At 39.1% G+C, this 72,089-nt stretch overlaps 1 protein-coding gene and 1 long non-coding RNA gene across 2 annotated transcripts; one reads left to right on the plus strand and one right to left on the minus strand.

Annotated features, from left to right (window-relative positions):
• Positions 1-822: 822 nt before the first annotated feature.
• Positions 823-3,333, minus strand: LOC107823962 (transcription factor BEE 3-like). The gene is made up of 6 exons (XM_075232479.1): positions 2,841-3,333; positions 2,497-2,619; positions 2,291-2,356; positions 2,037-2,105; positions 1,837-1,917; positions 823-1,135 (listed from the first exon to the last, which is right to left on the minus strand). The coding sequence occupies exons 1-6, from the start codon at positions 3,237-3,239 to the stop codon at positions 1,040-1,042; spliced, it is 834 nt and encodes a 277-aa protein (XP_075088580.1). The 5' UTR covers positions 3,240-3,333; the 3' UTR covers positions 823-1,039.
• Positions 3,334-29,242: 25,909 nt separating this feature from the next.
• Positions 29,243-30,645, plus strand: LOC142170580 (uncharacterized). The gene is made up of 2 exons (XR_012699844.1): positions 29,243-29,674; positions 30,466-30,645. It is a non-coding gene; the product is annotated as an uncharacterized LOC142170580 (long non-coding RNA).
• Positions 30,646-72,089: the final 41,444 nt, after the last annotated feature.

The following is a 72,089-nucleotide window of genomic DNA, read 5'->3' on the forward strand; positions in this document are numbered from 1 at the left end:
TTCGTGCCAGAAAATCCTACTTTAAGGGTTAAACGCTTCCTATTAAAGAAGATTGTATACCTAGGGATCGAATCCAAGAAATCTGATTAAAGACAGATGTTCCGAAAGATACAATTTGAGGGACCTCTAGATATACATGATTAAGTTTGTTTTGATTCATATATATAACTTTCTTTCATTCTCATATGTCACGATTTCTAATGAGACCAGGACTGTGATGGTTCATTCTTTTTTTTTATTATTTGGATGGGATCTGACATTCCTCAATCTTGCTTTAGACATTGTACTGAAGCTGTTGAAGGATCCTAGCCTTTGGACATTCATATAACCCAATTTTATTTGTAGGGTACACATTATATTGATACTTAATTTTTGAAATCTAGAAATATACAGACAATTCTACTTCATTAACTGATACACTGTATTTAGCTAATACCCCTCCACTTTCAAATATTAGTCTTCCTCGCAATATGAATTTGTTTCAAAATATTAGATGCTTCAAAAATCTGGAAGTATTTAATTGGTTCATTAGAACCATATAAAGCAACTTTTTTCTAACTTTATCCTAACTGGTCCAATTAGTGGAGTAACGTTTAAAAAGAAATAAATGATAGTTTAGAGAAATATTCAAAGGCAAAAACATAAAGGGATTTTTACATAAATAGCCGGTCGGATTTAGTGTTTACTTTTCCTAGTTGGTATACATAGATTATATACTGATTATAGACGATTAAACAGATATTATACATGGATTATAGATATATTATACATAAGGTAAAGTATACTCAAAGCTCATCCTCTAATTTTAACAGCGTAAATGGATTTTCTTCATAACACCACCATTTTTTGGAATAATTACTTAGAATACAAAAAGTGAAAAAGAACAAAAGATTGTTGAAATGAAAACAAATTAAGGGTTTACCAATAAGGAAGTTCAAAATACACTTAATTAATTATCTGCTACATATTATTGGGATGGTGTCAAGTGCGTATATTAATTTTCTTAGGCAGATTTTAAAGCATGATGTACATTAGTAGGTCAAAGAGGCCAAGATGTTTGAAACTGAGGAGGAAATACTCCATACCCTTCACCAACAATCTTCCCCATTCCTTGAGCTGCATACCCGTTTGTTCCCTACGTACAAATTTCATTTCTAATTAATGTCAACACAGGCATCAATTTGATGGAAAATGTCAAAAGATTCTACAATAAATAAGTGTGTGTATTGTATTGTATATGCATTAGGTAAAGTAGCTTAAATTTCAAGGTAATTCCAGCCTCTTACAATTTATTTGACCTTCTAATATAACTTAGCGGTGGCAAAATGAATTTTTTAAAAAATTATCCATTGATATTATCCGGTAAAAAATAGGTTGGATAATGAATTTTTAAAAATGAGTCCAATATGGATAATCCATATTACTCACTTAAAAAATGGATAACCTATGGGTTTAACTTTTATATTTACAAAGACTTAAATTGGAGGTTCCTTAAGTTTAGAAGATTAGGAATTCTCCCACAAGTGATTATATTCAAGAAGCCATGGATAATATAGATCAATATTCATATTATCCGCCGGTTAATTTATTTTCTATCCATATCAAAAATAGGTCAGGTCAAATAATTTATCTGTTTTTGCATTATTCGTTTTCGACATACTCATATCCGATCGACCTGTCCATTTGCCACCCCTAGGTATGCTTATATATCAACTACTAATGAGACTATGATACCTGTCTTGATAAACTTTTTCTCATTTCACAGAGAGGGGTGCCTTGATTTTCAGTAGTTCTACCTATAAAAAAGAACAGTGGAGGGAACGAAAAAAGGTGTACCTGCATTGAGTCCATATCATCCATCTCTGATGAGTTGAAGTCATAAAACAAACTTGCTGCTGATAGTTTCATTGAAAGAAACTTAAAACAGAAATTCAACGAAAAACAAAAGTATATTAGAGATAAGTTGGTCATTAACTATTATTCTAGACTTCGTGTAGCAATATGTAATAATATCATAGTAAGTCTATAAATCTTACATCAATTTGATTTTGCAATGAACGGACATAGTTGATTATTACATCCAACATCACTGCCATTCCCATAGTCTGCAAGAAGGATTTTAATTTGATTATTTACTACTATACAAGAATGATGATTTAAGGAAACCATAATACTAATTAATTTTTCTGCAATGGAAATATATTTGCAATAATTGCTCAAGAAGGATTTTGATTATTTGAAAATGAAATTAGAAAAGGTGTGTGTATGTGTGTATTGAGGAATTACTAACCTTGTAACATCCAGGAACTAGTTCTTGCAAGCATCTAAGCTTTTCATTTATTTTCTCCCTTCGAAGCTATGTCACAAACAAGAAATTAATCAAGATCATACTTTTACAAGTCTTTTTTATTTTCGTAGAAATTTTCTAGTGATGAGTACATGAGATAATTAAGCTGACAAATTATAACACAATATATTGAATTTATGAATACTTACTCTTTCTGCCAAACTATGACTATCAGTAGCTTGTCCTCTCTTTGCTCTAACATGAACAACTTCTCTTGGCTTCTCAGCTGCTTCTTTCTGATTATTTCTTTTTCTCTTTCTCCCTTCACAGCTCTATATATCACCAAGAAATATATGACACAATTCTTATAACACACAAAGAATAAAAGAGAAGAAGAATTAACATGCCCACCCAACTATTCAAACTAAATATAACTAGCTAGCAAATGTATAATATATGTATAACCGTGTATAATCTATATATAAATTGTAAATCCAGCCGGCTATCTGTGTAAAGGTCTAAAGAAAAGAAGCACATAAGTATTTATATTGACCTTGGCAGTTCCAGATACTAGAGGTGGAGGAGTTGGAATATTATTATTCAGCATGGACTCTGATTCCGGAATTGAATTCATATTACTACTGCAGCCATAATTACTTGGACCTCCCAAGGTAAAAAACTGAGCAGCAGCAGCTGGATCATACATATTCTGAGCAGAAATGGAACTTGAGAGATTCATATCAGTATGAAAAGCCATGTTTGGGAGCTGATGATGATTAGAAAAATCTTCATTTGATAAAGCCAAAAACCCATGTTGATTAATATTTGAGCTGAAATTCTCAGCTTCAAGGTTTATACTATTTAGGAGTTCCATATTATTTGAGTTCATAAAAGAGGAAGAAGAGGAAGAATTCAAAGCCTGAAAACGATCTGCAGCAGAATGATCACCCATGAAATTTGGTAGATCTTAATGTACTTTATATGATAGGATAGGTAATGGAATAGAACAAATGTAAGGGTACTAGTTTCTGTGCAAGGTTTTAAATACTACTCCCCACCTCTATTTTATGTGGTGATATTTGATCGAAATAAATAGGGAAATTTTGTTACCCTCTGCATCCCAATTGACGTGAGACTTTTTTTTAGTCTGTCCCAAAAAAAGAATGATATCCTTAAATTTTTCATTTTACCTTTAATATGAATGATGATTTATAGTTACATAACTTTATATGACTTGTTTTAAATCACAAGTTTCAAAAATTTTCTTTTATATTCTTAAACAATGTACCTAATTAAATATTATTACATAAAGTGAGATAGTTAAGCTTACTTTAATTATCAAAATGACCCTTACTATCAACAATTAAATATATAAGAGGTGTTGAGGGTTCCACATGTTCTCCATATTCTCTCTTTCCATAAAAAGGTGAACTTTTGTATACCGATTGATCCTACGGGCCATGTCATTTAGGATAAATTGAGGATAATATGGTAATAATTTTTAAACATATAAAAATATACTAATTGTTTTGGACAATTTGAAAAGAAAAATGTGTTAAATAATAGGGGGTTGGAGGGAGTAATATATAGGTAAATATTTATCCACACGTCATTTACATCAAATCATACTAATTTACCCATGATTAAGTAATTTAATAAGGGAAGTGGGTGTAATATACACTGAAAAAATAGTATTACGGAGCGAAACTTGAGAAGAGGTTTCTGAAATTATCTCTATAAATTTTTATCATAATATTTGTTCTTGAAACTATGGCAAGCAATTTAATGAATATTCGATGATTGGAGGAAATGGACTTGATTTTTGGGGAAATATAAAAGGAGATTCGTGGATGTAATCTCTTGATGGGTCCACTTCCATTTGATATATCAAGTAAATGGGACCATTACTCACTTTTGATTGAGTATGATCCAAATTGAGAATATCATTGAAGTCTTTTAATGGTTTGGCATTAAGTTGTTGGAAATGACAATAGTGTACATTCCCATTGACCACTTTAATCTTTCCACCTCGTACTAGTTATCACAGATTGATAAAGATAATAATGATAATAATATCCTGTCTATTGAGAAAATAATAGCACTTGATCCTGCACTATTATTTATATAAGCGGATTCAGGATTTAATATTTATAATATATATATATATAGTGAATTTCTCAACAGACATACAAACAAGAAATTATGAGGTTCTGCTGAACCTAAACTTTCCAATTCCCATGCATGCTAGCTCTACCCCTTAATATTAATATTAGTCGATAATATTTTTTTTTAAAATTTTTGCGGTACTTGGAAGTCAAAGGTAGTTTTGGCTTTGATCAACAAACCTAGTTGGATGAAAACTAAAATAGCTTGAGGACTAATATTTTTATCGAATTCTCAATTAATATTTATCACATAAAATACATCTATAATTACCTTCAATTACAGTTGTCTCATATATGTATATCAAGTTAGTTACTATTTCTTTTGAATTCTCAATTAAATATTTTTCACAAAAAATATCTATAATAACTATCTTCAATTGTAGTTGTTCTTATATATATATATAATTATATAATTATTTTGTAAGTGGCAATTATGATGCAAAATATTCGAATATGTAGCATATATCTTTTAAGATTGAAGGTACTAAAGTACGATATTGACAAGTGTGATGGAACTCCACACAAGTACTTGGTGACAATCATATACATTCCTATCAGCATTTTCATCATCATACCCAAGATCCACTTATTTTCGTCTGTCATTTTCAAGTCCTAATTAAAGCTAGGATTTTAAAAAAAGTCACTCTTTTTTTGGCTACTTTATCAACGAATTTCCAGAAGTATAAAGGATGCATGAAATTTACTGATGCAGAGAAAAAACTAAAAAGAAGGATTAGACAATCAAGAGTTTCCGTTCTGGTCATTTTTGTACAATTGGAACTTGACTGAAATTGTACCACTTCATCTCCCAACGTATGATGATCCATAACTTTTTTATAGGACCACAAACAGGGCACAGAGTCTTGGACATGGAAACATGGCAAAGTTTATACCCCTTACACAGCAGTTTATAACGTTAGAACTATATGAAACTCATGTAATAAAGCTGGCTGCTGAAACTAACATTTCTTTAAAATTGTAGTGCGCTAGTAAGTTAGCGTTCATCTGACCGGTGACGGACTCAGAAATTTTACTAAATTGTATCAAAATATTAAAAAGTAAACACACGAAGAAAATAAGGGGAGTAAACATATTGTACATATGCATAAAAATAAAATTTTGACCTAGCTAACAAGTATAATTTGCCAACAAAAAGGTATCAATTGACACCCCTTAGCATAAAGTGGCTCCGCCACTAACCTCGACCATTTTATAAAATACGTACTACCTTCCACCAGTACAGATATCAAATAATACTGTTCACCAAGACTTAAGTAGATGAGAAGAAATTACGGATATCATTTGTGTCTACTGAACTTTGATCTCCAATTATCTTCACCAATTTCATTAACTGCTGTCAAAACAGTTTTTTCTCGTAATGTTGCATTTTCTTGCATTCAACTGTTTCCTATGACACAAGCTATGATAAAATTCTCTTAGCATCAATCACACTTAGAGTTAGTAAGTAGTAATTTTTTTTCACTATATCCTCCTTTAAATACTCTGGAGAGGCACATAAACCTTCACCAGTCTTAAGTAAAATTCTCAAAATTGATACCATTAACATCGGCTATTAGACATCAATTTTTCAGTAAATGTAAAATGCTTTTACCAACATGAATAAATTAGCGCAATGCACTGATTATTGATTGTTATAAACAAAATTGTATTTAAGGTGAATGTCTATATTTTAGAGAGATTTTAGGAATTTTACTTGGTCTCTAAGTCACTGTTTCCCTATAAATAGAGAAGTCCTATTCCATTATAATTCATCTCAAAGCAATAAGAATTCTCTCCCTCTTTCTTTGCAATATTCTTCTTTTATTGTTTCATTACACGTTATCAGCACGCGACTCTACCGTCTCAAGAAGCTCTTTGAGAAGACTAAGCAAATATGGATATCTCAAAAAGCAAACTTGGATCAAAGTTTAATTGTAAAAATATTTGTTTGATTGATTCATGTACGACACATACAATATTCAAAGAGAAGAAATATTTCTCTCATTTAAGTATGTGTAAGACAGATGTTACTATAATCTCTGGTAGTAGTAATCTAATTGAAGGCTCTGGAAGAGCTACTATAACTTTGTCTGGGGGAACAATATTTATCATAGATAATGCATTATTCTCCTCCAAGTCCAAGAGGAACTTGTTGAGTTTTAAAGATATCCGCCAAAATGTATCATATTGAGACAATAGATGAGAATGATCTTGAATATCTCATCGTTACCAAAAATATCTTTGGTCAGAAGAGGGTTATTGAGAAGTTCCCATTATTATCTTATGGTCTGTATTGGACAAGAATTAGTGCAATTGAGGCACATTCTATCGTAAACCAAAAGGTTACTGATTCCAATACTATTGTACTTTGGCACGATCGATTGGGACATCCTGGATCAATTATGATGAGACGAATTATAGAGAACTCAAATGGGCATCCATTAAAGAATTTAAAGATTCTTGTAAATAATGATTTTTCTTGCATTTCCTGTTATCAAGGCAAGTTGATTATTAGACCATCACCAACAAAGGTTGGGATTGAGTCCCATGCATTTTTGGAACGTATACAAGGGGATATTTGTGGACCTATTCACCCACCTAGTGGGTCGTTTAGATATTTTATGGTCTTAATAGATGCATCTTCTAGATGGTATCATGTGTGCCTATTGTCATCTCGCAACCTGGCATTTGCAAAATTAATGACACAGATAATCTGATTACGGGCATAATTTTTCGATAATCCAATTAAATCTATTAGACTCGATAATACTGCTGAGTTTTCATCACAAACATTTAATGATTATTGCTTATCAATTGGGATAAAAATGGAACATCTTGTAGCTCATGTTCACAGTCAAAATAGCCTTGCAGAGTCTTTGATTAAACGTCTGCAATTGATAGCAAGACCGTTACTCATGAAAACGAGGTTACCCACTTCTGTTTGGGGTCATGCCATTTTGCATGCAGCAATGCTAATTCGTATCAGACCGACAAATTATTATAAATATTCCCGTTGCAATTAGTGTTGAGTCATGAACCTAATATATCTCATTTAAGAATTTTTGGATGCGCAGTATATGTTCTTGTAGACAAAAACCGTCATATCGCACCAAAATGGGTCCTCAAAGAAGATTAGGAATATATGTTGAGTTTGAATCGCCCTCCATTATTCTCTACCTAGAAACATTAACGGAGAATTTGTTCACTGCTCGATTTGTAGATTGTCAATTCGCTGATGTATTTTTTCCAAAATTAGGGGGAGAAATTAGTGGAATCAAACGAGAAATTTCATAGAAAAATCCATCATTGTCTCATCTTGATCCATGTGCATCTATTTATAGAAAAAGAGGTGCAAAAGATTAACCATTTACAGAAAATAACAAATTAAATGTCAGATGTATTTACGGATCTGAAAAGGATAACAAAATCACATATCCCTGCTGTCACGACCCAATTCCCGAACCCGGTCGTGATGGTGCCTCTCGTGAAGACAAGGCCAGCCAAACTAAACAGAACACCTCTCGTAAACAGTTAAATATCATAAACAGTAATAACATATACTATAATATTCATAAATTACGAAATTTAACAAAACAACAGTAGAAACCATCCCGACACAGCCCAAACCAGGGTGTCACAAGTCACAAGCATCTATAAGAATGAAATTTCCACTTTACAGTCCAGAAATACACTGAACAAGAATAATGAATAACATAGAAAGACAGTGGTGCTGCGAACGCTGGCAGTCACCTCGCTAAAACCTCCACAACTCTGACTCCACACAGCCAATACCCGCTACCGGGTGAAAATAAAATACCTGCAACTGCACGCGAGGTGCAGGGAGTAAAGTGAGTACTCCAACTCAGTGAGTAATAAAGGTAAATAATAACTGAGCAGCAAGAAACCACGTAAAGCAACCGACATGCTATATAGAAGCAGTGTAAAAACTCCTTGAGAAAAACCAGTGAAACTGTGAATTCTTCAGAAAATACCTTGGCTCAGTTTTAAACCTCTTTTGAAAATGATCTTTTTCAATAGTTGTGAAATAATTTCAAAACAATTAGTGCCGCTATGCACAGAAATCCGCCCCTCGGGCACAAATATCACAGTTAAACAAGTAAAAGACAAGTAAGTATGCAAAATGAACACATAAACCTCGCCCCTCGGGCAATCATATAGAATAGTAGCAGCCCCTCGGGCACAATTAGTTCCTGGTCAGCCATTGTTACCTGACCGCACGGTGTTATTCCTGGTCAGCCATTGTTACCTGACCAAATTGCATCATACAGTATCATTGTTACCACTATTTCAAATCACATGGGTACCCGCGCTCACTGTGGGTGTGCAGACTCCGGAGGGGCTCCTACAGCCCAAACGCAATAACAAGCCATCTCGTGGCATCAATCAAGTCCTGGTCAGTCATTGTTACTTGACCAATTTATACCATACAGTGTCATTGTTACCACTGTTTCAAGTCACATCATACAGTGTCATTGTTACCACTGTTTCAAGTCATATCATACAGTGTCATTGTTACCACTGTTTCAAGTCACTTCTGCGGCGCGCAGCCCGATCCTTGCTTAGTCCAGAAATTATAATAAGCCCCTTGGGCACTTGTAAAATAGTATTTTCCAGCCCGAAATATCATTTAGAAATATCATTTAAGTTTTCAAATCTTAGAAATATGGCTGAGTTGCAAAACAGTATTTAAAACCTTGAACTGAGATCCAATAATATGCAACATATGCAAAAATAGTGATATCAATCCCTGAAGGATTCAAATAATTGGCGCGAAGCCCAGATATATCAAATAAATCCAAGTAGGAGGATTATCAAGTAAGGTCTAGCCGAAAACACAGAAGAAACATCTCTCGGGACGGACCAAGTCACAATCCCCAATAACAAACGACCCCGCACTCGTCATAGGGTGCGTGTCTCACCTCACTATAGCACTACGATGTGCAAATCCGGGGTTTCAAACCCTCAGGATATTATTTACAATCATTACTCACCTCGAACCGGTGAAATCTCTAGCTCGCGACGCCTTTTCCCCTCCAATCGACCTCCACGCGCGTCGAATCTAACCAAAATCAGAGCGAATACATCATAATATGCTAAGGGGACAATACCCAATCGAAAACAATCGAAAAATATCAAGAATCTCGAAATTAGCAAAACCCGAGCCCGGGCCCACGTCTTGGAATCGGGTAAAATTTACATTTTTAGAATCATCATGCCCTCACGAGTCTAACCATACCAAAATTATCCAATTCTGATACCATTTGGTCATTCAAATCATCATTTTACACTTTTGAAAGGTTTCACAATTTTCTTCCCAAATTCCATCTCAAATCACGAATTAAATGATGAATTCAGTGATAGATTCATGTATTCTAGCCAAATCTGAGTTAAAATCACTTACCCCGATGAGTTCCTTGAAAACCCTTCGAAAAATCACCAAAATCCGAGCTCTCTAGGTCAAAACATTAAATAAAACTCAAAACCTCGTATTTATATAGTACCCTTCGGATTCCGACACCGCTGACCGCATAAAAATGACCGCGGTCCGCGCAAAAATGACTGCGGCCGCGCAGCTTTTGACTGCAGTGACATGCTTTAGTATTTTGGCCATAACTTTCTCTAAAGGTGTCCAAATTACGATATCTTTACCTTTCTGGAAACTAGACACGAAGGGCTACAGCTTTCGTTTTTGAATCACCTCAAAATTCCTTGTGGATCAAAAGATATGAACCTCCTAAGTAGGACCAGCAACCTGCAGTCTTCAGTGACCGCGGTCCGCGCCCACTTTGACGCGGTCAGCGCTGGCCAGCGCGCGAAAAGGAGCGCGGTCCGCGCCACAACTGCTGCCCCCTCCATTTTCTAAGTTCCGAGGTGTCCGTACTCGCTCAAAACTCACCCGAAACATGCCCGAGGCCCCCGGGACCTCAACCAAAAGCACCAACGCGTCCTAAACATTATTCAATCTCGTTCCAATCATCAAAACACCTTGACTAACACCAAAAATCCTCAAATCACATCGAATTCAAGCCTATGCATCTCAAGAACTTTCAAATTCCATTTTTTATCAAAAACCCAACCAAACCACGTCCGAATGACCTCAAATTTTGCAGACAAGTCCAAAATGACATAACGAAGTTACAGAAACTCTCGGAATTCCATTCCGACCCTCGGATCAAAATCTCACCTATCAACCGGAATTCGCCAAAATACGAACTTCCGCCAATTCAAGCCTAATTCTACACCGCACCTCCAAAACCACTTCTGATCACTCTCCTAAGTCACAAATCACCTCCCGAAGCTAACCGAACCATCAGAACCCACATCCGAACCCTTTAACACATAAGTCAACATCCGGTTAACTTTTCCAAAATAAGTCTTCCTTAAAGAGACTAAGTGTCTCATTTCCTATCAAAACCAATCCGATTTAACTCTAACACACCGAAGACTGATAACGAAACATGAAGAAGCATAAAATGGGAAAGACGAAGCGGTTCTCATGAGACGACGGGTTGGGTCGTCACATCCTCCCCAACTTAAACAAACGCTCATCCTCGAGCGTACCCAGAGTTATCCTAGAAGCTAACCAATAGCTGAATGACCTTACCAAGAATATACCCGGGGGTGATCCTACGTCACCCTATCTCGCATAGGTCCGATAACACAACATAGCTGAAATTTCACAATCCATCTAGTCTATAAACCATAGAACCACATTGCACTTTCCGAAATCATACACAAGATCCGATCCTCACATCCATACTTAGAATAGGCCCGAACCAGCTATAATAACCCTCAATCATATGATATACTATATAACCCTAACACTCGAAACAATAACTTCTATTCACAACAGTTGCCCACAGTGCCCGAATACCGGTAGGAAACCTCTTATCAACTAAGGTCTTATTCTAACACTTCCATATACTGCCAACGATAAACGAAACACGCAACAAACCATAACCATTTCTCAGATCAACCACTCATGAAGCCACTTCCCTTTTGACTAATACCATAACAGGTTTCTAAGCCGAACCTCGATATTATCCTTCTAACAAGCTGAAATCAAATCTGTTCGTATTCATTAATGACCCCAACGATCACCTCGAATCCAACACACCACTCTGGTGATATGACGCCTCAATACAGGCCTAAGCCACAACTTGTATAATACACGCACCAATAAGAAACGGTCTGAACATACTTAAATCATAAAAAAAAATGACTCAAACGAAAGAGATGTACCTCAAGCTCATCAATACCATCACAACACAAGGCTGAGACCCCGTCTCACATCATATAAATAGAACACTGAATCCACCCCGAAAGGTCATATCTCCATGTGGCCTCGCTACAACGCGCGATCCTATTCAATCACTGTTATACATAAAATACCTACAGTCACCATGCTTTAAATCGACAGCCACGCACAATTTGATGTTTGAAACCAAAGTAGATCATTACACCCACGGTGAAACAAGTAGCATATACCATGCAAACCCGATAGGACGTAACCGGTACGCCATCTACTGAGCAACACCCAATTATTCTTCCGCTCGACTTCCACTATGAACCCCAACAGAATCGCACCATTGGTGCCCATAACCAATAAATCATAACGTCTCGCAACACAGAAGGCAACTCACGGACCTCCCGATCACTAATAGGCTCAATAACGGTCGAGTCAACCTAACCCTCAACGATACAATTCGGAGCCAACCGAGCCGACTCAAGCTAGAACACGCATCCACATTAGCTTGCCAACGAACTCTTTACCGAGGAAGCCTGAAGCCGCTTCTTCCACTACCATAACTCCTGCCGGAGTCATACGATACGGTTCCCGGCACCAAATCAATACCGAAATCCACAACTCCGTCCGGCGACATGCCCGGCCACAAGAAACATATTCGAAAAGTCCTTCAACATCAGAACTGAATCAATGATGGCAACCTCTGCGCTGACATCCATCACGAGTCCCAAATAAGGAAAGCAACCCTTCCCAGCCGTCCGCTGGTTCTTTGAAACATAAAACACTCTACTAGAGCATACTCCGACACACCTCGCCACTCACCTTGTGGCATTTCCGGCATAGCCCATAACGCAATAATCCATAATAACCCAACACTGAGAAATCCAGTCTAAACCCCGATATCATATCCAAAATCTGATATACCAGAAAAGGAAAGGTCCACTCGGGGCCCCAAATCCCGATAGCCGTTACACACGATCCACAATCACAACATAGCATGAATATGAGAACTTTCGTCTTCAAATCCACGCGACACATGAATCACTACATCATATCCCAATTTCACCGTCCGAAAGCATACCACACCTTAATACCCAATAATTCTACGATAGACTCTAAAAGTTCCCTGTACTACCAAGCCAACCCGAATATCACCAGTCGATCTAATAAGAAAGTGCCGCAATACCACCGAAGTTCCATCCATTTAATCACATTGCCCTTTTCCTGAAACATATACTCTCGTCAAATCACTTTCAAATAGCAGTACCATTTTCCTTGATTATCTGAGGCTACCCACTGCCTAAGTGTTTCATGAGCTTCCTTTCTGAACCGAACTGTAACCTAACACACGCAAGTCTCGGTCCTCCACAACATACCGCATATAACATACCATCCGAGGATACATGAAAACCTTACCTCCCTTCCGGGCCACAGACATCTATGCTCTCTTGACTCAAGAACTTCCATCGATCCCATCTAGAAGAAAAATCATTACACATCCCATGTCTCTCATATTCATAGAAAATGTACCTCTTCAACCACGGTAGAAATCAACAAGAACTCTTTCAATTCCGTTTGCATAAATTAAACTGCCAGGACGGAATCCTTCTAACTCGACCAAGCTAAGCAAGCCAACAAAACCCAAGAGTATTGCTACAAAGTACTTGTATGAACTCATTACCTCGAACACATACCAAGAATTAATCATACCTTTACCATACCGATCCGGTCTACTATCAAGCTATTCCATCTATCTAAATTTCCTTTTGATTCATATTCAATTTGATATTTATCCTTGCTGTAGCACCACAATTCCTCAACCCAGGCTCACTACGTGATACCCAAGCACAAGACCACACCGTCTAAGACCCATAAGCCACTGAATCCTCTCTCAATTATTTCCAGATACCCCACATTCCAACATACTTCACTCCGAAGAACTTCCTGCGAATCTAAATCCGTTACCTTTGCTTTCCTGATACTGATACATAGGATCTTATAATCGATATAGAGATATCATAAGTCTTGACCTCATCCAATGAAAACACAGTTTCTAACCCCATATACAACTTTAAGATACCCAATTGTTACATGTGGAACCTCGAACACATTAGGACTATTTTCGAGAGTCATTCACTCTATTCAACTTGCATTTAGCCTGCTCAACTAACAAAACCACCTGTGCCTCATTAGCACTCTGACACCGCAAGATACAACCTTATCCCAATACAATCAAGCATCTTCCTTCTCTATACGTTGAGCATTCTTTACAACAGCTCAAGACATCCTATTATTTTCACACATCTACGAAGCACCATATAACCTTTATTAAAATTTTCCTTCACTCGTGCCATTTTCGGCTCAATTTCCACTCGCCAGCAGACCTCAATTCAAAACCAGCATAGTAATACCACCGTACAATCAGCTGACCAATAACAAGCTTCCCAACTTGGCTCGAAGCCATAGATCAGAACACACAATACTCATAACGTGTATACTCAACCGCTGCCTTAATACCATAGTGAGATTAAACTCAAATCATTTGTAAGCTTGTGAAAACACAGATCATCTAGTACTTTAAATCTTCTACAAATCTCGCATTCATCCTCGCAACAGTTAAGCTCACTCTCTTGTGCGACCCCAAAATTTCAAACTTCAACACTTACAATTCACTGGCACATGTGGTCTTCTATCATTTACATAAGGATCACACCGCCTGAGCACACTTCGCGGGAGATAACCCACCTGCTTCGCCTCAATATAACCTTTTCGTATACCTTCCACAGCCATAAGCATTACGCAGTCACTTGATCTTCTTGAATATGTACTCATACCGCAACGTGAAATTTACTTCACTCTCAACTAGGAGACTTGAAAAGATTCTTCACACACCTATAATCTCGGAACTACACTTCCACTCACAATGGAAATTCTACATTTAGTAATCCATCTATCATCCAACAAATCTTCCTCGACACTTCCAAGTCATATAGAAACATCACGCAGTACTAGCATATTCATCACATAGCTATCCAGCTGTCACTCCCACTATTAGGGACAATACTGAACATATAAGTTCAAAACACTTACTCGTACAATCAGCACCTCGGTGCTCAAGCCATAGGAAAAAATCCGGCCTCAAGTCCTCCAGACTGGACCCAACATAAACTCACAGGGATTACATCTCGCCCCTCGATAGGGGATTCACAAGCCATCAAGGCACATCTGATACTGAGCACTCATGCGTGCATACGGACACGTGGAAGGAATTTCAAGAGTTACTTTTCAAGCTGAATCAAGGACGCACGATAAGAATTCAAGAATGTGAAGTTTTTCCTAAGGTTCTACATCCTCTCGAGGATAAATACAGACGTCTCCGTACCGATCCGCGAGACTCTACTAAACCTGCTCATGACTCGTGAGACCTATCTAACCTAGGCTCTGATACCAACTTGTCACGACCCAATTCCCGAACCCGGTCATGATGGCGCCTCTCGTGAAGACAAGGCCAGCCAAACTAAACAGAACACCTCTCGTAAACAGTTAAATATCATAAACAGTAATAACATATACTATAATCTTCATAAATTACAAAATTTAACAAAACAACATTAGAAACCATCCCGACACATCCCAAACCATGGTGTCACAAGTCACGAGCATCTATAAGAATGAAATTTCCACTTTACAGTCTAGAAATACACTGAACAAGAATAATGAATAACATAGAAAGACAGTGGTGTTGTGAACGCTGGCAGTCACCTCGCTAAAACCTCCACAATTCTGACTCCACACAGCCAATACCCACTACCGGGTGAAAAACAAATACCTGCAACTGCACACGAGGTGCAGGGAGTACTCCAACTCAGTGAGTAATAAAGGTAAATAATAACTGAGCAGCAAGAAACCACGTAAAGCAACCGACATGCTATATAGAAGCAGTGTAAAAACTCCTTGAGAAAAACCAGTGAAACTGTGAATTCTTCAGAAAGTACCTTGGCTCAGTTTTAAACCTCTTTTGAAAATGATCTTTTTCAACAGTTGTGAAATAATTTCAAAACAATTAGTGCCGCTATGCACAGAAATCCGCCCCTCGGGCACAAATATCACAGTTAAACAAGTAAAAGACAAGTAAGTATGCAAAATGAACACATAAACCTCGCCCCTCGGGCAATCATATAGAATAGTAGCAGCCCCTCGGGCACAATTAGTTCCTGGTCAGCCATTGTTACCTGACCGCACGGTGTTATTCCTGGTCAGCCATTGTTACCTGACCAAATTGCATCATACAGTGTCATTGTTACCACTATTTCAAATCACTACTACGGCGCGCAGCCCGATCCATGCTCAGTCCAGAAATCATAATAAGCCCCTTGGGCACTTGTAAAACAGTATTTCCCAGCCCGAAATATCATTTAGAAATATCATTTTAGTTTTCAAATCTTAGAAAGATGGCTGAGTTTCAAAACTGTACTTAAAACCTTGAACTGAGATCAAATAATATGCAACATATGCAAAAACAGTGATATCAATCCCTGAAGGATTCAAATAATTGGCGCGAAGCCTAGATATATCAAATAAATCCAAGTAGGAGGATTATCAAGTAAGGTCTAGCCGAAAACACAGAAGAAACATCTCTCGGGACGGACCAAGTCACAATCCCCAATAACAAACGACCCCGCACTCGTCATAGGGTGCGTGTCTCACCTCACTATAGCACTACGATGTGCAAATCCGGGGTTTCAAACCCTCGGGATATTATTTACAATCATTACTCACCTCGAACCGGTGAAATCTCTAGCTCGCGACGCCTTTTCCCCTCCAATCGACCTCCACGCGCGTCGAATCTAACCAAAATCAGAGCGAATACATCACAATATGCTAAGTGGACAATACCCAATCGAAAACAATCGAAAAATATCAAGAATCTCGAAATTAGCAAAACCCGAGCCCGGACCCACGTCTTGGAATCGGGTAAAATTTACATTTTTAGAATCTTCATGCCCTCACGAGTCTAACCATACCAAAATTATCCAATTCCGATACCATTTGGTCCTTCAAATCATCATTTTACACTTTTGAAAGGTTTCACAATTTTCTTCCCAAATTTCATCTCAAATCACGAATTAAATGATGAATTCAGTGATAGATTCATGTATTCTAGCCAAATCTGAGTTAAAATCACTTACCCCGATGAGTTCCTTGAAAAACCTTCGAAAAATCACCAAAATCCGAGCTCTCTAGGTCAAAACATTAAATAAAACTCAAAACCTCGTATTTATATAGTACCCTTCGGATTCCGACACCGCTGACCGCATAAAAATGACCGCGGTCCGTGCAAAATCAGCGGGGTCTGCGCAAAAATGACTGCGGCCGCGTAGCTTTTGACTGCAGTGACAGGCTTCAGTATTTTGGCCATAACTTTCGCTACATGTGTCCAAATTACGATATCTTTACCTTTCGTGAAACTAGACACGAAGGGATACAACTTTCGTTTGTGAATCACCTCAAAATTCCTTGTGGATCAAAAGATATGAGCTTCCGAAATAGGACTAGCAACCTGCGGTCTTCAGTGACCGCGGTCCGCGCCCACTTTGACGCGGTCAGCGCTGGCCAGCGCGCCCAGCGCGAAAAGGAGCGCGGTCCGCGCCACGACTGCTGCCCTCTCCATTTTCTAAGTTCTGGTGTGTCCGTACTCGCTCAAAACTCACCCGAAACATGCCCGAGGCCCCCGGGACCTCAACCAAAAGCACCAACGTGTCCTAAACATTATTCAATCTCGTTCCAATCTTCAAAACACCTCGACTAACACCAAAAATCCTCAAATCACATCGAATTCAAGCCTATGAATCTCAAGAACTTTCAAATTCCATTTTTTATCAAAAACCCAACCAAACCACGTCCGAATGACCTCAAATTTTGCAGACAAGTCCAAAATGACATAACAAAGTTACAGAAACTCTCGGAATTCCATTCCGACTCTCGGATCAAAATCTCACCTATCAACCGGAATTCGCCAAAATACGAACTTCCGCCAATTCAAGCCTAATTCTATACCGTACCTCCAAAACCACTTCTGATCACTCTCCTAAGTCACAAATCACCTCCCGAAGCTAACCGAACCATCAGAACTCACATCTGAACCCTCTAACACATAAGTCAACATCCGGTTGACTTTTCCAAAATAAGCCTTCCTTAAAGAGACTAAGTGTCTTATTTCCTATCAAAACCAATCCGATTTAACTCTAACACACCGAAGACTGATAACGAAACATGAAGAAGCATAAAATGGGAAAGACGAAGCGGTTCTCATGAGACGACGGGTTGGGTCGTCACACCTGCAGATAATGTTCCAATCCGTATTGATGTCCTTGTTGGACAATCTTCTAGTATCATAGCTAATGAGTCAAAAGCACGCCTAAAACGTGGCAGGCCATTGGGTTCTAAGGATTGAAATCCTAGAAAAAGAAAAGTAAATTATCAAGATGACACTACAAATGAGTCTTATAAAGAAACCCATGATTTAACCAATCCTGAGATTCATGAGGAAATCAATGAGCATGTGACTCAAGAAAATAAGGAACTATCAATAAATCCAATCGATATTGAAACATATTTGAATCGTTTAGATATAGTGATGGATTATGTATTTTCATACAATGTTGCATCTAGCATTGTGCAAGATTATGAGGATCTTGAACCTCAATCTATTGGAGAATGTCGACAAAGACGTGATTGGCCAAAATGGCAAGAGGCAATCCAATCTGAGTTAGATTCACTTGCGAAACGTGAAGTTTTTGGGCCTGTAGTCCAAACACCTAATGGTGTTAAGACTGTTGGCTATAAATAGGTCTTTGTACGTAAGAGAAATGAGAAAATAAGGTACAAAGACATAATGCACGCCTTGTTGCACAAGCATTTTCACAAACACCTGGTGTAGATTATGAAGAGACATGTTCACCTGTTATGGATGCAATAACATTTCGTTATTATTAGTTTTGATATCCATGAAAAGCTTGACATGCATTTAATGCATATGGTTACTGCCTACCTTAATTGCTCACTTGATAATGGGATATACATGAAAATTCTCGAGGGATTTAAAATGGCTGACGCACATAATTCAAAGTCCCAAAAAAAAATTCAATCAATTTGCAAAGATCTTTGTATGGTCTAAAACAATCAGAACGAATGTGGTATAACTGTCTTAGTGAGTATTTATTAAAGGAATGTTATATAAATGATGCCATTTGTCAATGTATTTTTATAAAGAAAACAACATCGGAATTTATTGTATTTGCCGTATATATCGATGACATAAAGCTTACTGGAACTCTTATAGAACTCCAAAAGGCAATTGATTATTCAAAAAAAGGAATTCGAGATGAAAGATCTCGAAAAGAAAAAATTATGTCACGGTTTGCAAATTGATCAATTGGCAAACGAAATTTTTGTTCATCAATATACCTACACAGAAAAGGTAAAATGGTTTTACATGGATGGATCACATCCATTAAGTACTTCAATGGTTGTTCGATCACTTGATGTGAATAAGGATCCGTTCCGACCTCAAGAAAAGAATGAAGAACTACTTGGTCCTAGAGTACAATATCTTAGTACAATTGGTGAACTAATGTATTAGCATGACATAACTTTTTCAGTTAATGTCTTAGCAAGATATAGTTCTGCTCCTATAAGGAGACATTGGAATGGAATCAAACATATATTGCGCTATCTAAAAGGGACTACCGATATGAGCTAATTTTATGATAATAATTACAGTCCCGATCTTGTTGATTATGCCAATGATGGGTATTTATTTGACCTACACAAGGCTCGATCACAAACGGGCTATGTGTTTATATTTGGAGGCACTGCCATATATTGGTGATTGACTAAGCAATCAATCGCGGCTACTTCATCTAATCATGCTGAGATAATTGCTACTCATGAAGCAAATCGAGAATGTGTGTGGTTGAGGTCTATAATACACCTTATTCGAGACAAATAAGGTTTGAAGTGTGACAAACTACCTACAATTTTGTATGAAGATAATGCAACAATGCATAGTCCAATTGAAGGGATGATTCATAAAAGGAGATAGGACAAATCACATTTCACCAAAGTTATTTTTCACATATGATCTTCAAAAGATGGTGATATCAATATGCAACAGATTTGTTCAAGTGATAATATAGGTGATCTGTTCACAAAATCTCAACCTACGTCAACCTTCAAGAAACTAGTGTATAAGATTGGGATGCGAATGCTCAAGGATGTGAATTGATGCTCTTATCAGGTGGAGTTAATAAGCGTTGTACTTTTTTCCCTTACAAGATTTTTTCTCACTGGGTTTTCCTTGCAAGGTTTTTAACGAGGCAACCAAAAGGCGTATTTCTAAACATGTGTACTCTTTTTCCTTTTTTAAATTATTTTTCCACTAGACTTTATTTTAGTTAAAGTTTTAACTAGGCACATTATCTGTTGAATAGATATTCTAGAGGGAGTGTTATAAATAGAATTATATTTAAGGTGAATATCTATACTTTAGAGTGATTTTAGAGATTTTACTTGGTGGCTAAGTCACACTTTCCCTATAAATAGAGAAGTCCTATTCCACTATAATTCATCAAAGCAATAAGAATTCTCTCTTTCTTTGCAATATTCTTCTTTTATTGTTTCATTCCATTGATAATTTAGTTGCCTGAACTTAAATATTACCTGTGAACATTGGCCAGGAATAATCTAACATACCGAGTCATTAATAACATAGAAAAAATAAACTTAATTACACCAGCATGTGTAGTAATATATATGTGGAATTATTATGTTTCCTTAACCAAAATTGTTTATTAACAATATAATTTTTAGAATCATGACCATAGAAATTAACTTTATATATATTTCAACAATAACGACAATAACATACGTAGTATATTTATTGTTGTGAACACTTAATTTTTGCACTATTTAACACCTCCTAAAGTTATTAGTGTTTTGTTATTTTAATTATTTTTCTCAATTTTTGTGATTTTAATTGCATATTTCCTATCATAAAATACTAAAAAAATAATTCTTTCTTCATTTGTGCATTTTAAGAATTAACTAGTTGTTCAGTTGGTGAATTAATCTAGTTAATTGATCATTAGAATAAGTTATTTAATTAATTTATTTGTGTAAAATTAGTTTAATAAGTAGGATTAAGGAAGAAATTTGGCCAAATTTGAAAGAAAAAGTGTCCAAGAGTGCAAGATAAAGGGCTGTCATTGAAAGGGTCTGAAACTACGTAGTTTTGCCTCAAAACTACGTCGTTTCACTAAATGAAACAAGATAAAATCATACCCATCACTAAAGATCAAAGTTCTTTAACCCACAATCCATAACATTTTACACTTATCTCTTGGAGGGGTAAAAAGGGGTGTGACAGCTCTGTCGACTCTGCTGGGGACAACCAGAATTCGAGGTTGTACATGTTGACTTTTATTTGGCTTTATTAATTTTGTATATACTCTGATTTATTTGGGTATAATGTGCCACTTGTTTGTTTTTTACCGCTTTGATATTTTTGAATGGTACATATAAACTGTCTTCTCACGTACCCCCTCCGAGTCTTCTTGAATTAAAATTGGGCATTTGCTTGACATAGCCCGCTTTCTTTGAGATAGCCGAGGTGTTTGTCACCCGGTGTAGGATTTTAGTCACACCTATTTTAGGCGGGGAGCACCACCAGTTAATTTTGTATATACTCTGATTTATTTGGGTATAAATCAGCCACTTGTTTGTTTTTTACCGCTTTGATATTTTTGAATGGTACATATAAACTGTCTTCTCACGTACCCCCTCCGAGTCTTCTTGAATTAAAATTGGGCATTTGCTTGACATAGCCCGCTTTCTTTGAGATAGCTGAGGTGTTTGTCACCCGGTGTAGGATTTTAGTCACACCTATTTTAGGCGGGGAGCACCACCAGTTAAGCCGGAAAGCAATGCTACCGGTACACTGACCCTGCTCGGTTCGAGTTGTCCGCTCGAGTAAGCCAGTCTTGATACCTTTTCCACCAAGATTTAAACCTAGGAGAACAAACCTCATGCCGGATTTTTCCTAGTAGGTTCGCTCTATGTGCATCACATGCATTTCACTTAGCGAAACTCGGCACAGGGGCCAGGTCCGTATAAGACAGGTATCCTATTTGAGACCATCATGTTCACGTATGTGCTACTTGATACATCATTTGGAAGGCTTACTTGCATTGTCGACCGACTTTAGAAAATTAGTGTAGCAGAATTATTTAGAAAAAAGGTACCCAGTTTGACCGAACTACGCGGGTCTGATTCTCATCGGATGTGAGATACGTACGCAAACCTCATCGGTTCCGACTCCCAATTTTCAAAAAACAAAAATCTAATATATTTTCCTTTACTTCCTTCTTTAGAAAATAATTTCTTAGAGACCCCAATATTAAAAAAATCAAAAAAAAAAATTCAAAAATATTTTCTTCTTTTTTCTTTTATAAGTCTTTCTTCCACAAAAAAAAAATCAAAATCAGTTTTTTTTCTTCAGAAATCACAAAAAAATAAATAAATGAAAAGGAAAAAATCAAAAATTCCAAAAAAATTGTTGAATTCCAAAATATTTTTTTTCTGCTTCAGAAGTTTTTCTTTCAAAAATTGAAAAAAAAATATTCGAAATTCAAAAATATTTTATTTCTTCTTTAGAAGTGTTTATTTCAAAAAATTCAAAAAAAAAATTCAAAAAAAAAAAAGAAACTTTAAAAATGAAAAAAAAAGTCTTTTTTTTAATTCTTTCTTTCAACAATTCCAAAAACAAAATGAAAAAAAATCGAATTTCAAAAAAAAAAATCGCTCTCCTTTAGAAGTCTCACTTTCAACAATTCAATAAAAAAATTGAAATCTAAAAAAAAAATCTTTCTTCTTTTGAATCCTTTCTTTCTACCAAAAGAAAATCCAAAATTATTTTCCTTGTTAGGAGCTTTCGTGGAGTTATTTGTATATGAGTAAAAAACGAGAGTTAGTTTGTGTACTTTATTCCTGATTTTTCTGAACTACGTAATGATCTGTCATGCGGCATCATGATACGTAGACAATTCCCATTGGATTCGATCATAACCATAGAATTAACTGAGGAAAAAATAAACTAAAAAAAAAAAGAAAAAAAGAGAGAAAAAAAAGAAAGTGACAAAAAATAAAAGAGTGACAAAAAAAAGAAAGGAGAATGCCAAAAAAAATAAAAAGCGACAGAGACGAAAAAAATCAAGAGTGATTAAATAGAGGTAGAAATAAAAGAGGCACATACTTAAAGGGTTAGTTAAGGCCGGGATGAAACATGCAACCGTTCAAACACATGATAGAAATGTTTAACTATTAGGTGCATTGCATCCCCAACGTGCGATTTCCTATGTGTTAAATGTCTCAAAACTAACCAAGTTGTGGTGTGAGCAAATTAGTCAGGTTCTGTTCAGGTGGTTGGTTTTGTTGGTATGCAGTGATGAACGCGCAACCTTGCACGCGGCCACAACATTATACACAAAATCGAGCTCCACCTCCCAGAAATGCACATCCTTACCCAGCTCCATATAATCCCCAACCAAATGATCTCCGATACAATCCTCGCCCAAGAGAGCCTTTCAGAAAGAATCAGTTCACCCCTATTGGTGAATCGTATTCAAGCTTATTCCAAAAGCTAATCAGGCTAGATCTATTGTAGTCAGTGGCCCCGAAATAGCCGAACCCCTAGTCCCCCTCGCACCGAGCTGACGCTAGGTATGAATACCACTCTGGAGCAGTGGGACACAGTACAAAGGACTGTTGGACCCTCAAAAAGGCAGTTGAAGATTTGATTGAAGCTGAAAGAATCATTTTTCGGGATGAAGAAGCTCCTGATGTGATGAATAATCTATTGCCTGCCCACAACATCAGGCCAATGGTCGGAATGATTTGTGAAACTGAGGAATTTGATCCGACACTGAAGGCCATTGTAGCCATTGCCGAGATAGAAGAAAAGCTAAAAAATGGCCGCCAAGCATGAAAGTTCTCTATCAGACGGGAGTCTTAGTAGCCAGTCTTGCTATCCTTTCTGCGTCCGAATTATCTCAGGGTGTAATCCGGGTGTTTTACTTTATTGTCTTATTTTCCGATGTAAACCCTTCTATAAAAAAACAAAAAAAAATTAAAATTAAATGAAATTAATATTTCATTGTCTATGATTGTCTCTTTTCTTAATCTTGTCATTTTCTTATTCTCTTTTTAGTTTTGGTAAATGCAGATTTCAATAACATGACATGCTTGCGGACTTCATGCCCAGATCCTGAAAGCTGTCAGGCCTCGAAATAATGAATTAAGGATTAGATCGAAATGAAGATAAAGTTTAAGGAAATAAAACAAAGAGTTGGAACAACTGAAGGAAAATTGGTTCCGGATTGGAAAGGTCCGTACATTACAACAAGAGTACTGCCAAAAGAGTGCATTGCACTTGGGACACATCGAAGAAAATGTCCCTGAAATAACTGTCAATGCAAATGCAGTCAAAAGGTATTATGTTGGATCCTCCATATAGTACTAATATTCTCCAATTGGGATGACAAAGGCTTTCATTCTCGCTAACCAAACACTATCAACCCTTTGCAAACTCTTTGAGCCGGCTCCCATTCTTTGATCACCCTCTTTGGAACCTGAAAGTGTTATTGGAAAATGAAATGAAAAAAAAAAGAAGAAAAAGAAAAAAAATGTACAAAAAAAAAAGAGGAAGAAAAGACAAAGAAAAAGAAAAACAAAAGAGGAAAAGGAAAGGAAAAAGAAAGAGCAAACAAAACAAAACATAAAAACGAAAGAAAAAAAAGTTCCCTAAACTACGTTCGACTTGATTCCGAAAGGATACGTATGCAACCTCTCTCTGGGGTTCAGTCACACCAAAAAAAAATTCAAATTCCCCCAAAAGTGAAACTGGGGCAGATGTTGTAATGGTCCGGCGATGATCCCGCCTGAATGGTTCCAAAGTTGTAATTCGATCCAAATCATTTTTACCCATATCCTTTCGAGTCCTTCCGATCAATCGGTGAGAATGTTCAAGGATCAAAGAATACGACTACTTGGATCCGATGCAATAAAAATGAGAGAAATAAAATGAGAGAGTCTTATTGGTGAAAACTCACACGGGCACCATGAGGCGATGGTAAGAAGAGAAATGAAAAATAAGAGAGTCTTGTTAGTGAAAACTCATAAAGAGCACTATAAAGCGAGAAGAAAAATAAGAGAGGTCAGCTCGTGAAAACCCGCAAAGGGTGCCCCTGATCGAAAAGAGGATCCTTACAGCCATCGGCACTGACAGAGTCCTGACAAGGTTTCTCGATTTTGAGGAAAATATTGTGATGAATTTCTGAGAGTCAGACGGTTTACGCAGATCAGGAATCCAGTCCAAAAGGCATGTCATGTTCATTGAAGTCCGCATGTACTCCAGATAAGTCCTTCTTTCCTTTCCCCGAAAGGGACACTTCTTGTTTTAAACTCATTCTCCATTCCATTGTTTGTTTTCTTTGAATCCCTTTCGCTCTAACACTATTCCGAAACTAAGACAAAGAAAGGATGGCAAGAATGATTTATAGGGTTCTCATTTGGCGCGAGCTAATATGCAGAAAGACACCCAGCCTCGTACGGGCATCAAGTCGACCCTGACTAGCCATGGCGGCCGATGCTTCGAAATCAAAACTCTTGGAAAGAGAAAATCAAATGGAGCGCCTATAAAGGCAAATGAAGTTGAAAAGGTTGAGTCCCACGTGGCTAACCGTATCGGCAAAGAGTTGAAAAAAGCCAAGGCATCCCAAATGCTATGAATTTGAAGTTGGGAGAAAGAAGCCAGAAAAGAAAGGCCAACGAAGGCGAAATAAAATTGGAAAAGGTTAAGTCCCACGCGACTAGCCGTTGCAACAAAGTTTGAGGAGCCGAAAGTTCCCCAATGCTCCGAAGAAAAGAAAAGAAAAAAAATGATGAAAAAAAAAGAATATAAAAAAAAGAAGAAGAAAAAAAGAGAAATCAGAAGGAAAAGGCCTACGAAGGCAAGATAAAGTCGAAAAGGTTGAGTTCCACCAACCAATCATCATGACAAAGTCTAGATAAGCTAGAGTTTCTCCAGAGTCAGAAAGGCAATCGGTATTCAGGAAGCAACCAGTTTCAGTTGAAAGGGCCGAGATCAAGTGATCAAAACAATCAAGGCCACAAAACCAACCACCACTTTGAAAACTCACAAATATTTCTTTGTTTGAAGCAGGAACACAACATGCAGAATGGTGATTCTAAAAGAACGAATGTCACCAAACTTTCACCCAGGTAGAACATTTTCTCCTAGGGGATCCAGCTCATTGTTCCGGGTAGAAGCACTCTTCGCTCAGGTTGTTTTTACGCAGCTTAACTCAGGTAGAACTTTTTTGCCTAGGGGGATCCAGCTCATAGTTCCGGGTAGAAGTACTCTTCGCTCAGGTTGTTTTTACGTAGCTTAACCCAGGTAGAACTTTTTCGCCTAGAGGGATCCAGCTTATATTTCCGGATAGAAGTACTCTTCGCTCAGGTTGTTTTACATTAGCTTAACCCAGGTAGAACCTTTTCGCCTAGGGGGATCCAGCTCATATTTCCGGGTAGAAGTACTCTTCGCTCAGGTTGTTTTACATTAGCTTAACCCAGGTAGAACCTTTTCGCCTAGAGGGATCTAACTCATAGTTCCGGGTAGAAGTACTCTTCGCTCAGGTTGTTTTACATTAGCTTAACCCAGGTAGAACCTTTTCGCCTAGGGGGATCCAGCTTATAGTTCTGGGTAGAAGTACTCTTCGCTCAAGTTGTTTTTACGTAGCTTAACCCAGATAGAACCTTTTCGCCTAGGGGGATCCAACTCATATTTTCGGGTAGAAGTACTCTTCACTTAGGTTGTTTTACGTAGCTTAACCCAGGTAGAACCTTTTCGCCTAGGGGATCCAGCTCATATTTCCGGGTAGACGTATTCTTCGCTCAGGTTGTTTTACATTAGCTTAACCCAGGTAGAACCTTTTTGCCTAGGGGGATCCAGCTCATAGTTTTGGGTAGAAGTACTTTTCACTCAGGTTGTTTTTACGTAGCTTAACCCAGGTAGACCCTTTTCGCCTAGGGGGATCCAGCTCATATTTCTGGGTAGAAGTACTCTTCACTCAGGTTGTTTTACGTAGCTTAACCCAGGTAGAACCGTTTCGCCTAGGGAAATCCAGCTCATAGTTTCCGGGTAGAAGTACTCTTCGATCAGGGTGTTTTACGTAGCTTAACCTAGGTAAAACCGTTTCGCCTAGGGGTATCCAGCTCATAGTTTCCGGGTAGAAGTACTCTTCGCTTAGGGTGTTTTACGTAGCTTAACCCAGGTAGAACCGTTTCGCCTAGGGGATCCAGCTCATATTCCGGGTAGAAGTACTCTTCGCTCAGGGTGTTTTACGTAGCTTAACCCAGGTATAACCGTTTCGCCTAGGGTGATCCAGCTCATAGTTTCCGGGTAGAAGTACTCTTCGCTCAGGGTGTTTTACGTAGCTTAACCCAGGTAGAACCGTTTCTCCTAGGGGGATCCAACTCATAATATTCGGGTAGAAGTACTCTTCGCTCAGGGTGTTTCACATAGCTTAACCCTGTTAGAACCGTTTCGCCTAGGGGGATCCAGCTCATAGTTTTCGAGTAGAAGTACTCTTCGCTCAGGGTGTTTCACGTAGCTTAACCCAGGTAGAACCGTTTCGCCTAGGGGGATCCAGCTCATAGTTTTGGGGTAGAAGTACTTTTCGCTTAGGGTGTTTTACGTAGCTTAACTCAGGTAGAACCGTTTCGCCTATGGGGATATAGTTCCTAGTTTCCGGGTAGAAGTACTCTTCGCTCAGGGTGTTTTACGTAGCTTAACCAGGTAGTACCGTTTCGCCTAGGGGGATCCAGTTCGTAGTTCCGAGTAGAAGTAATCTTCGCTCAGGGTGTTTTACGTAGCTTAACCCTGGTAGAACCGTTTCGCCTAGGGGGATCCAGCTCATAGTTTCCTGGTAGAAGTAATCTTCGCTCTGGTTGTTTAATAAAATTTAACTCAGATCGAACCTTTTTTCACCTAGAAGGATTCAACACTTTATCAATAATACATGGTGCTAACACCTGATTCTATTTCCTTCCTGTAAGATAGGGTACCGGCCCCTGGTTACATTTCCTTTCAGTAGTACGGGATACCGATCCTTAGTTACACAATCATTCGTTACCAAATTTTATCTCTTTTAGCTAGTTTATACTACTATTTCTGTCTGCCTTTTCAATAAATTAGATAATTTACAGATTTCTCTAATAACTCATAAAATTTTTCTAGTGCCAGACTGGGGAAGAAAATTTTTTGTTTGCTTTTGTTTGTCTTTGATGGTTTTGCAGGCTCGGCCGTATAGCACAAGTGAAGATTAAAGCTTGCAGTTTCAGTTTCTCATCAGAAGGAAGAAGTCTTTCGATCACAGGATAGTTGGAGTTAACTTTGACAATGTGTCAGTAACCCAGCTTCTCAAGATTCATCTTCTCAATTTCAGATCAGGAAAGCAAGTAACTGAAATTGAGTCATAATTGTTTCTTCAAAGAGTATCAAAATCCAATCTAAGGTCAACGCAAGCGAGCAGGTCAAGAATCAAGATTTGACTCCAGAAGACGCATAGATAGGAATTTTGTACTCTTAGTTTGCAGAAATATATAGTACTCTTCTCTTTTTCTTTTTTGATGTAAGAAGCGAGTAACAACAATAGCAACAGCGACAGCAACAGCAGAAACAGTCTTAACTCTAGTGTCCAGTAGTCCCAGCTACCAAATTTTTCCAGAACTACACTGACCTGATTCCTTTATAGCCAAGGATATGTAGGCAGCCTCGGAAGCAAGGTTCGGTCACCTTTTTTTCAAAAAAAAAATTGCTTCCATTGGAGTGACATGTGAGCAAAAATTAGCTATGGAATTCACTTTTCTTTGCACGAAAACTCTTCATGTTCTCGAGCAAAGAGGGGAAGCTGTGAACACCTAATTTTTGCATTATTTAACACCTCCTAAAGTTATTAGTGTTTTGTTATTTTAATTATTTTTCTCAATTTTTGTGATTTTAATTGCATATTTCCTATCATAAAATAATAATTAAAAAATAGTTCTTTCTTCATTTGTGCATTTTAAGAATTAACTAGCTATTCAGTTGGTGAATTAATCTAGTTAATTGATCATTAGAATAAGTTATTTAATTAATTTATTTGTGTAAAATTAGTTTAATAAGTAGTATTAAGGAAGAAATTTGGACAAATTTGAAAGAAAAAATGTCCAAGAGTGTAAGATAAAAGGCTGCCATTGAAAGGGTCTGAAATTACGTAGTTTTGCCTCAAAACTACGTCGTTTCACTAAATGAAACAAGATCAAATCATACTCATCCATTCCATCTTGATCCAATGGATCTCATTCACTCTTGGCTTAGGTATTTAATGCCTCAAAAATCTGAAAATTGTCCTCATTTTCACCCATAATTCTTTTCTCCTTCTTCTCTCTTCTCTCTCTCTTCACTCTCTCTATGCCGCCCCAGCTCCGCCCACCGCCGCTGGCCGGAAATCGCCACCGCCGGCGGACCACCTCCAAACACCTCCAAATTCACACCATGTAATCTCCACAACTTCCTCCTTCCATATCTCCAAACCAAATCCTTCAAAAATCTCTTAAACTCCTTGAATCTTAGATCTAGGAAACTTTCCCGTCACCTTTTTGCCCAAATTCTTGAAGCTCCAACCACTACCACCCCACAATACTTACATCAATGGATAGAACTCCTCAAGACCTAGCTATTGATGCCAATTTCACCATGAAAATCCGGCAATCAAAATCCGGTCAAATTCCGACGACCTCCCCGAACACCCTGTTTTGGCATACCACCATTTTTTCGGCCACTTGAATTATAAAATGGTAAAAATCCTATTATTTTTCGTGGATGATTTTTTATTTTATTTTTATCTTTTCAGATCTTATTTTTGTCTATTATTAATTATTTTAACATTAGTTTTTGAAGTTTGAAATGTCAAATTTTCTGTTTTTGCACATGTTGAAGTAGTAAAATAGGTTTGTGTTGATAAAAGTGAGGTAGTGAAAAATACTTAAGAGTATATGGTACTTGTTTGATTGTTTATTTACTACTTCAAGACTCTTTGAGTACAACACTCAAAAGTCAAATTGTTTGGTAAGAAAATGTAGACCTTTGGACAGTGTTTGAATAAAAGTCTGTCTTTGAATAGTGGAGAGCAGATTTTGTTTGAAATACTTGACAAGATTTGAACCAGAAAGTCTAGCATTTTGAATTTAAGAGCAGATCTTGTAGAAAAATCTGTCAAAAAGATTGATTTTTAATTTTTTTGAAATAACTGATTGTTTTGATATAAAAGGAGGACACTCCATCTTACTGAGGGAGCTCTAGACACACAAAAAAGAGAAAAAATTAGTAGCTATAATATCCCTTAGCAGCTTTTGTGAGTTGATTCTTAAGTAAAAAACTTGTTTAAGGAAAATAGAGTAGTCTTGAAAGATTTTTCTGGAGTTACATAATTGTACTGTTTTGCTGGGGTATTTCTAGTTTATTTTCTTGGGTTTGAATCTGCCGGTTGTCGCTGTCTTTTGCTGTTGTTGCTGCCCGTTTAATTGTTTTGCTGTTGATTTTGGAAAGAGCTGACTTTGCTGTATTTGTTCTTCTTTCTGCTGTCTAGGTAATTTTCGGACCATGTAAACTCATAAAATCGAGTTGGAATGAAAGATAATGAAGCTGGAAAATATTAGTAGCTTTATCCTTCTATTGTAATTCATTTTTATATGCTCTTGAATGTTTGATAATGTTATAACGATATGTTAGTTAATTAAATTGTGTTAAGCATCTTTAATTATTTTTATTTTTGCAAAGCAAAGCATTAGATATAATTCCACAGGCATTTGGTTGTCTGAAAGGAGCATATATATTAAAATTTGAACCCTTGTAGCCATGTTTGTCCCTTTGTTGTCACCAAGCTAAGTTTTTATTATTTTATTATTATTATTATATTTTAGAGTCCCAATAATCTTTTTTTTATCTCTTAAAAAATACTTATTTAGTAAGGTAGTTAAGTTGTTTTTTATCTCGTAAAAATACTTATTTAGTAAGGTAGTTAAGTTGTAGATTAGAAAGACAATCTGTAAACTTATTTTTATAAATAGTTGGCTGCGGATTGCAAATAGCAAGATATGGCCAAATCTGTAACATAGCTTTAAAAGGCCATATCTGCAGATTTAAAGTCAAAAAGCATATGGGCTATTGGATTTTGTCTTGGACATGAGCCCATTTGACTCCATCAACCCAATAGTGGGCTGCCTCATTCAATGTCAAGACAAGCCCACATCTTACTAGTTTTAAGCAATGTCAATTGATAATTTTCTCTCATTACTCTCATCTTTTAAATTAGTACTCATAACAATAATTTTCTCTCATTAGTTAAGTTGTAGATTATTATTCAAATCTTTTCTTTAATTTTTTTTAAAATAAATAAAAACGGACATAAGAAAAGCATAAAAATCAAATAAATCACAGTTTATCCAAGTTTAATTCAAGCCAAATGTAGTCAATAAAGCGACCGTGCTAGAACCACGGGTCTCAGGGAATGCCTTACACCTTCTCCCCGGTCAACATAATTCCTTACCCGGACTTTGTTTTCGCAGACCAATAATAATAGAGTCAAACCTTCCTTTGAATAGGGATTCAAATAAAAGGTGACTTGGAACACCAGTAGAAATCAATTCCAAGTGGCGACTCTGTAAATAAAATAATCCCTACTTCAAATTTGTCACTTTAATTGGAAAAGCTCTTTAACCCACAATTCATAACATTTTACACTTATTTCTTGGAGGGGTAAAAAGGGGTGTGACAATTGTCGAAATATATATGAAATTTCAATGTTTATTTGAGCAGAGTGTCTTTCCGAAACAGCATCTCTACTTACACATAGTAGCACTAGAAGCAATTTGGACATATTAATAACTTGTTGATTCCTTAATATTCTGAAACAATTTACAAGTTAATCAAAGAGATCAAAGCCAAGTGTGTGGATACAGATAATACAGTACCATTTTCTTCTAATGGTAAGTTTTAATATTCATATTCAAAGCTACTTACGTACGCTCTTGTTTGGCTTACATGGGAAAGGAGTTCCAAAAGCTAGGATGGGGTAAAGATTCATATCATTTATGAAGCAATCTTTACCCTAACGGACCTATCATTCTTCTGCCATCTCTACCATAATTTTCGTTTTCGGCTTCTTTTTTCTTTTTGTAAAATTTATACTAACTTATTTTCGTCTAACATGATTTTCATTTGTACATTTAATTTCCTTGCCTAACTAAAAAATCATAATGGTTTTTTTCTTTTCTTTTCAATGTCAAATCACCCTAAGTTTTTCACAACTTTCATGTATTTCACTTCGATTAGGCGGCGCAAAGGAGGCTCGAGGGCTTGTTAAGGAAGGCGGCAAGGGCCGACGAAGGGTTAAAAATGAAAGGCGTTTTCTGGTCCCCTGAGCCGGGTGCTTGTGGGGGCTGGGGGGTGTGCCACAACGAAACAAGAGAATGAAAGGCCGCTTTGCGTTGAATACTCTTTAATTTCCCCATAATAATGGCTCTTTTGTCTTACGGAGTGTTGAAACTTGCTTCTTCTGAAGAGTTTTAATTCTTGGTCATTAGTACGACATGTTCTTTTTCTTTTTCTCAATGAGTCAAACAAGGGTTTTTTTCTAACCACTTGGTATTCGGAAAGTTTCACACCCAATTAATTCAAATTCGCATGGAAAAACTGATGCCCCTAAGCAAGGGACTATACCATCGTTCAATCTCTATTACTTGCAGTTATATGTCCTTTCTTTTAAAGGAAATCCCTAATTACATCTAAGAGGAACATCTAAAGAAAAAAAAGAAGAGTATTAAGGTAATTGAGAAAGAGAAGTAGAGAAGAAGCCTAAGTCCAAGAGACCAGGGCTAGAAAATAATAAATACTTATATTTTAAGGATGAGAAACCCTAGGACATCTGAATAAATAAATTCCTTGTGCAGAACAGATCTTGAATGTTTAACATATTGTCCTTTCTCCAATTTAGGAATTCAGTCTTAATTACTTTTCCTTTTAATTTGTCCTTGTTTTGGTGTATGTACAAAGACTACGATGAATTGAAGATTTGAAGTACTTAGGAAGGTAACCACATCGCTATAATTAACAACTATGCTATTTATAGCTACAGGCTCTCTTTTCTCTTTCCTTTTTTCCCTGTTCGTTTAAGGAAATAGATACATTTTCTTTGAAACAAATTAAAATTGCACAAGGAAAAGAACGGCTATCATAATTGACCTGCATGTCTACCAAAAATATGACTTACATCTATCATTATCATTTAATTGATTTAGTACGACGAAAATGACCCATTACTATAATTAGTATAACAATATTATTTATCAAAAGAAATATCTCTATTGCCTAACTTAAAGAATACTAAGAATTATTTTGGTGCCATTAAGTCAATTATTTCTCTTATTTTCAAAATTTTACGTAGAAATTAAACATTAGCGCCTTGGTTTTTGTAGTCTAGCTAGCTAGCTCTAATTGAGTTTCTGCATTCATCTACGTTAGCGCTTGTGATTAGTTACAACAAACTAAGATTTACAGCCTAATCATGGCAAATCTTATCCGTTAGACTAATGAATTTCCCAATTTGGAAAAGTGTGTTGCATCGAAAGGATTGCATAATTTCTCAAAGTAAATTGTTTTATATTTGCTTCTCCATATTTGGATAATAGAGGTTTCAAAAGAAGGCCAGAAACACTTTGTACGTACCAATCCGTCCAAGTTGGCGGGCCATCTTTTTTTTTTTTCTAAGTGATGTCAACTGAGGTGGGACATTTGTATTTATACCCACTTTTTGGTCAAGTTTTAATTGTTGGGAATAAACCCCGAAAAAATAGTATTCACGGTATTAGTGATAAACGCAGAACACTAAGTTATGGTTAAATCAGCAAGAATAGAAATGCAGCAATAATGACACCAAGATTTTACGTGGAAACCCTTCTGAATAAGGGAAAAAACCACGGCCAAGAAGAGCAACTGATATCACTATAGCGATGAATTATACATTGTGTAGTAACGAGTAAAAAATACTCCTAAGATCACTACACCCTCAAAAGAAATAAACACTCTTTTGCTTTTTCCACCTCACTACAATATCTCTCACACTCTATTTTTCTTCACAAACTATTTTCTTATAGTTTATGGAATATCTTGCTCTCTTTTTTCTCTCTTTGTTGGTGTATAGAAATGAGAGTTAAAGCTCTCCCTTTATAGCCAAAACCTCACTCTCTAAAGCCTACAATATTTGACAATTTACACACCCTTTTCACAATTTCAACAAGGTTGGCTACCAAACCAAACCAAGTCAATAAAATTGGCTACCAAATTATACAAATTCAACAAGGTTGGCTACCAAACCAAACCAAGTCAACAAAATTGGCTACCAACTCATTTGAATGAGATGGACACCATATAAATCTCCCCCTCCAGCCTCATTCATCTAGAGGAGGTAGCACTGTCTTCTAGTTTGAGTGCATGCCGACAAGTTCTTTGCATAGCTCGAACTTGTCTCTTGGTACCACCTTGGTCAACATATCTGCAGGATTTTCACTCGTGTGAATCTTTTGACTTGAAGTGATTCGTTCTCCACTTGCTCACGAATCCAATGATATCCGACGCCAATGTGTTTTGTTCTCGCATGGTACATGGAGTTTTTGCTCAGGTCTATTGCACTCTGACTGTCGCAATAGACAACATACTCCATCTGTCGCAATCCAAGTTCTTGAAGAAATCTCTTGAGCCATATCATCTTTTGCCAGCTTCAGTAACCGCAGTATACTCCGCTTCAGTTGTAGATAGTGCGACACACTTCTGCAACTTCGACTGCCATGATATAGCTCCCCCCTGAAAGGGTAAACAAATATCCAGTAGTGGATTTTTTGTTATCAAGGTCACCTGCCATATCAGAATCTGTATAGCCCTTCAAAATTGGATTTGATCCTCCAAAACATAAGCATTCACGTGAGCTTCCTCTTAGATACCTGAGTATCCACTTTACAGCTTCCCAATATTTTTTTCCTGGATTTTCGAGAAATCTGCTAATAACACCGACTGCATGAGGAATATCTGGTCGAGTGCATACCATTGCATACATCAAACTTCCAACGGCAGAGGAATAAGGAATCTTGGTCATTCTCTCTTTTTCCTCCGTTGTTGTTGGAAACATCTTCTTGCTCAACTTCAGGTGACCAGGAAGAGGTGTGCGAACCAACTTAGCACTTTTCATATTGAAGCGCTCTAGTACACGTTCTATGTACTTCTCCTGTGACAAGTAAAGCTTCCTTTCGTTTCTCGAACGAGTAATTCTCATGCCCAAAATCTGCTTAGCATGACCCAAGTCTTTCATTGCAAAAGACTTATTCAATTGTTTCTTCAACTCGTCAATCTTAGAAAAATTCCTGCCCACAATCAACATATCATCCACATATAGCAAGAGGATGATAAAATCGTCATCAGAAAATCTTTGTACAAATGCACAGTGATCTGAAGAAGTCTTCTTGTAGCCTTGCTTCCCCATAACAGACTCAAACTTCTTGTACCACTGTCTGGGAGCTTGCTTCAATCCATATAGACTCTTCTTAAGTTTGCATACAAGATTTTCTTTACCTTTTGCCTTGAAGCCTTCAGGTTGTTCCATATAAATCTCCTCTTCTAAGTCACCGTGAAGAAAAGCAGTCTTCACATCCATTTGCTCAATCTCCAAATCAAGACTAGCAGTCAAACCAAGAACTGTCTGAATGGAGGACATTTTCACGACAGGAGAAAATATTTCGTCAAAGTCAATACCTTTCCTTTGACCAAATCCCTTGACAACCAATCTAGCTTTGTATCTGGGCTTCAAACTATGTTCTTTAGCTTTAACTTTGAATACCCACTTGTTCTTCAAAGCTCTCATTCCCTTAGGCAATTTCACCAACTCATAAGTATGGTTCTCATGCAGAGATTTCATCTCATCTTGCATGGCTTCAATCCATTGATCCTTGTGCTCATCTTCTATAGCCTCCGCATAACATTCTAGTTCTCCCCCATCAGTGAGTAATACATATTCATTGGGTGAATAACGGGAGGAAGGAGTACGAGGTCTAGAAGACCTCCTGAGTGGAATATCTAACTCGTCCACAGCTTCGTGAGTAGGAGCATCTACCTCATCAACATTAGCATTGTTATCCCCATCACCATCAATATGTTGATCTGGAATATGGTTTTGGGCATCACCATCATCATTGAGCCCATTAGTGTCATCCCCATTTGTATGAGGAACTTGATCAAGATTAACTAAACCTTCAGAACTTGAAGATTTTAACTTCTCCGCTTTGTTAATATCTTCAATGGTTTGATCATCCACGAATATAACATCACGGCTTCTCACAACATTCTTCTCAATTGGATCATATAGTCTGTAACCAAACTCATCAAGGCCATAACCAATGAAGATGCACTGCCTTGTCTTGGCAGTTAATTTTGACCTCTCATCTTTAGGCACATGTACAAAAGCTTTGCAACCAAACACTTTCAAGTGGTCATAGGAGACATCCTTGCCATACCAAACTTTGTTTGGAACATCACTTTGCAAAGCAACTGCAGGGGATAGATTAATAACATGTGCGGCGGTCAACAAAGCCTCACCCCAAAAGGAATTCGACAACTTTGCTTCAGAAATCAAACATCTGACTCTTTCCATCAATGTCCTGTTCATCCTTTCTGCTAAACCATTAAGCTGAGGAGTCTTTGGAGGAGTCTTCTGGTGTCCAATACCCTGTTGTTTGCAATATTCGTCAAACGGTCCACAATATTCACCACCGTTATTAGTACGAATACACTTCAGCTTCTTTCCAGTTTCTCTTTCAACTGAAGCCTGAAACTGCTTAAAGACACCCAACACTTGGTCTTTAGTCTTCAAGATGTAGACCCAAAGTTTCCTTGAACAATCATCAATAAAGGTAGCAAAATAAAGTGCACCACCCAAAGTTCTTGTCTTCATTGGACCACATAAATCTGAATGCACCAACTCAAGCAACTCTGTCTTTCTTGAAGGAGGATGAGACTGGAAAGAAACTCTTTTTTGTTTTCCAGCCAAGCAGTGCTCACATTTTTCTAATTTTGCACTTTCAAAATTTGACAACAATTTCTTCTTGGCCAGAACATTTAGTCCTTTCTCGCTAATGTGGCTAAGCCTCTTATGCCATAACGTTGAAGAGTTATGGCTCTCAACGGCATTCACCATATCAACACAGGTAGAGGTCGTAGTCCAGTATAGACCACGACGCTTTTCCCCACGAGCCACAATCATGGAGCCCTTAGTGAGCTTCCACTTTCCAGCACCATTGGTACTGACATATCCCTCATCATCCAAAACACCAACAGAGATCAAGTGCAAACGAACATCAGGTGCATGCTTTACATTGTTTAAAACTAGTTTAGTTCCAATACTAGTTTCCAAACAAATCGTTCCAACACCAGCCACCCTAGATACAGTCTCATTACCCATACTCAGAGTTCCAAAGTCACCCTGAGTATATGATGAGAAAAATTCCTTCCTTGATGTCACATGAGATGCGGCACCACTGTCCACAACCCATCTTGACTCATCACAAGCAATATTTATCAGATCTGCATCAAGGACTGTAACAAGATCTTCTGTAGTGACGGTGGCCACACGATTGCCATCTTCTTTCTGTTTTTCCTTGTCTTTATTCTCCTTTTTCAAAATCCGGCAGAACTTCTTTGTGTGCCCTTTCTTCCCGCAATGATAGCACTCAATATCTTTAAGTCTGCTTCTGGATTTGCTTCTATTATGTTCTCTATTTTGAGAACCCCGATTCTTGCTTCTCCCCCTAGAGTCAGTCACCAAGACATCTGATGAGGAGGAACCCTGATATTTTCTTCTCATCTCTTCATTTAGAAGGCTGCTCTTGGCAAGATCCATAGAGATCACACCATCCGGAGCAGAATTTGATAATGAAGTTCTAAGAATTTCCCAAGAATCTGGTAGGGAACCAAGTAAAACAAGCCTTGAATTTCTTCATCAAATTTAATGCCCATAGCAGATAACTGGTTCATGATCCCCTAAAAATTATTTAGATGATCTGTCATCGCGGAACCATCGTGGTATTTTAAACCCAACATCTGCTTTATCAGAAACATCTTGTTGTTTCCAGTTTTCCGAGCATACAAACTTTCAAGGTGCTCCCATAGGGTCCGAGCATGTGTCTCCCCAGAAATATGGTTCAAAACATTATCGTCAACCCACTGTCTAATAAAGCCGCAAACCTGCCTGTGTAACAGATTCCACTCTTCATCTGATTTATTATCAGGCTTTACAGTGGCGAAGACAGGTTGATGAAAATTCTTGACATAGAGCAAATCTTCCATTTTGCCCTTCCAAATGGCATAATTTGTGCCATTCAAGGTAACCATTCTACTAGTGTTGGCTTCCATCGTTTATCACAAATACAAATACTATTTATTAGGAGACCAAAGTAATTCTTTTCTGATGTGGAAGTTCAGACTGTGCTGCAACCACAGAGCATACTCAGATAGAACCTTGGCTCTGATACCACTTGTTGGGAATAAACCCCGTAAAAAATAGTATTCACGGTATTAGTGATAAACGCAGAACACTAAGTTATGGTTAAATCAGTAAGAATAGAAATGCAACAATAATGACACCAAGATTTTACGTGGAAACCCTTCTGAATAAGGGAAAAAACCACGGCCAAGAAGAGCAACTGATATCACTATAGCGAGGAATTATATACTGTGTAGTAACGAGTAAAAAATACTCCTAAGACCACTACACCCTCAAAAGAAATAAACATTCTTTTGCTTTTTCCACCTTACTACAATATCTCTCACACTCTATTTTTCTTCACAAACTATTTTCTTATAGTTTATGGAATACCTTGCTCTCTTTTTTCTCTCTTTGTTGGTGTATAGAAATGAGAGTTAAAGCTCTCCTTTTATAGCCAAAACCTCACTCTCTAAAGCCTACAATATTTGACAATTTATACACCCTTTTCACAATTTCAACAAGGTTGGCTACCAAACCAAACCAAGTCAATAAAATTGGCTACCAAATTATACAAATTCAACAAGGTTGGCTACCAAACCAAACCAAGTCAACAAAATTGGCTGCCAACTCATTTGAATGAGATGGACACCATATCATTAACTTGTGCGCGCTTTACAAAAAAAATTACAAGTGTACCTACTTTTTCGCGTAACTTCAGCATGCGGGGCTGAAGTAGTAAAGGCAATCACGCAAAACTTCAGCATTCTAGTAGACGGGCCTGAAATAAACCAAGTGTGTTGAAGTTTTTGTTTGTAATTGCACTAAATAAGCTGAAGTTTTTTGTCCTGGCTTTATTAGTTTTGTCATTAAGCTTTTTCAAAAACTTCAGCAGAAGGTGCTAAAGTTATTTAGTTCATTTATAAAAACTTCACCACTAAATAAACTGAAGTTTTTTTGTTCTGGATTCATTAGTTTTGTCATTAAGCTTTTTCAAAAATTTCAGCAGAAGATGCTAAAGTTATTTAGTTCATTTATAAAAACTTCAGCACTAAATAAGCTGAAGTTTTTTTTTTGTCCTGGATTCATTAGTTTTGTCATAAAGCTTTTTCAAAAAATTTAGCAGAAGATGTTGAAGTTATTTAGTTCATTTGTAAAAACTTCAGCACTATATAAGCTAAAGTTTTTCAAAAAGCTTTCTAACATACTAGATAAATAATCAGATTACCAACAGTATCTAAATCATGAATTTTGGAAACAATAAACGTGAAAAGAAAAGAATTATCATGAAAAGAATCATTAAGTGTGACCTTAAACTTCCCGTACGTGGAAATATTCACAAATTATTATCTACTAACTTACGTAATTATTTATAATTTATTTTTAATAATCGGATAAACATACTTATGACAATCATCCCATGAACTGAAGTTTCATAGCAGCACCAACAATAGTAGAAGAAGAAGAAGAAGAAGAAGAAGAAGAAGAAGAAGAAGAAGAAGAAGAAGAAGAAGAAGAAAACGAAGGAGGAGAAGAAGGAGGAGAAAGGGGGCTGAAGTTGTTTAAAAAATGGGTACAAGTTAAAACGTTTTAAAAAAAATGGGTATAGGTTAAATGAGGGCAACCAAATAGGACGCCCCGTGCAATTTTTACCGTCTTTTCGTCTGAAAATTATACTGTATAATTAGGTAAGAAAAAGTGTATGTATACATAATATATGTTGAATTTTCCTGGCTTCTTCAGATCTTTACATATTTATATTTTGACTCTTTTTAGTAAAAATTCTGAATATATCCATTCAAAAGGCAGACATATATAGAGTTTAAAAGAAATCAAGTTTTAATCAACAATATAGGCCTAGCATTAGGCAGTTTTTGATAATAGTAACTTAGAGATCACGGGTTGTCTAGAGCAAAGGAAGAGCAATTTCTTTTTCTTAAACTACTTGAACTTTTAAGAAAAAAGATTTCCAGGAAAATTAACCTATTCGTAATCTCCGACATACTACTTTCATATTCAGATAACTGGTTTGTCTCTTCATTTAATAACTTTTAGTGAATCTCTAACTGATTGAGTAAGGACCTGCAATAATAACAAAATATATCAAAGTAATTAGAACATTTTAGTAGATTAATTGTTCTTAAAAAGTCATTACTTGTTTGGAATCGACTACAATTTTCAATGGCTTCAATTTATACTAAAGTGCTGCTTTCAAACATGGTTTAGGGGCATTATTGATATTATCATATCCTACTCCGCGGACAACAAGCCGGGGAAACTACATAGTATAGTCGCTCCTAAAAATAATAGCCGAAAAAATGTATATTTTTTGTATATTAATTTATAATACATCATTTCTATTTCAATTTATGTGAACCTATTTCCTTTTTAATCCGTACCAAAAAAAATTACCCCTTTCCATATTTGAAAACAGTTTACCTTTTGTCACGACCCTAACCCGGACCCGGTCGTGATGACGCCTCTCGTGAAGACAAGGCTAGCCGACACTTCCCATTTTCCAATTATTAACAGTTAAGCATTTAAGAAACGGTCTAAACATGATAAAATAAATCCGAAATAACCATGATAATATAAATACGCGGAAGAATACCCATACACAGCCCTAACCGGGGTGTCACTAGTCACGGGCATCTATAAGTCAATACAAATCCACTAAGTCAATAAACTAGTACAACTGTCTGAAAAGAGATAGAAGTGATAAAGGAGTAGAGACACGGGGCTGCGGACGCCAACAACCACCTCGTCAACTCCGAATGTCCGTCTGAAGCTGGAGGGATCAACACTCGGGAGCGGAACCAACTACGTCTAAATCTGCACACAGGGTGCAGGGAGTAAAGTGAGTACTCCAACTCAGTGAGTAACAAATGTAAATAACGACTGAAAGTAAGAAAACACGTAAGGCACAAGACATTCTATAATGAAGCAGTAAAACAATTAAAACAGTAAACCAGTGAAAGATAGATAAGAATTCTTTAACTCAAACATAGTTTCATGAAAAGTCTTTTTCATTAATTAAGCAGGTAATTGACAATCAATTATGAAAAATAAACACATAGAGGTTCGCCCCTCGGGCACAATATCAAAAAATCTGCCCCTGGGGCAACATCTCAGAACAGTACTAGCCCCTCGAGCAATCACATAGAACAATATCAGCCCCTCGGGCTCAATCTCACATCACAATGGGTACCCGCGCTCACTGGGGTGTACAGACTCCTGGAGGGGCCACTTACGGCCCAAGCGCAATATCAAGCCACCTTGTGGCATCATCACTAGACCCTCGGCCTCATATCAATCAAGCCACCTCGTGGAGTACATATCTCAGGCCCTCGGCCTCATAATCAATATTAAATGTTTCCTCACGACATAGTCCCTCAGCCTTACTCAGTCAAAAATTCTCACAAGCCACTCGGGCAATAATAAAATAGTGTTTCTCAGCCCAAACATCATTTAAAATATCATTTAAGCATTAAAACTGAGTAAACATGGCTGAGTATAAAAACAGTGGAAAGATAAGATGACTGAGTTCAAGTATAAAGTCAAAACAGTGAGAAAATATCAATAAAAATCCCCGAAGGGTTCAAATAGTTGGCTTGAAGCCCAAATATGGCATTCAACCCAAATAATGATGATAATAAATAGATTTTAGTCAAATACGCGGTAAAACCATCACTCGGAACGGACCAGGTCACAATCCACAATAGTGCACGACCCCACGTTCGTCATCAAGCGTGTGTCTCAGCTCAATATAGCACTACGATGTATAAATCCGGGTTTCAAACCCTCAGAACATCATTTACAATCATTACTCACCTCGAACCGGCTAAATCTCTAGCTCGCGATGCCTTTGCCCCTCGAATCGGCCTCCACGCGCGTCGAATCTATCCAAAATCAGAACGAGAACGTCAAAATATGCTAAGGGAACGAAGCACAAGTGAAAGTAGTCAATAAAGGGCACAAATCCCGAAATTACCAAAACCCGACCCCCGGGCCCACGTCTCGAAATTCAGAAATTTTTACACCAATAGATTCCTTATCTCCCCACGAGTTCATACATATCAAAAATATCAAAATCCATCCACAAATGACCCTTCAAATCCCAAATGTTTGGTCTCCAATTTCAAGCCCTAGTTCTTCAATTTTAGGCTTAGATTCCATGATTTTCTAGATGGAATTCACATAATAATCGAGTTTTTAGTCCAAAATTCTTACCTCCAAACGTTTCCCCCTTGAATGCCTCTACAATCTCTTTCAAAAATCTCCAAAAATGACCAACTATGGAGGAAATAAGCCCCAAAATTGCGGACAAGACGAGTTTAAAAACCTTCTGCCCAGGCCCAATTTCTTTCTTCGCGAACGCGGTCAAACCCTCGCGTTCGCAAAGCACAAATTTACTTTGACCAAATTTTTCTCTTACGTGAACGCGACATGACCATCATGAATGCAATGGTTCCTCAGACTCACTCTTCGCGAACGCACTACCTCTCCCGCGAACGCGATGAACAACTTGACCTCAACCCAGCTGACCCAAATTCCTCTATGCGAACGCGATGCTTCACTTCCCAGCCCTCCGTGAATGCGAAGCCCTTCTCGCGAACGCGAAGGCCAAAATTCCACTGACTTCCACTGAATCTTCACGAACGCGAGGGTCCACTCACGAAGAGTAAAAACCTGCAACAGCTGAACCTGCAACTTCTGCAATTTTCTTAACTCCAAAATTATCCGTTCAACCCCTCGAAACTCACCCAAGGGCCCCGGGACCTCAACCAAAGGCACGAACACATCCTAATACCTTATTCAGACTTGTTCCAATCATCAAAACACCTCAAATAACATCAAATCACCCTAAACATATCGGAATCAAGCCAAACTTTCTAAAATATTCCAAATTCCGCTTTTGATCAAAAATCCAACCAAATCACGTCTGAATGACCTGAAATTTTGCACGCACATCCCAAGTGACACAATAGAACTACTGCAACTCTCGGAATTCCATTCCGACCCCCATATCAGAATCTCTCCTACCAACCGGAAATCGCCAAAATATCAACTTCGCCAATTCAAGCCTAAATCTACTACGAACCTCCAAAATTCATTCTGATCACGCTCCTAAGTCACAAATCACCTCCCGAACCTAACCGAACCATCGGAACTCACAGCCGATCCCTCTAACACATGAGTCAATATCCGGTTGACTTTTCCAACTTAAACTCCCTCAAAAGAGACTAAGTGTCTCAAACCTTACCAAATTCCTTCCGGATTCGATCGGACCAACCCGATATCACATAAAACGGATAAACAAAGCATAAAGAAGCAGAAATGGGGAAAACGGAGCGATAACTTATGAGACGACTGGTCGGATCATCACATCCTCCCCAACTTAAACAAACGTTCGTCCGCGAACGAATCAAGAAACATACCTGAAACCTCAAACAGGTGAAGATATCTGCTCCGCATCTCCCGCTCGGTCTCCCAAGTAGCCTCCTCCACAGGCCGACCTCTCCATTTTACTTTCACCGAAGCTATATTCTTTGACCTCAACTTTCGAACCTGATGACCCAAAATAGCTACTGGCTCCACATCATAAGTCAAATCATCATCCAGTTGAACCGTGCTGAAATCCAAAACATGAGACGGATCTCCAATATATTTTCGGATCATAGAAACATGAAATACCGGATGCACACTCGACAAGCTGGGTGGAAAAGCAAGTTCATAAGCCACCTCCCCTATCCTCCGAAGCACCTCAAAAGGCCCAATGAACCGAGGACTCAACTTTCCTTTCTTCCCAAATCTCATAACACCCTTCATGGGTGAAACCTTCAACAAAACCTTCTCATTAACCATGTAGGACACATCTCGAACCTTTTGGTCAGCATAACTCTTTTGTCTCGACTGTTGTACGAAGCCTCTCCTGAATCACCTCCACCTTTTCTAAATCATCCTGCACCAAGTCTGTCCCCAATAGCCTAGCCTCACCGGGCTCGAACCAACCAATTGGAGATCTACACCGCCTCCCATACAAAGCCTCATATGGAGCCATCTAAATACTTGACTGGTAGCTGTTGTTATAAGAAAACTCTGCAAGTGGTAGAAAATGATCCCATGACCCTACGAAATCAATGACACAAACACGCAACATGTCCTCCAATATCTGAATAGTGCGCTCGGACCGCCCGTCCGTCTAAGAGTGAAAAGTTGTGCTCAACTCAACCTAAGTACCCAACTCTCACTGCACAGACCTCCAAAACTGCGATGTAAACTGAGTGCCCCTATCTGAAATGATGGAAACTGGGACACCATGTAAACGAACAATCTCCCGGATATAGATCACTGCCAACCACTCTGAAGAATAGGTAGTACACACAGGAATGAAGTGCGCGGATTTGGTCAGCCGATCCACAATCACCCAAATAGCATCGAACTTCCTCAAAGTCCGTGGAAGTCCAACTACAAAGTCTATAGTGATCCTCTCCAACTTCCACTCGAGAATATCCATCTGCTGAAGCAACCCATCCGGTCTCTGATGCTCATATTTCACCTGCTGACAATTGAGACACCGAGCTACAAATCCCACAATATCTTTCTTCATTCTTTTCCACCAGTAGTGCTGCCTCAAATCCTGATACATTTTCGCAGCACCTGGATGAATGGAATACCGCGAGCTTTGGGCCTCCTCCAGAATCAACTCCCGAAGCCCATCCATATTGGGCATACAAATCCAGCCCTACATCCTCAACACCCCATCATTACCAATGGTTACATCTCTAGCATCATCATGCTGAACTCTGTCCTTAAGGACAAGCAAGTGCGGATCATCATACTGGCGCTCTCTGATGCGATCATATAAGGACGACCGAGAAACCACACAAGCCAATACCCGACTGGGCTCCGAAATATCTAGCCTCACAAACCGATTGGCCAAGGCCTAAACATCAATTGCAAGAGGTCTCTCCCCAATTGGAACATATGCCAAACTCCCCATACTCACTGCCTTTCGGCTCAAAGCATCGGCCACCACATTGGCCTTTCCCGGATGGTACAATATAGTGATATCGTAATCTTTAAGCAACTCCAACCATCTCTGCTGTCTCAAATTAAGATCCTTTTGCTTGAACAAATACTGAAGATTGCGATGATCAGTGAAAACCTCACAAGATATGCCATACAAGTAATGCCTCCAAATCTTCAATGCGTGAACTATGGCAGCCAACTACAAATCATGAATAGGGTAGTTCTTCTCATGGGGCTTCAACTAACGAGAAGCATAAGCAATAACTATACCCTCCTGCATCAACACACAACCAATCCCAACTCTCGAAGCATCACAATACATGGTATATGAACCTAAGGCTGATGGCAAGAACAACACTAGAGCCGTGATCAAAATTGTCTTGAGCTTCTGAAAGCTCTCCTCACACTCGTCCGACTATACAAATGGAGCACCCTTCTGAGTTAACTTGGTCAAGGGCGATGCGATAGATGAGAATCCCTGAACAAAACGGCGATAATAACCCGCCAAACTAAGAAAGCTGCGAATCTTTGTGGCTGAGGATGGTCTGGGCCAACTCTGAACCACCTCTATCTTCTTCGGGTCAACCTCAATACCTTCACTGAACACCACGTGCCCCAAGAAAGCCACTGAACTGAGCCAAAACTCACACTTGGAAATTTTGCATAAAGCTTCTCCTCCCTCAATCTCTATAACACAACTCTCAAATGCTCCGCGTGCTCCTCCTGACTACGCGAGTACACCAGAATATCATCAATGAAGACTACGACAAATGAATCGAGATAAGGACGGAACACGCTGTTCATCAAATACATGAACGTTGTTGGGGCATTGGTCAGCCTAAAAGACATCACCAAGAACTCATAATGACCATATCGGGTCCTGAAAGCTATCTTAAGAGTATCCGAATCCCTGATCTTCAACTAGTGATAGCCTGAACGGAGATCAATCTTGGAGAACAACCTTGCTCCTTGAAGTTGGTCGGATAAATCATCAATGCGAGGCAAGGGATACTTGTTCTTAATTGTTACTTTGTTCAATTGCCTATAATCAATGCACATTCTCATAGTGCCATCCTTCTTCTTCATAAATAGAACCGACGCACCCCAAGGTGACACACTAGGCCGAATGAACCCTTTATCAAGGAGTTCCTGAAGCTGTTCTTTTAATTCCTTCAACTCTGCTGGTGCCATACGATACGATGGAATAGAAATGGGCTGAGTGCCCGATACCAGGTCAATACCAAAATTAATATCCCTGTCCGGAGGCATGCCCGACAGGTCTGCAAGAAACACATCAGGAAAATCCCTCACAACTGGAACATAATCAATACTGGAAGTCTCACTACCGACATCCCGCACAAAGGCTAGATATGAAAGACAACCCTTCCCAACCATACACTGCGCTTTCAAGAATGTGATCACCCTACTGGGAACATAATCAGTCACACCTCGCCACTCGATCTGTGGCACACTTGGTATAGTCAATGTAATTGTCTTAGCATGACAGTCCAGAATTGCATGATACGGAGATAGCCAATCCATGTCTAAAATGACATTAAAATCCACCATGCTCAATAATAATAGATCCACTCGGGTCTCTAAACCCCCAAAAGTCACCACACATGACCGGTACACATGATATACAACAACAGTATCGCCCACTGGGGTAGATACATGAACAGGTAAAGTAAGAAAACTCATGGGACGTACCCAAATAATGAGCAAAATACGAGAACACATAAGAAAAGGTGGAACCGGGATCAAATAATACAGAGGCATCTCTGTGGCAGACTGAAACAATACCTATAATGACAGAATCTAAAGCAATAGCATCGGGTCTGCCTGGAAATGCATAGAAACGGTCTTGACCACCCCCTGATCGACCTCTCCCTCTGGGGCGACCCCTGGCTGACTGACCCCCACCCTTAGCTGACTCAGCGGGTGGTGGTGAAGAAACTAGCGCTGAAGCCGATGATTGGCCTCTCTGCTGAGATGAACTAGCAAATCGATGAGGACACTGCCTCCACATGTGAACCATCTCGCTACACTCATAACAACTCCCAGGTGCTGGAGAAGGGGACTGAAGAGAACCCCTTGCACCGGAGTGACTAGCAGATGCACTCGGCATAGAAGAGCCTTGAACTGATGGAGCACGGGTTAAACTCTAAGCTAGAAGGGCACTAAGTGATGACTGGCACTGATGAGAACTATGAGAACCATGACCCGACGATGCCCCACGATAACCTGGGCGAGCTGGCTGAGCAGACCTGAATGGATGACCTCTATCGTGCTGAAACTGACCCCTCGAAGGAGCACTACTATAGCTACTAGATCCTCGAGGCCTCTTGGCTCTCTCTCCTCTTGCTCCTGGTGACGAAAAAACTCAATCTCACGGGCGATATCCACAACCTCTTTGAAAGTATTACCAGATACCCTCTCCCTGTTCATAAGAATACGGAGCTGATAAGTAAGATCATCCACAAACCTCCTGATCCTCTCTCAATCTGTCAGAACTAACCAGATGGCATGACGAGCCAACCTAGAGAACTTCAACTCATACTGTGACACGGTTATCTCCCCCTAACGCAACCACTCAAACTGCCTACGTAGCTCCTCTCTACGAGACTGAGGCACATACTTCTCCAGAAAGAGAACAGAGAACTACTTCTAGGAAAAGGGTGTTGCACTAACATGCCTACGCCTCTCAAAATCCTCCCACCAAGTGAAAGCAGCTCCTGAAAACTGATAGGTGGTAAAAGTGACCTCGCTGGTCTCTAGAATACCCGCTGTACGAAGCATCCTCTAACATTTTGTCCAAAAAGCCCTAGGCATCCTCGCCCTCTGCACTGCTGAAGATCGGAGGCCGAAGTCTACCAAATCTCTCCAACCTACGCTGCTCATCCTCCGACATGGCAGGAACTACGTAGTCCTAAGCAGCTGCAACCGGCTGGGTTGGATGCGCCCCCAGCGTCTAGAGTCCCTGCATAACCTGCTCAGGTGTGCGAGCGGCGGGATTCTGATTGCCTCCCCTGGCCTGAGAAGTAGCTGCAACTGTAGTGGCTAAACCAGGCCAGTGCAAACTGATAAGATCTAAGCCAAGGCCTCCTAAAGACCCGGAATCACAATGGGCATAGCTGGTGCTGCTGGAGCACCCATAACTGGGACCTGATCCTGAGTTGGGGCAGCTGGTGGATCTGCAGGTGCTGCCCTAGCTGCTCTACCCCTACCATGACCACAACCGCGCCCTCGGCCTCTAGTGGCCACAACTGGTGGCACTAGTGGTCGTCCATCCTATCCGGTAGCGCGTGTCCTCACCATCTATGAGAGAATAGAATAACAGAAGTTTATTACTCGAATCGAAGAGTTTACACGACAAGAATTTCAAGAATATGAAGTTTTTCCTAAAGGTTTTGCAGCCTCTAGAGGATAAATACAGACGTCTCTGTACCGATCCACGAGACACTACTAAACGTGCTTATGACTCGTGAGACCTATGTAAACTAGGCTCTGATACCAACTTGTCATGATCCTAACCCGTACCTGGTCGTTATGGCGCCTCTCGTGAAGACAAGGCCAGCCGACACTTCCTATTTTCCAAATGTAGTTTTATGAAAAGCCTTTTTCATTAATTAAGCAGGTAATTGACAGTCAATTATGAAAAATAAACACATAGAGGTTAGCCCCTCGGGCAAAATATCAACAAATCCGCCCCTCGGGCAACATCTCAGAACAGTACCAGCCTCTTAGGCAATCACATAGAACAATACCAGCCCCTCGGGCTCTATCTCACATCACAATGGGTACGCGCGCTCACTAGGGGTGTACAGACTCCTGGAGAGGCCCCTTATGGCCCAAGCACAATATCAAGCCACCTCGTGGCATCATCACTAGGCCCTCAGCCTCATATCAATCAAGCCACCTCATGGCGTACATATCTCAGGCCCTCGACCTCATAATCAATATCAAATGTTTCCTCACGACATAAGCCCTCGGCCTTACTCAATCAAAAATCCTCACAAGCTACTAGGGCAATAGTAAAACAGCGTTTCTCAGCCCAAACATCATTTAAAATATCATTTAAGCATTACAACTGAGTAAACATGGCTGAGTATGAAATAATGGAAAAATAACATGACTGAGTTTAGGTATAAAGTCAAAACAGTGAGGAAATATCAATAAAAATCCTCAAAGGGTTCAAACAGTTGGCACGAAGCCCAAGTATGACATTTAGCCCAAATAATGATGATAATAAATGGATTTTAGTCAAATACGCGGTAAAACCATCACTCGGGACGGACTAAGTCACAATCCCCAATAGTCCACGACCCCACGCTCATCATCAAGCATGTGCCTCACCTCAATATAGCATTACGATGTGCAAATCCGGGGCGTCAAACCCTCAGAACATCATTTACAATCATTACTCACCTCAAACCGGCTAAATCTCTAGCTCGCGACACCTTTGCCCCTCGAATCGGCCTCCATGCACGTCGAATCTATCCAAATTCAGAATGATAATGTCAAAATATGCTAAGGGAACGAAGCTCAAGCAAAAGCAATCAATATAGGGCACAGATCCCGAAATTACAAAAACCCGACCCCCGGGCCCACATCTCGAAATTCAAAATTTTTTACACTAATAGATTCCTTATCTCCCCACAAGTTCATACATATCAAAAACATCAAAATCCATCCAAAAATGGCCCTTCAAATCCCAAATGTTTGGTCTCCAATTTCAAGCCCTAGTTCTTCAATTTTAGGCTTAGATTCCATGATTTTCTAGGTGGAATTCACACAATAATTGAGTTTTTAGTCCAAAATTCTTGCCTCCAAACGTTTCCCCCTTGAATCCCTCCTCAATCTCCTTCAAAAATCTCCAAAAATGACCAACTATGGAGGAAATAAGCCCCAAAATCGCGGACAAGACGAGTTTAAAAACCTTCTACCCAGGCCCAATTTCCTTCTTCGCGAACGCGGTCTGTGACGACCCGGCCAGTCGTCTCATGAGTTATCGCTCTGTTTCCCCCATTTCTACTTCTTTATGCTTCGTTATCTGTGTTTGTTGGTATTGGGTTGGTCGGATTGAGTCCGGAAGGAGTTTGGTGAAGTTTGAGACACTTAGTCTCTTTTAAGAAGGTTTAAGTTGGAAAATTCAACCGAATGTTGACTTATGTGTGAGAGGGATCATATGTGAGTTCCGATGGTTCGGTTAGCTTCGGGAGGTGATTTATGACTTAGGAGCATGATCGGAATGGGTTTTGGAGTTCCGGAGTAGAATTAGGCTTGAATTGGCGAAGTTGATATTTTGGCGATTTCCGATTGATAGGAAAGATTTTGATATAGGGGTCGGAATGGAATTCTGAGAGTTGCAGTAGCTTCGTTGTGTCATTTGTAATGTGTGTGCAAAATTTCAGGTCTTTCGGACGTGGTTTGGTTGGGTTTCTAATCGAAAGCGTATTTCAGAAGATTTTTGAAAACTTAGGCTTGAATTCGATGTGATTTGGTAGATTTGATGTTGTTTGAGGTGTTTTGATGATTGGAACAAGTTTGTATAAGGTATTGGGTCATGTTTGTGCTTTTGGTTGAGGTCCCGTGGGCCTCGGGGTGATTTTTGGATTGGTTAACGGGAAGTTTTAAGACTTGAGAAATGGCAGATTTTTGCTGCTTCTAGTGTTTTCGCACTTGCGGTTTGGGGACCGCAGGTGCGGTGCCGCATAAGCGTTGAGTAGGCCGCAGAAGCGGAAAGATGGTCAGGTGAGCTGGGCCGCAGAAGCGGCTAAGGGGATCGCATCTGCGGAAGGGTGTTCGCAGTTGCGGCTTTGGCTGGTTTAATGAAATTCCGCAAAAGCGGATGGTTGACCGCATATGCGGTACTGCAAAAGCAGATTCTTGGACCGCAGATGCGGTTATGTCTGGGTAGAATGTATATAAGCTTGCTTCGCGATTTTTGAAGGTTTTCTTCATTTTCAACTTCGGATTGAGAGTTTTTGGGCGATTTTGAAGGGAGATTTCAAGGGAACTTCGTTAAGGTAAGGATTTTGGACCAAAAACACACTCCTATGGTGATATTACATGAATTTAGACTGAAATTTAAGGAACTAAAGGACTAAAAATGGAGGTTTAGGGCTTGAGTTTAAGAGGGATTTAAATGGAGATTTGAGGGGCCATTTGGACTCCGATTTTGATGTTTTTGATATGTATGAACTCGTGGGGAGACGAGGAATCTAATTATGTAAAAATTTCTGAGTTTTAAGAAGTGGGCCCGGGGTTCGAATTTTGCTAATTTCAGGATTTTTGGTATTTTTCGATTGTTTTCGCTTGGGCTTTGTTCCCTTAGCATATTGTGACGTATTCATTCTGATTTTTGGTTAGATTCGATGCGAGTGGAGACCGATTCGAGGGGAAAAGGCATCGCAGAGTAGTATTTTCACCGGTTTAGGTTAAGTAACCGTTGAAAATCTGGAACTGAGGATACAAAACCCCTGTATTTGACTTGATTTGATAAAAGCGACGACAGACATGCTAGGTGACAAGCATGTGGGCGTGCACCGGTAGGTATTGTGACTTGGTATGTTCCGTAGCGACTATTAATCCGCGTAATTGATTTGGAAATCTATATTATTCTATGTTTCAGTAATTTATACTGTATTAAGGGTTGTATGCCAAGTTTGGGGCCTTGTGCCGATCTGTAGAAACCCTCAGGGGACACTTTGACTGTTTTCCTCACTTTGCTTGTTTAAAGCAGAGCCTCAGTCATGTTTTTACCTGTCAAATGTTTAAAACTGGTTTTATCATTCTGCTCCTTTTGTGAGGGTTGTGTAGGTTGAGTTTCCTAAATTATATTGTTATGCCGAGAGGTGGTGAGGTTAATGACTGAGAGAGGTCGAGAACCTAATTGTGAGGATGTTTATATATATATATATGTGAGTTATGGATCGTGCTGCACGCCGCAGCGATACTTATATGGATCGGGATGCATGTCGCAGTGATATATATATTGGATCAGGTTGCACGCCGCAGCGATATAGCGCTTGGGCTGTAGGAGCCCCTCCGGAGTCTGCACACCCCCGGAGAGCGCAATCGACTATATATGTGGATCGGGATACACGCCGCAATGATATATGGATCGGGTTGCACGCCACAGCGGTTACTATGCTTTCTGTATTATGAGGAGCCGAGTGTTGAGAGTGAGTACTAAGTGACGAGAGTTGAGTCCCAAGTGACTGAGAGGCTGTCCGAGAGGCCATACTCTGAGTGATTCCTTGCCCAGGAGGCTTTGTTATGCTGTTTTCACTATTTCACTCTTCTTTTAAACAAAGCCTCTGTTGGAAATACTGCTAAGTATATGATTTCAAGCTTTAAACTGAACGTTTGGATCTTATGACGAAAACTAGTTTTAAACTGTAAAGTTGAGCACTAATCCTGTTGCTATTTTCAGTTATATGTTTTTAACTGCTCGTCACTATCTTCAGTCTTTATTTACTTTAGTTACTTACTGAGTTGGCTTACTCACGTTACTTCCTGCACCTTGTGTGCAGATCCAGGTGCCCGAGGGGCAGAGTGAGGACTTTCTGCTGAGTCAGTGTTCACCGGGGATTACGAGGTAGCTGTATGGCATCCGCAGCCCTATTTTCTCCTCTCTATCCAGTTTATTTTCGCATTTCCTAGACATGATGTACTAGATGTTCAGTCATGTATTAGAGGCTCTAGACTCGTGACACCAGATTTGTTGGGCTGTGTAGTAGTGGCTATGTTGATTTTCCGCATATTTCTATCATTTTAATACTTATAATGGATTCCGCATTCAAACTTATGTTAGAAAAATGGCTTAATGTTATTGGTATATGGGATGTGATTATAGGTTGTCAGCTTGCCTAGTACTGTGATATGTGCCATCACGACCGGTATTTGGGGTCGTGACAAGTTGGTATCAGAGCCTAGGTTACTTAGGTCCTCGAGAGGTTGCAGAACCTTCAGGAAAAACTTCATATTCTTGAAATTCTTGTCGTGCGAACTTGTTAATCCGAGTACTAAACTTCTGTTATTCTATTCTTTCACAGATGGTGAGGACACGAGCTACCGGACAGGGTAGCCGACTACCAGTGCCACCATCTGAGGCCACCAGAGGCCGAGGTTGCGGTCGAGGCCGTGGTAGGGGCAGAGCAACTAGAGCAACACCGGCAGACACACCAGCTGCCCTAGTTCCCGATCAGGTCCCAGTTGTGGACGCTGCACCAGCACCAGCGTAGGCACCAGCTGTGCCTATCGTGATTCCAGGCCTTCAGGAGGCCTTAGCTCAGATCTTGTCAGTGTATACCGGTTTTGCACAGGCGGTTTCAGCTACTACGGCCGCAGCTACTTCCCAGGCCGGGGAAGGCACCCAGACTCTCATTGCTCACACACCTGAGCAGGTTGTGTAGGGATTACAGACACCGGGGGCACCTCCAGCCCAGCCAGTTGCACCAGCTCAGGAGTTTGTAGTACAGTTATGCCTGATGATGAGCAGTGTCGACTTGAGAGGTTTGGAAGACTCCAACCTCCATCATTCAGTGGTGTAGAGGGCGAGGGTGCCCAGGGTTTTCTAGATAAGTGCCAGCGGATGCTTCGGACAACAGGGATTCTTGAGACTAGTGTTGTGGCATTTATCACTTTTTAGTTTTTTGGGGCGGCCTTCACTTGGAGGGAGGTGTATGAGAGGTGTAGGCCTGTTAGTGCAGCGCCCCTTACTTGGCAGCAGTTCTCTGTTCTCTTCCTCGAGAAGTATGTACCGTAGTCGCACAGAGAGGAGTTGCGCAGGCAATTTGAGCAACTGCATCAGCGGGAGATGTCTGTGATGCAGTATGAGATACGGTTCTCTAAGTTAGCTCGTCATGCAGTTTGGATGGTTCCCACAGATTGAGAGAGGATCAGGAGGTTTGTTGATGGTCTCACGTATCATCTTCGGATTCTCATGACTAGAGAAAGGGTGACGGGTTCTACCTTCGAGGAGGTTGTTGAAATCGCCCGTAAGATTGAGACGGTTCGCCGGTAGGAGCGAGAGGAGAGGGAGGCCAAGAGGCCTAGAGGATCTGGTAGTTTCAGTAGTGCTCCTTCGAGGGGTCAGTTCCAGCAGGGCAAAGGCCATTCCTCCAGACAAGCCCATTCAGCTCGCCCAGGTTACCGTGGGGCCTCTTTGGGTCATGGTTATCATGGATCTCAGCAGGGTCAGTCATCACTTAGTGCCCTCCCAGCTTAGAGCTTGTCTCGTACTCCATCAGTCCAGGGTTCTTCTATGCCAGGTCCTTCTACTGGTCATTCTGGTGCCAGGGGTTCCCTTCGGTCCCCATATCCAACACTGGGGAGTTGTTATGAGTGTGGTGAGTTTGGGCATATGAGGAGGCAGTGTCCTCATCTTCGTGATGGTCAGTCTCAGTAGAGGGATCATCCCTCGACTTCTGCTCCAGTTACTTCACCACTCGCCCAGCCAGCTAGGGGTGGAGGTCAGGCAGCAGGGGCCGCCCTAGAGGGGGAGGTCGATCAGGTGGTGGTCAGGCTCGTTTCTATGCCCTTCTGGGTAGATCAGATGTTGCTACTTCAGATGTCGTGATTTCAGGTATTGTTTCAGTCTGCCACAGAGATGCCTCTGTATTATTTGATCCCGATTCTACCTTTTCTTATGTGTACTCGTATTTTGCTCATTATTTGGGTACGCATCATGAGTTTCTTACCTTACTTGTTCATGTATCTACCCATTGGGAGATACCGTTGTTGTAGACCGTATGTATCGATCGTGTGTGGTGACTATTGGGGGTCTGGAGACCCGAGTGGATCTGTTATTATTGAGCATGGTGGATTTTAATGTCATTTTGGGCATGGATTGGTTATTTTTGTGTCGTGTTATTCTGGACTGTCATGCTAAGACAGTCACTTTAGCTATGCCAGGTGTGCCACGAATTGAGTGACGAGGTGTGATTGATTATGTTCCTAGTAGAGTGATCTCTTTCTTGAAGGCCCATCGTATGGTTGGGAAAGGTTATCTTTCATACCTAGCGTTTGTGAGGGATGTCAGAGCTGAGACTCCTAATTGATTCTGTCCTAGTTGTGAGGGAATTTCCTGATGTAATTCCTGTATACTTGCCGGGCATTCCACCGGACAGGGATATTGATTTTGGTATTGACCTGGTGCTGGGCACTCAGTCCATTTCTATTCCGCCGTATCGTATGGTACCAGCGGAGTTGAAGAAGTTAAAGGAGCAGCTTCCGGAACTCTTTAAAAGGGGTTCATTCGGCCTAGTGTGTCACCTTGGGGTGCGCCGGTTCTATTTGTGAAGAAGAAGGATGGCACTATGAGGATATGCATTAATTATAGGCAATTGAACAAGGTAACGGTTAAGAACAAGTATTATTTGCCTCGCATTTATGATTTATTCGACTAGCATCAGGGAGTGAGAGTGTTCTCCAAGATTGTTCTCCGTTCAGGTTATCACTGTCACACCTCCTTTTTATACCCCCGGAAGGGTATAAGGGAGTTTTTCCAATTAAAGTAACAATAATCGAAACGGGATTATTTATTCAAATTCAGAATCTCCACTTGGGATAATTTATGGTGTCCCAAGTCACCGGTTTAAAATCCTGAATCGAGAAAGTTTGACTCTTGTTTATGGTCTGCGACCACAGAAATCCTGGTAAGGAATTCTAATGATCCGGGAGAAGGTGTTAGGCATTCCCCGGTTCCGTGGTTTTAGCACAGTCGCTCAACTATTATTAATTGGCCTAATTATTTGATTAATTACATGTTTAAACTTATTATGCATTTTTAACTTTATAACCGCTTTTGTTTATTTATGGAATTATTTCTGGAACAAGTTACGATTGTCGTACACTTGTTTGTTTTGCACACATTGTGAATCGTGTCACGGGAACTGTACCCACGACCTACAACATGTTTAATTTATTAACATTATTAGAAATTGTGGCCGGGTCACATAAATGTACCCCTGAATTTGGAAAATTATGTATCACGACAACGTCACGGGAACCGTACCCGTAGTTATGATAATTCATTCATTAATCGTGCCTAAAGCAAGCTACAATGTTCATGATTTTCCTAAAAACTAATTTTGAGATTATTCTAAGGCCATTGATTATGGAATGTATTGTGAATAAGTGTAACATTTAACTATTATTGTAACTAAAGAGATTGCCTATTACATTAAAAGACTATCATTCAGGAAGTTGCAAATGAAATAACTTATTCAAAATAATAGAAGATAATTGCTACAACGTACATAGTATTCCTATAATCAAGCATGAAGACAATCCTAAATAGCAAACTTTAAATAACAAGATAATGCATCAAAGTTAACAGAAAAGTAACATGATGGACGTTCTTCAATTCAACACAAATTTAAGCACTAAAATATTAATAAAATTTATCAAGTTTATAATTACAAAAGGAAATAGAAGAATTACAATGGGAGTGAAAGTGAACCTTTACGTCAAAGACTATGACGTCAACATCTTTTGAAATTTCGAAGACCAAAGTCGGATTCGGCCTGAAATCAGTAGCCAGAACTTCTCGAATTTGACTAGTCCATCAATCAAAGAAAATATCGTGTGATCTTTGCCAAGTCCAACATTCCTTCCTGGGTGGAACTTAGTACCACGCTGGCGAATGATAATAGAACCGGGCTTGGAAACTTGGTCACCAAAAATCTTAACACCAAGTCTCTAACCAAGAGAATCTTGACCGTTCTTAGTGCTACCAGCTCCTTTCTTGTGAGAAGACTCAATTTTCAACGGAAACGAGACCGAAAACTTTGGAGCGACAGGAAAAGCAGCACCAAAGTCACCTTTAAGGAAAGGAGACGAAGAAGCTAGAGAGAGTCCTTTGGACGATCCAACTAAATTGAAACTCAATGCAGTTTTTACACGTCTCCGAGGGAGAAAGGACTGACGTTGCCTTTTTCCTTTTTTTTCCAGATTTGCCGTTCTAGCTTAGAGTGCAGGTCTAGGGATTGAAAACTTAGGGTAGAGTTTCTATAATTGGGTATTTTATATGGAGGTGGGAAGGGATGATGACCATTGGATTAGAAGAAAATAGATGGCTAGGATTAAATCTTGCACTTAAATAGGCTAATGGGTTGGGAAGAATAGGCTAAGAGTAATTGGGTTGGACCATGTTTTTTGGGTTTAAACTTAGGCTAAAGAGACCAAATAATGCAATGTATCTATAAAAATATAAAAATCACTCTAAATCAAAATAATCTAATATAAAACTAAATACTACGGGTGAAAGTAATTTTTTTTGTATTTTCAAATGTTATAATACTATAAATATAAATATACTAATTGACTTTAACGTAAAGATGAAATATATTTTTTTGTAATTTTTTTTATTTTTTATGATAAAAATAAAGTAAAAGTGTCAACACTATTTAGATTAGCAATACTAAATATAAACTAAATATTTGTGCTAAAATGTGTAAAATCTTGGGGAGGGTCAAAAATTACATGTCAACAGCTGCCCCTCTTTGATTGGAAACGCGAAGAGTTTTCAGACGAAGAACGACGAGACAGGTTTTTTGACCCGACCCATATTTAGAGAGACCAAAGGAGAATGTGACCGAGCCCTGGTATTTGAGCTACCTATATATCCTTGGCTATAAAGGAATCAGGCCACCTGTAGTTCAGAAGTGAATGAGGTGATGGAGTGTACCGAGGTGGAGAGCCGCGTGATGTTCCGCTCCGTTGAGGTTCCGGTTCGCGGTCCTATTATTACATCAAAAATCAAAATTGTAAAGACTAACTAAGCCTATTAGCTACGAGTTACAAGATTCTTATCTATGAGTCTTCTGAAGCTTTATCTTGAGTCTTGAATGGTTCTTCATGCGGACTCTGATATGAATCTTGATATTTGTTAGCTGCAGGTGCTAGTTCTTTCCTTTTTCAACTTCTTCGGATCAAGACCAGACATGTAGCGCTCGTGATCTCAACCACGTCTTGAGCAGTTCACATCTTTTTTTCTGCTTCTGCATTTTGGATTCACTTTTTTTTCTTTTTTCTTTCTCTTTTTTTTCTTTTTTTTTGGATTGAAACTACTTTTGTTGGTCATCTCGGATTGTTGACTCGCATTCTTGCCGCGAGCTTCTGCTACTTCAAACTTGGATTGAATTCTGCAATAACTTCCCTTGTTCTCCAAGTGGGCGCCTGCTACTGACTTGAAACTTGAAATAATTTCGAAATAAATTCCTTTGTTCTCTAGGTGGGCGCCTGCTACTACAACAAAACAGACAAAACGAAAGAAACTTTTCTACCCCAGTTTGCACTAGGAAGATTTGTGAGTTGTTAGCAGACCTATGAATTACCTATGCTATTGACGAAGGATGCAATTGAAGACTAGACTAGGATGTGCGTCCCTTAAAAGCGATTGAGCTTGCGGAAAACTATAAATTAAGCTTGACTAAAGTAAAAACTGACCCCATTCTCCAGGCGGGACCCCTGATTTCAAGAAAACTAAAGATTAATAACTTAAGAAAACTAAAAATTGACCCTTCTGTTCAAATTCAGACTTTTTTAAAAAAATTATTATCCTAGGAGAAAATTCATCAGACTAGGTTTTAAACTTAAGAGAAAGATTCATCAGATTGGTCTCTTTTCTTCTTCTTTTTGGTATCTTAGGAGAAAGATTCATCAGACTAAGATTTCGATCCTAGGAGAAAATTCATCAGACTAGGTCACTTTTTTTATCTTAGGAGAAAGATTCATCAGACGAAGAGATCTATTCCTAGGAGAAAATTCATCAGACTAGGTTTCCTAACTTAGGAGAAAGATTCAACAGACTAAGATTTTGATCCTAGGAGAAAATTTATCAGACTAGATCCTTTTTTTTGTTATCTTAGGAGAAAGATTCATCAGACTAAGATTTTTGTCCTAGGAGAAAGTCATCAGACTAGGTCTTCTATCTTAGGAGAAAGATTCATCAGACTAAGATTTTGATCCTAGGAGAAAGTTCATCAGACTAGGTCTTTTTTTTGGTATCTTAGGAGAAAGATTCATTATACTAAGATTTCTATCCTAGGGGAAAGTTCATCAAACTAGGTCTTTTATCTTAGGAGAAAGATTCATCAGAATAAGATTTTGATCCTAGGAAAAAAGATTATCAGACTAGGTCTCTTTTTTTGGTATTTTAGGAGAAAGATTCATCAGACTAAGAGTTCTACCTAAGAGAAAGTTCATCAGACTAGGTCTTCTATCTTAGGAGAAAAATTTATCAGACTAAGATTTTTATTGGGTGAAAATCCATCAGACTAGGGCTTTTTACCCTAGGAGGAAAAATGTGAGTGCAATGGCAACATTTTATGCACATTAGCAAGACAAATAAAGACAAAGAGTTGAGAAACTTCCCTTTTTCGGCTCTTCTCTTCTTTTCTTTTTCTTTCTTTTCTTATTTTTTTTTGCATTTTTTCTTTCTTTTTTTTTTGTTTTTTTTGAACCACTTTCCTTGCTTTGTTCCTGTTTCACACAAAAAAAAATTGTCAGTTTTGAAAATAGTGGTCGGTTTGTGGCATTGAGTCTTGGGCAGCTTGGCTTCTGCTCAATCAGCTTGAGTCGGTTTCAAGAGATTTGCTATACATCAACCTTGATTGTTTCACACCCAGTACCATTTGTATTTGTGGCTCAATCAGCCTTATCGCAACTGGAGATCTTTGATTAGGTAACCTTTTCTGATATCTTGAATGACTTCCTACTTTTTGAGCAATTTGTCTGTCAGAGAGTATCACCAGTTATCTTTGCTTGCGCCAAGCAGGCTGACAAGAGTCTTTTAGGGGAGCCTTTGCATGAATCCTCAAGGCACGTTGATAGTAACAACCGAGTGTACTGGCCAAATTTACTTTGTGCAACTGAAATGCTGGTAGAAGATTTTGAAATATTTTCCTGTTTATTTTACAAGGACTGACTCAGAGTGAAGGACACAATGATGCAAAGAGACAAGTATTAACAAGAAATGCCCCTGTCGGAAGGACAGAAGGAAGAATTTTTTTCCAATAACTAGCCTTAATGATCATGACATGCATTTTAGACTCAACGGCCTGATCTATCAAACTAATTCAATCTTCCCTTTTACCATTCTTATGACCTTTGAAGTCGGGCTTGTTCGTGTCGATTCTTTGCGTCTATTTTACGACTCACTTTCGACTAGTGGTGCCCCGGGAGGTTTTCACTAACAAGTCTCTCTCATTTATTCATCTCTACTTACAGTCATCTTACGGTGCCCGTGAAAGTTTTCACTAGTAAGACTCTCTTATTTTCTTTTATTTTTCTTTTTCTTTTGCTTTGTTTTGCGAGCATCTTGACAGTGTTCTATATCGCGTGACAACCGTTGATCATCGCATGCTTTTCTTAGCATTCTTGAAGGCATATAGGGAGGTCTTTATTTGGAAGAATTTTGGATAGGGTTAGAAAGAAAGGACGTCATGAAGGCTCAAAATACACTCAAAGTAAAGGGGGTTGTAGACTTACAACTCTTGGAATCGACTCTTTCAAAGTGAAATAAAATCTTTGACCTAGTTTAAGATACTGGGGATTTTTTTTGAATTTTTTTTATTTGGTTGGACCGAATCGTGAGGCTGCCTACGTATCCTTTTTTGAGGAATCAGGTCGAACGTAGTTCAAACATCTGACCTAACTAATTTTTTTCATCTTTTTTCTGTTTCTTTTTCCTTTCTTTTTTTCTTTTTGTTTTCAAAACAAGTTGTCCAGCTTCCATTTTCTGGTGGCATGGACCATTGATAGTTCTTTTCTTCTTCATTTTTTTCACTTGAACTTTCTAAGAATTGCCCCAGTTTGTACTCTTGGGACACGAACTTTTTTTGACTCTTGACTCTAAACTTGATTCCAAAAGAGGGTGGTCAAAAAGAATAACACAGGCTTAAAAGGGGTAACAAAGGGTATAAAATGTTTGGATAGCCGAAAAAGGGCCTCCCAGCCTCGAAAACGCCAATTAGTATCCTTTCGCGATCACATCATTGATGAACATGTCGGTCTTCTTGGGTCTTTTTCAGTGTAAAGCTGTATGAGCAGTACTTTCCTCGCTGTGAATGACCCTTGTCAATTTGGGTGACTTTTCTTGGATTTTGTCTTGATGTAGAAGATGCATTTTGCCACTAACTGATCCATTTCAAGTTGTCTTTAATACACCTTCTATTGAAAAACACTTTCTATCTCTTAGTTCTAAACAGACTTCAACCTGTCCGATTATCTTTAAGCCCGATCTTCTCAAATGATTCAAAAGGTAGAGATCCTTAACTTCCATGAGCATGGCTGCTTTGGTTCCATGTAAACTTAGCTCATGCTTATTTTCCAAATGTTTCACGCATCTATTCTTCTTCAAAATTGTCTCTTTCTCACTTATGCAATTGAAGACTAAATCAGTTTTCTAAGATCTGGCTAAAATTTCGCATGCATGTCATATCACTAGAACTAGCATGAAAAGAACTATGCACAAAATGGACACAAAATGACTGACTAATTTTTATTGAATAAAGGATAGCGGGGGCCGATAACACAAAAGAAGAAGAAAAGACAACAAAAATAAACTACTATGGCTGAAGGAGGAGTGACATTCCAGTTACTAAGCGACATCTTAGCCACACATTCGCACATTAGCATTACTACGACATTTGACCATTTTGATTGCTTTGGATCCAACACTCAAATTTTGACAATCATCCCGAGCAGCCCATGTCTTATTGCTCAAATCTAGTAAAGTCAACCCCATATTTGCCTCCATTTTTAATTTTTCGCCGCCAACTTGCCTACTTGCCCTTTCGTGACCTTGGATCAACAACAATGGTGCTTGTTCAATTGGTTGAGAAGATGCTTTTATTTCCGAGAGATCTTGGATTGTTTTTGTGACTCGCCATTGCAATCCAACAAACCGACCACCTTTGACTAGCTTTTATTTCAAAACAACAGGCATGTTAGAATAAACACTCTCTTTCTTTTTCCCTTTTTCTCTTTTCTTTTTCTTTCGTTTCTCTCCCTTTATTTTTTTGGGTTTTCTTTCTTTTTTTCTTTTTCCTTTTTTTTGTTTTTGTTTTTAACCATTCGATCGAACCTGATGTGGGTTGCCAACGTATCATGTGGGAACATGAATCAGATCTTGCGTAGTTCGGGAAGATTAGGAATAAAGTAAATAAACTAACTCTTTTTTGGATTTTGGACTTTTTTTTAAAGAAAGACTTAAAAAGAAGAAACAAAATATTTTTGGATTTCGATTTGTTTTTTTTTTTGTTTTTTTGAAATTTTTGAAAAGAAAAACTTCTAAAGAAGAAAGAAAATATTTTTGGATTTTTTGGAATTTTATTTGAATTTATGAAATAAATGCTTCTAAAGAAAAAGAAAATATTTTTGAATCTTGAATTTTCTTTTCAATCTTTGAAAGAAGAATGAAAATATTTTTGGATTTTGAGAATAAATTAAAAGAAAATATTTTTGTATATTTTTAAAAATTGGGGTCTAAAAGAAAGACTTTCTAAAGAAGCAAGTAATGGAAAATATTTTTGGATTTTTAAAAAATTGTGGGCCGGAACCGATGAGGTTTGCCTACGTATCTCACATCCGGTGAGAATCAGACTCGCATAGTTCATCGAGTTTTGACGGAACAGAAATTGACTTATTTTGAAATGACTTTTCCTCTTTTTTTCGGCATTTCGGCAGAGTTTTAGGATATTTCAAATACCTACCTCTCACTCTCTTTTCAGTTTTTCTTCTTTTTTTCTCTTTTTTTCAATTTCTTTCCCTATTCTAGAAGGCAATCAACATGCAAACCGAAACAGACAGATACGCAAGTAGCACGTAAGATGCATCATGATGGTCTTTAATTTGGGTACACATGTCCTAGACGGACCCAACCCCTGTGTTGAGTCCCCAAAGTCAAATGCACGTGATGCAAACAAATGTTCCTACTAGGGATCCGGCATGAGGCTATGTTATTCTAGGTTTAAAACCTAGGTGTATTGTTCTATACCTGGTTTACCCGAGCAGACAACTCGAGCCGGGGGCAACGTACCGGTAACTAAAAGGCCATCCAGCTTTGTAACTGATCCGAACCTCATTCTAAATTAAGATATGACACTAACAGAAAAGAAGTCACGCCAGCGTGCACTTCCCAGGAGATTAGGAGAGAAGGGTTTCACAGCAGTTTATATACAGTTCAAATAATTTCAAAGCGGTAAAATGTGCCATTTAGCACATTAGGCCCAAGCATGTAATAAAAATCAGATAATAAATAAAAGACAAATATAACAATTATTCTAAGCCCGAATTCTTGAACCCTGAACCAGAAGTTCTGGGTTCCTATCTCCAGTAGAGTCGCCAGAGCTGTCACACCTCCTTTTTCTACCCCCAGAAGGGTATAGGGAAGTTTTTCGAATTAAAGTGACAATAATCGAAATGGGATTATTCATTCAAATTCAGAGTCGCTACTTGGGATAATTTATGGTGTCCCAAGTCACCGGTTTAAAATCCTGAATCGAGGAAGTTTGACTCTTCTTTGTTGTCTACGAACACAGAAATTCGGGTAAGGAATTCTGTTAACCTGGGAGAAGGTGTTAGGCATTCCCGAGTTCTGTGGTATTAGCACGGTCGGTCAACTATTATTAATTGGCCTAATTATCTGATTAATTAAATATTTAAACCTATTGTGCATTTTTAACTTTATAACTGCTTTTATTTATTTATGGAACAGTTACGATTGTCGTACACTTGTTTATTTTATACACATTGCGAATCGTGTCACAGGAACCGTACTAATCGCAGCCAACTCCATACCACTAATAAGTAGCGAGAGAGGGTCGCAATAGATTTTACCCGATATGTGGGTCGGGATCGATTTCCATAGAGCGCTAGGAATGGAATTGGGTGTCTATTTAGCTTAGGATTGCGTGATTGTTCCAAATTGCACTTTTATTCATTTTTGGGTTTTCTTTATACTCTACTATTATCAAACTACAAATTACAGTTGCAACTAGGTTAAGCTAAGAGTTAAATGCTACAAGTTGTATCTAATGATTTAAAAGGCACTAGGGTAGTGACTTCCGCCTAGGTGGTCAATTGACGGGTAATTGCATCTAAGGCACAATTGACATGATTGGGGAATATATTATAACCGTTGCTCTATACTACCCACTCTACACCTCTCAGTAGAAAGAGTGATTTTACCCAATTGACTTTCTCAAGACCAATTGGGTATGCATATTTTCCCAAGCAACTAGGGTACAAGTTGGGTATTACTCTCTTGAGGTTTAACCCTTTAATTGGGACTATCAAATCTCTTGAGTCCATCCCAATTCCTTGTTGAGTCAATTTCAGACACTTAGGCTCTCTTTCTCAAGAAGAGCTCAAGTCAACTTAGCACAAACTAGTGTTTGCAACTACTAATTCATAAATTAAACCATGAAATTGACCCAAATAATAAACACCCATAGTCAATCTAGCCCTAATCACAACACCCATCAATTACCCATACTAGGGTTAAGCCACAACCCTAGCTAATGAGTCTAGCTACTCATTCTTGAAGAGAAAAACAGAGATACAGATGAAGATGAACACATATCAATTAATTGCTAAACTAAATACAAAGGTTCAATGATAAAAAGTAAGTAAAAATGACCAAAATGGTTACAAAAGATGTTCCCACGATCGCAACTGTTGTTCTAAAATGTCTGATACCCTAAAATGGAAAAAGAATCTATTTATACTAAGCTGGAAAATCTGGACAAAATTTCCCCTGCGGGGTTAGTGCGGACCACACAAAATGGTGTGTGGCCGCACTAGGCTCTTGAACTTAAAAACTTGACTCTCTGAACTCAGGCTCCGCGGACCGCACAGAATGGACTGTGGCCGCAGAGGCTTCTAGTGCGGTCCGCACAAACTGGACTGCGGACTGCACAGGCTTGAAAGCTCCAACTTCACCCTCTCTGAACCTTGGCTCTGCGGACCGCATAGAATGGTAGTGCGGCCGCATTGCCTTCAGTGCGGACCGCACAAAGCCTTCTGCGGCCGCACTGCCTTAATGCCTGAAATACCAGCTCTCTGAATCTCCCTAGTGCGGACCACACAAAGTGTAGTGCGGCCGCACTAGGCCTGTTTTTCCTGAGTTTGTCTTATCTTTGGTACTTGTGCAAGTTTCACTCCTTTTGAGCTGATCTTTGACATCTTGTCACTTTGTTGATCAAACCTGCAATCAAGCACAACTTATGAGCCTTTTGGGACTATTTTGTATGAATTTATAATCAAAGTGTAAGCAAGAAGGAGTATAAAATGCGTCAAAATCCCTAGTTATCACGTACCCACGACCTACAACATGTTTAATTTATTAACATTATTAGAAGTTGTGGACGAGGCACATAAATATAACCCTGGATTTGGGAAATTATGTATCACAACTACGTGATGGGAACCGTACCCGTAGCTATGATAATTCATTCATTAATCGCACCTAAAGCAAGCTACGATGTTCATGATTTTCTAAAAACTAATTTTGAGATTATTGTAAGGCCATTGATTATGGAATGTACCGTGAATAAGTGTAACATTTAACTATTATTGTAATTAAAGAGATTGCCTATTACATTAAAAGACTATCATTCAGGAAGTTGCAAATGAAATAACTTATGCAAAATAATAGAAGATAATTTCTACAACATCCATATTATTCCTATAATCAAGCATGAAGACAATCCTAAATAGCAAACTTTAAATAACAAGATAATGCATCAAAGTTAACAGAAAAGTAACATGATGGATGTTCTTCAATTCAACACAAATTTAAGCACTAAAATATTAATAAAATTTATCAAGTTTATAATTACAAAAGGAAATAGAAGAACTACAATGGGAGTGAAAGTGAACGTTTACATCAAAGACTATGACGTCAACATCTTTTGAAATTTCGAAGACCAAAGTCGGAATCGGCCTGAAATCAGTGGCCAAAACTTCTCGAATTTGACTAGTCCATCAATCAAAGAAAATATCGTGTGATCCTTGCCAAGTCCAACATTCCTTCCTGGATGGAACTTAGTACCACGCTGGCGAACGATAATAGAACTGGTCTTGGCAACTTGGTCACCAAAAATCTTAACATCAAGTCTCTAACCAAGAGAATCTCGACCGTTCTTAGTGCTACCAGCTCCTTTCTTGTGAGTAGACTCAATTGTCAATGGAGATTTTAACGAAAATGAGACCGAAAACTTTGGAGCAATGGGAAAAGAAGCACCAAAGTCACCTTTAAGGAAAGAAGACAAAGAAGCTAGAGAGAGTCTTTTGGACGATCCAACTAAATTGAAACTCATTGCAGTTTTTACATGTCTCCGAGGGAAAAGGGACTGACGTTGCCTTTTTTTTGTGCATATCTGTCGTTCTAGCTTAGAGTGTAGGTCTAGGAATTGAAAACTTAGGGTATGGTTTCTATAATTGGGTATTTTATATAGATGGCTAGGATTAAATCTTGCATTTAAGTGGCCTAATGGGTTGGGAAGAATGGTCTAAGGGTAATTGGGTTGGACCATGTCTTTTGGGTTTGAACTTAGGCTAAAAAGACCAAATAATACAATGTATCTATAAAAATATAAAAATCACTCTAAATTAAAATAAACTAATATAAAACTAAATACTACGAGTGAAACTAATTTTTTTTTGTATTTTCAAATGTTATAATACTATAAATATAAATATACTTATTGACTTTAACCTAAAGATGAAAAATATTTTTTTGTAGTTTTTTTTTGATAAATATAAAGTAAAAGAGTCAACACTATTTAGAATAGCGATACTAAACCTAAACTAAATATTTACGCTGAAATGTATAAAATCTTGGGGAGGGTCAAAAATTACATGTCAACAATCACCAGCTAAAGATCAGGGACTCGGATATTCTTAAGATGGCTTTCAGGACCCGTTATGGTCATTATGAGTTCTTGGTGATGTCTTTTGGGCTGACCAATTCCCCAACATCATTCATGCATCTGATGAATAGCGTGTTCCAGCCTTATCTCGACTCGTTTGTCATAGTTTTCATTGATGATATTCTGGTGTACTCGCGTATCTAGGAGGATCACGCGGAGCATTTGAGAGTTGTGTTGCAGAGATTGAGGGAGGAGAAACTTTATGCAAAGTTCTCCAAGTGTGAGTTTTGGCTCAGTTCAGTGACTTTCTTGGGGCACATGGTGTCTAATGAGGGTATTCAGGTTGATCCAAAGAAGATAGAAGCGGTTCAGAGTTGACCCAGACCATCCTCAGCCACAGAGATTCGCAGCTTGCTTGGTTTGGTGGGTTACTATCGCCGGTTTGTTCAGGTATTCTCATCTATCGCATCACCCTTAACCAAGTTAACTCAGAAGGGTGTTCCATTTGTGTGGTCGAACGAGTGTGAGGAGAGCTTTCAGAAGCTCAAGACAGCCTTGACCATAGCTCCAGTGTTAGTTTTGCCATCAGCTTCAGGTTCATATACCGTGTATTGTGATGCTTCGAATGTTGGAATTGGTTGTGTATTGATGCAGGAGGGTAGAGTTATTGCGTATGCTTCTTGTTAGTTGAAGCCCCATGAGAAGAACTACCCCGTTCATGATTTGGAGTTAGCTGCCATAGTTCACACGTTGAAGATTTGGAGGCATTACTTGTATGGTATGTCTTGTGAGGTGTTTACTGATCATTATAGTCTCTAGCACTTGTTCAAGTAGAAGGATCTTAATTTGAGGCAACAGAGATGGTTGGAGTTGCTAAAGGATTATGATATCACTATATTGTACCATCCGGGGAAGGGCCAATGTGGTGGCCGATGCTTTGAGCCGAAAGGCGGTGAGTATGGGGAGTTTGGCATATATTCCAGTTGGGGAGAGACCTCTTGCAGTTGATGTTTAGGCCTTGGCCAATTAGTTTGTGAGGTTAGATATTTCAGAGCCCGGTCAGGTATTGGCTTGTGTGGTTTCTCGGTCTTCCTTATATGATCGCATCAGAGAGCGCCAGTATGATGATCCACATTTGCTTGTCCTTAAGGATAGAGTTCAGCATGATGATGCCAGAGATGTGACCATTGGTAATGATGGGGTGTTGATTATGCAGGGCCGGATATGTGTGCCTAATGTGGATGGGCTTCAGGAGTTGATTCTGGAGGAGGCCCATAGCTTGCGGTATTCCATTCATTCGGGTGCCGCGAAGATGTATCAGGATTTGAGACAGCATTATTGGTGGAGGAGAATGAAGAAAGACATTGTAGGATTTGTAGCTCGGTGTCTCAATTGTCAGCAGGTGAAATATGAGCATCAGAGATCGAGCGGCTTGCTTCAGCGGATAGATATTCCAGAGTGGAAGTGGGAGCGGATCACTATGGACTTTGTAGTTGGACTTCCATGGACTTTGAAGAAGTTCAATGCTATTTGGGTGATTATGGATCGGTTGACCAAGTCCGCGCACTTCATTTCTGTGTGTACTACCTATTCTTCAGAGCGGTTGGTAGAGATCTATATCCAGGAGATTGTTCGTTTGCATGGTGTCCCAGTTTCCATCATTTCAGATAAGGGCACTCAGTTTACTTTGCAGTTTTGGAGGTCTGTATTTCAGATAATGGAGGACATGTTGCATGCTTGTGTCATTGATTTCGGAGGTTCATGGGATCAGTTTCTATCACTTGCAGAGTTTGCTTATAACAACAGCTGCCAGTCGAGTATTCAGATGGCTCCATATGAGGCTTTGTACGGGAGGCGATGTAGATCTCCAGTTGGTTGGTTTGAGCCAGGTGAGGCTAGTCTATTGGGGACAGACTTGGTGCAAGATGCTTTAGAAAAGATGAAGGTGATTCAGGAGAGGCTTCGTACAACACAATCGAGATAGAAGAGCTATGCTGATAAGAAGGTTCGGGATGTGTCCTATATGGTTGGCGAGAAGGTTCTGTTGAAGACTTCACCCATGAAGGGTGCCATGAGATTTGGGAAGAAAGGTAAATTGAGTCATCGGTTCATTGGGCCTTTTAAGGTGCTTCGGAGGATTGGGGAGGTGGCTTATGAGCTTGCTTTGCCACCCAGCTTGTCGAGTGTGCATTCGGTATTTTTATGTTTCTATGCTCCGGAAGTATATTGGGGATCCGTCTCATGTTCTGGATTTCAGCACGGTTCAATTGGATGGTGATTTGACTTATGTTGTCGAGCCAGTAGCTATTTTGGAGTGCCAGGTTCGATAGTTGAGATCAAAGGATATAGCTTTAGTGAAAGTGCAGTGGAGAGGTCAACCTATGGAGGAGGCTACCTGGGAGACCGAGCGGGAGATATAGAGCAGATATCCTCACCTGTATGAGGCGTCAGGTATGTTTCTTGACTCGTTTGAGGATGAACGTTTGTTTAAGTTGGGGAGGATGTGACGACCCGGCCATTCGTCTCATGATTTACCACTATGTTTCCCCCATTTCTTCTTCTTATTGCTTTGTCTATCGGCTCTATATGTGATCGGGTTGGTTGGCTCGGGTTCGGAAAAGTTCTGAGAAGGTTTGAGATACTTAGTCTCTTTTGAGGAAGCTTAAGTTGGAAAAGTCAACTGGATGTTGACTTATGTGTTAGAGGGCTCGGATGTGAGTTCCAATGGTTCGGATAGCTTCGGGAGGTGATTTGGGACTTAGGAGCGTGATCGGAATGTGTTTTGGAGGTCCGGAGTAGATTTAGGCCTGAATTGGCGAAATTGGATTTTTGGCGTTTTCCGGCTGATAGGTGAGATTTTGATGTAGGGATCAGAATGGGATTCCAGGAGTTGCAGTAGTTTCGTTGTGTTATTTGGGATGTGTGTGCAAAATTTCAGGTCATTCGGACGTGGTTTAGTTGGGTTTTTTATCAAAAGCGTAATTCGGAAGATTTTGGAAACTTAGGCTTGAATTCGATGTGTTTTGGTTGATTTGATGTTGTTTGAGGTGTTTTGAAGATTGGTAAAAGTTTGAATAAGGTTTTTGGATACCTTATTTTTCACACATGTCACATTCAACACGACGGAGCTACTCCAACTTCCGGAATTCCATTCCGACCCTCGGATCAAAATCTCGCTATCAAACCAGAAACTTCAAAAATTCAACTTTCGGCATTTCAAGCCTAAATTAGCTACGGACCTCCAAAACACAATCCGAACACGCTGCTAAACTCGAAATCACCCAACAGAGCTAACGGAACAATATTGAGGTGACGCACATGCTTGATGACGAGCGTGGGGTCGTGCACTGTTGGGGATTGTGACTTAGTTCGTCCCGAATGACTATTTTACCGCGTATTTGACTGAAATCTATTCGCTATCATCATTATTTGGGCTAATTCCATAATTGGGCTTCGTGCCAACTATTTGAACCCTTCGGGGGCTTTTATTGATATTTCCTCGCTATTTTGACTTTATACTTGAGCTCAGTCATGCTATATTCTACCGTTTTTATAACTCAGCCATGTTTACTCTATTTTAACACTTAAATGATCTTTTAAATGATATTTTGGGCTAAGAATCATGTTTTACTATTGCCTGAGTGGCTTGTGAGGATTTTGACTGAGTAAGGTCGAGGGCCTATTTGTGAGGAAACACTAATTAGAATTATGAGGTCGAGGGCCTGAGATGTGTACGCCACGAGGTGGCTTACTGATATGACGCCAAGGGCCTAGTGATGATGCCACTAGATGGCTTGATATTGCACTTGGACCGAAAGGGGCCCCTCCAGGAGTCTGCACACCCCCAGTGAGTGCGGGTACCCATTGTGATGTGAGATATAGCCTGAGGGGAATTGTTGACATTGTACCCGAGGGGCAAAAACCTTTATGTGCTTATCTATCTTATTTGTTTGTCATTTATCTATTTAATTGTTTAAAAGGTATTTCCTGAAGTTTAAATTGGACTTATATGATTATTCATACCTTTACTGATTCACCATTTTAATGGTTTTACTGCTTCATTATAGCATGCAATATGCCTTACGTGATTTCCTGCTTTCAGTCTTTATTTATGATTATTACTCACTGAGTTGGAGTACTCACTTTACTCCCTGCACCCCGTGTGCAGATTCAGGTGTTGCGGATCCTGCCAGTGCGAGTTGAGAGCTCCCGGTAGATTTCGGAGTCCACGAGGTAGCTGCTTGGCATCTGCAGTCCCGTGTTTCTCCCCTTATCATTTCTATCTTTTTATCAGATAGTTTGTAATAGTTTATAGACTTCTCAGACTTGTATTAGAACTTATAGATGCTCACGACAAGTGGCACCCCGGTATCGGGCTGTGTTGGGTTGTTCTTCCGCATATTGTACTGTTGACTGCTTAAATGTTGGGTCATTTATCATGTTTTAGACTTAATTCTCATTGTTAACTGCTTAAAACTGAAATGGGTAAGTGTCGGCTGGCCTTGTCTTCATGAGAGGTGTCATCACGACCGGTTCCGGTTTTAGGGTCGTGACACACATCTATCTCGAAAATAGATAAAACAGGAATAAACTAGAACATAAGGGGATACCAGGGCCTGCGAACATCTGCAGGACTACCTCGGGTCTCCTATGGACTGAAGGCAGCAACCTCAAACTCTAGTCAGCCACTAGCTCCGTAATCTGCACAGGAAGTGTAGTGTGTAGTATCAGTACAACCGACCCTATGTACTAGCAAGTACCGAGCCTAAC

Source organism: Nicotiana tabacum, chromosome 16, assembly GCF_000715075.1.
Source record: "Nicotiana tabacum cultivar K326 chromosome 16, ASM71507v2, whole genome shotgun sequence".
In the NCBI taxonomy this organism is placed as follows: Eukaryota; Viridiplantae; Streptophyta; class Magnoliopsida; order Solanales; family Solanaceae; genus Nicotiana; species Nicotiana tabacum.

Bases quoted from the DNA above. Each gene is read 5' to 3' on its own strand.
- LOC107823962 (XM_075232479.1), bottom strand. From the start codon at position 3,239: ATGGGTGATCATTCTGCTGCAGATCGTTTTCAGGCTTTGAATTCTTCC. The intron at 1,918-2,036 runs GTAAGATTTATA...TTCTGTTTTAAG, and splicing joins CATTGCAAAATCAAATTGAT to TTTCTTTCAATGAAACTATC. The intron at 1,136-1,836 runs GTACACCTTTTT...ATTTGTACGTAG, and splicing joins ATGATATGGACTCAATGCAG to GGAACAAACGGGTATGCAGC.